The following is a 57,078-nucleotide window of genomic DNA, read 5'->3' on the forward strand; positions in this document are numbered from 1 at the left end:
ACATGTCCGTTTTAGTCCACTGGAAATCTGAAATATCACAAATGAAATGTGAAAATGGCAGGCTTTTCGAAACTTGAAGACATAACCTAATTATGAGGAAGCCGGACCCAAGATGACTTTGCACTAAGTCTTGTTTGTAATAAGTACATTTATATATGCTACTGGGGGAAAATTCTAGCCCTGGACCTCTTGGGGTGTCTGTGTTTTGATGCCATGTCCTGCTGAAAATAATGAGATTGTGTTTGAATGACTTTCCCTATCCCCTGTAAGGTACATGCATTGCAAATAATTGAAAACGTTTTAGTGTGTGAATGGATAACTTTGATGTCAGTTTGTGAACTTTCAAAGATATTATTGTTCGATCAATATATATATATATATATATATATATATATATATATATATATATATATATATATATATTATATAACAATGTTTTGTTTTGTAGGTACATGTATGTGTGATTTGTTTTTATGTCAGTATTAGTATTCTTTACAAAGGGTTATTTCTTAGATAATGGTCCGCCTTTATGCCAAATGTAAGTCAGCATGAAACCTTACCGACAAACTGATTTCACTTTTCAGACAACTCTCATCTTCACCTTCCTTCAGTACCAACCGCCAACATATGGCAAGTATGTGTACCCCTATTACAGCACCGTAATTGGCTGGATCATCGCAGCGCTTCCCATGATACCTGTCATCTTAGTGATGACCGTTGCTGTTTACAAAGCCAATGGAAATCTCTATCAGGTAATCAAACGTAATGTCAATAAAATGTGTATAATATGTGAAATGCATACATACTAAGTAGAATTTTCATCTCTACAACCGTTATAGAAAAGGAAAACAAATTCATGTTCAAAAAACCTCTGCTGAGTTTTGACTCAATTATTTGTTTCTATGAGGTCAATCTCATTAAAATCAGACCTTAGTTCTCGCTACCGCTAAACAAAGATCTGAAGACATCCCATTTGGGGTCACGTCAGAACGACCTTTCATCCGACCAATCAGAGCGTCACTTACCAGATTATGAAAGTGACAGTCGGAATGTGATTTCTAGTCATGCAACCACGAAAACTTTAACACAGGGTATTCCGAACGATAGTTACGGGTTTAACGACCGAATCCATGCAATCTAGACTATCTATTAGCCATTCCAGAATATTCTTTTGTTCAGGTTTCAAATTTGTAATGGAGAATCTGTCATAATATGTTTCGAAGCGTAGTCACCAATTTGAAATTAGTGCCGTAAAGCTGGAGAAAGCTGTCTTATGATTGGTCATTCCATTGGTCGGTCAAAGTTTGCGCAAGGTCGGTCTGACGTGACCCGTAATGGGATGTCCTCAGATCTTTGTTCAGCGGTAGCGAGAACTAAGATCTGATTTTAATGAGATTGCTATGAGGTAAGATTCTGTTGTGTAAAGCTGCTTGTTGTATTTAAGAGAGTCAAGAAGTCTCTTGCACCAGATGCATTCTGGTGCCCAGCTGAGAAATCCTACTGTGCACAGTACCTGAAGAAACTTAGAAAACCTTCAACCCTCAAAGATGCCTTCAAATCGTCATTGACATGCAAATAATAATGCCTACTTACTTATGCAACATAAGTGGTTGTCCTACCAGTTACATACGAGTTTTTGACGTTTCATATAAACCAGTCCTGTACGTTCTAGTGCAAAGGACGAGGTAAGATAAGGGTCCTCTTTAGCCCACTGGAAATGTGTATTAGTAAACGTGATAATAAAAATGGCAGATTTTTCATACTTGAAAAGATAATCTACCTAGAACCAGGTCCGTGACCCAAGGTGATATGTTTTTCAATATGTTTGTACCTTTTTTTATATCTGTATCTAAAAATCAGCTTGCTCATGTTCAAATATTAGAAATATGCCACTTAAAACTTCAAAAGTTGGCATTTTGGACCCATTAAGATTTACCTCTACATGTAGTTGTGTCATTATTCCCAAACATGCACTTGCTGACATGATCAGCCAATGTCAAATTCATATTAATATCAATAAATCAACATATCTGATAACTCTCAAGCTGAAAAATGTGATTTACTCTTAAGGGCCCAGCCTAGCATAGTAATAGTCCAAACTTGGTTCTCTGCATGCTTAGCGATTACGATGTATATCTATCCAGCAGCTTACGTTTGACTTCAGTCCTCAGAGACAGTTTAGATTTAGACTTATAATGTGTCTGAGACATGTCCATACTCCTTAAATGATCTCTAAATCATTCGTATGCATAGCTATATGTGTATTGTAACTGTTATATTCATATGCCCTTTATTTTATATAGAGATTACAACATTAGTGTGTATCGTAATGATAGAGCGTCTCTCTCGCTGGGGAAAAACAAAATTATGACACAAATTTGTAAAATCTGCAGGATAATAATATTTTTATAATAATATATTTTATCAATCACAATCTCTAAAACAATCCCATTTGTGGTGCACCCTACCGTGATACTGCTTGAATATAGCTAAGAGAGACGTAAAATCATACTCACTTTTTAGCAGCAGCGAATAATGTAGCTGATGTGACTAAAGTAGTGTTTTTCATGTTTCTGTGTTAACACACAGCCACGTTGATTAGGCGCAGCAATTAGCTCTTCGGAGTTGAGTCTCTTATGCGTGCCCGAAACCTATTACCGTAGGATCGAACCCCGTTCTGAGTAAAAAAAACAACATCACTATATTACCGTTGACGACTGTATATTGATAATCTAAAGCTGACAAAGCTTACGTTAACAATGCTGCAGTTGTGGTGAATTAAATAATGCGCTTCGTTAATGTGTAAAATACATACATGTATGAACAATGTTGAGTCTTGAATCTAGATCTTTTTAGATAACACATTCCTATTGTCACCTGTTTCTTAGATAATGTTACAGATTAATTCATTTATATTTTTCGTTGCTTTTGAATAACATGTGATAATAAAAACCCTCACTTCCATCAATTAGTATTATGTATCACTTGTTTAACGCCGCAATATTCTATCTATATGTCTGTCAATAACCAGAGTTTGGACTAGACAATCCGGAGTGAGTGAGTGAGTGAGTGAGTGAGCTAGTATGGTTTTACGCCGCTTTTAGCAATATTCCAGCAATATCACGGCGGGGGACACCAGAAATGGGCTTCACACGTTGTACCCATATCGGGAATCGAACCCGGGTCTTCGGCGTGACGAGCGAACGCTTTAACAACTAGGCTACCCGACCGACCCGATAATCCAGACATTAACTTGTAAAACTTTATATTTTTCATTTAAAAGGTATTAATACAATCGCCAAATAATCAGTTGGGGACAAAAACGTCCTCGTCGCAGTGCAACCAGTGTACTGACCTAATTTACATATCTGTAAACATGCCTCATTATTAAACAATTACATGTCCTATATGACAGTTTTGGCAAAACTGTTGTAAAGCAGAACAGCAACACAAATAACATTACGAACTTAAAGGTCACTGTTCATGTTGGTGCTCCAGTGGGTTTCCACTACTCCAATGATGGAATGTCGGGCATTTCTATGGAATGTGTACATGTCAGTATAATTAAGTTAAGGAAAAGACACCTCGCGGGTTTCGTTGAAAATGTAAACACTATCCGAGAGAGATGTTTACATTTTCAACTTTAACCGAGAAATGTATTCACTTGTTTATAAACTGTCACAAACAAATTCTAGGGACTAAGTATTTTATTCTAAAAAGACATCTATTGCTCCAATGGAAGGTGTTACACCTAAAAGGGTTACAAGTTACTTCTTACTACTTTTTAATAAAACCCGGAGAACCCAATTGATAGATAACTTCATTATTCAGTGTAAAGATTGACTGCATTTGGGTTTTTTTACATCTCTATGTCTTAAGTTCGTGATATCAATGCAGTTTTTAATCGAAATTAAGACTTTTCGTTTAAAATGTCTTCTTTAGAGCATTTCTTAAGTCCAAAAGGTACCTAAGTCCACCTTTGGGAAATATGAATGTCAAACGAAAACAAATGGCATGTCTTGTGGCAAAAGTGCAATTTATTAAAATTTGCAGTTTGTCAAATTCGAAAGTTAAGAAAATGAAAAGAATAATCTTGACAACTTGACGAAACAAAGCAAAGATTGTAGACCACATAAAGGCCTGAAAGGCATTTTGAACTGTATATTCCTGTCATTACAATCTGATAATCAGAACTTATAACAACCTGGCTCGTGTAACAAAGTCTTCATCCCGAATACATCAACATACATAAACTTCAGAAAGCTGACAACGAACAGAACCTGAAAGAGATTTTGAACGGTATATATCCCATACATTACAATCAGACTTCTTCATCAGAATCATCTGCAACGCAGATCATGGAACATTGTCTTCATTGATCTAAATCATCACGATGACAGGCACCACAGCTTTTTCAGCATGATAAGAGCGAGCATGATTATCTGTAAGGTTCTTGTCAGCAGGATCGTTGAGATTTTTCAACTTAGCAGCGTTCAGTGGAACAGGACCTCCTGAAGGTCAGATTGATCACTCCTGTGTTTCATTGTTCTAAATCATCACGATGACAGGCACCACAGCTTTTTCAGCATGATAAGAGCGAGCATGATTATCTGTAAGGTTCTTGTCAGCAGGATCGTTGAGATTTTTCAACTTAGCAGCGTTCAGTGGAACAGGACCTCCTGAAGGTCTTTGGTCAGATTGATCACTCCTGTGTTTCCTTTGGATGAATTCACTATGGCTCCATTAAATTGAATTAATATACCCCCGTTTACGAAGTAAATCGGGGGTATATAGCGTTCCGTCTGTCCGTCCTTCCGTCCGTCCTTCCGTCCGAGCTTTTGTACGGCCCATAACTTTTTAACCATGCACCCTAGCTTCACCAAACTTTCTACACACATTTACGACAATGAGTACTTGTGCCTTTTGCTAGTTTGAAGATTATGAACTTTTTAATTTTTGCCGTTTCCATGGAAACATAAAGAAACTTAAACTTTTAGGTAGGGTGTTTTGTACGATCCATGTTTACAATATTATGTATCCTAGCTTCAGCAAACTTGCTACATTAACCACTATGATTGTTTTTTATCTTTTATAAGATTCTGAAACTTTTCTCTTTTGCTGTTTTCATGGAAACATGATGGAATTTAGAAATGTTGATGACTAGTTTTGTATAGCTCATGGGGTTACAAAGGAAAGGGCAGTTCCTCTGACTTAAAGCAACAGGTATATTTCATTACTAACAAAACTTTTTACTATTTGTTGTTGACCAGCGGGGATAACGGGGGTATGTGAGCTTTGCTCACTTCTTTCTTGTTTTCTCTTAAAGATCACATCCTTGTGAGAGGTCTCTAGAAAAGTGTCCAAGGCAAAGTTCCCATGCTTCTTACCATAGCTTATCCACTTCAAGGCCGAAACTGGAACTTTCTGGTTAATGTAGTCAAGAAACAATTTTCTGTGAGAACCTAACAATCCAAACATCGGAACATTCTAAACATCAACCACTTCCTAACAGCCAATGCCAGTTCCCATGCTTCTTACCATAGCTTATCCACTTCAAGGCTGAAACTGGGACTTTCTGGTTAATGTAGTCAAGAAACAATTTTCTGTGAGAACCTAACAATCCAAACATCGGAACATTCTGAACATCAACCACTTCATAACAGCCAAGACACAATGCATTGTCATTCTTGACGATCAATGGTCTGTACTCCCTCCTTTCCTCTTTGGATTATGTTGGAAATCTTTTCGTAGCCCGGAGTGACCCTTTTCAGGAGCAAGTGGTCAACTGAGATAAATATGTTTAATAAACAATTACACAAAACCAATTGTTATTTTGACCAACATGTCCCTCGCTGTACAATATGAAGTTTTTTGCACCATAAGAGTGATATTCAAGGTAATTTAGAAGGCAACATAAGTACCTCATCAACACCTCTACTAGATCTGTTTACAGGTCGCGGATAGATTGGTGCGAGTATGTTGATACAATCATGAAATCCAAAACTGTAGACCCACCGTTGTCGTTGTCGTTGAACAATGCACACATCTTAGTATGTTTAGTGCAGGATCTACATACAGGAGAGGTATGAGACTCAATGTGGGATTTTATCTTCTGAATAGTTTCCCCAGATGAAACTTTCCTGTTCTTGTGTCTCCCTCCAGTGTCTTGATGTAGCACTGTTTCCAAAATCGATTGCGGTTTGGGTTTCACATAAATACCTATTTGAATACATGTATGTCAGTGGTTCCTTCCTTGTGGACATAGTAAGTATGGTATAATCGGAATGGTCCGATTGCAAAGCCTTAAAGCCTCGCCATTATATTTCTGTAGAAATTTTATCTTCCTGTCATTATAGGGGGCACGGGTGGCCCAGTCGTCTAAGGCGCCGCGATTCGCTGTGCAGAGTTGCGTCCCTTGGGCACGCCAGAAACCTTTGATTGTGGGTTCGAATCCCGGTTCGCCCCAATTATGTTTCTAGGTTTGTCAGCACCATACCCGTGCTCGTGGGTTTCACCGAAGTGGTAAACGTCTGAGACCTGCATCACTTCGGGCTTTCCTCCCACATTAAGCTGACACGCCGTGATATAACTGGAATACTGTTAAAAGCGGCGTTAAACCCAACTCACTCACTCACTCACTCCTGTCATTATAGCACAATGCCATCTACAACAAATCGCGATTATAGCTGTGGTGTGTTTTCCTTCGCTAAGGTTGAAATTTTCGAACGAAAAAAGCCGAATCGCTTAGATAGCCGACCATGCATTTCTAATATACATTTGACGATCAAAGTTCATTGAGGGTTCACCGGGCGCGATTATCTATGGAAATGTCGTCAGAAGTATTGTTTCGCTGTAAAATATCTGATTTTAATGTACATGTGCGCCCTCAGCCTTGATATTGCTAGAATTTTGTTATACTCACTCACTCAAAATATGATCGGGATGTTAAGCCAAGCTGTGACCACTGAAAACCGAAATAGCGAAACTATTGTTAGAAGATTATTGAAAACGGTTTGCCAAGAACATCGTCATGTGCGGTTCATTACATTGTTATTGGGAGGTGTATTTTCTGGCATTTTGTGCAGCAACCGTGACATTAAGCGCCAGCAACGCCTCGATAAACATACAACACTTTTAGAATGGGAACAGGGTGCATACCCTATTGGCCCATGTGTCAGTTGGCCTGTACCAAAGGTGAAGGTGATTCCCATATGGCCTGCTCAACACTTTTCCCAATAATGTACACGCCGACTATGATTTGTTCTCACCTACTAGAACATGCAAGAAACATTGATGGCATATCTATAACTCAACTTTTACAGGAAATGGATAACGTACATGTATTTTATTAATTTTAACGTCTTGACTAATTACTCATCTTTAGGAGTGAGTGAGTATGGTTTTACGCCGCTTTCAGCAATAGTCCAGCAATATCACGGCGGGGGACACCAGAAATGGGCTCCACACATTGTACCCATGTCGTGAATCGAACCCGGGTCTTCGGCGTGACGAGCGAACGCTTTAACCACTAGCTAGGCTACCCGACCGCCCCTCATCTGTAGGAAATCTAGATTATTCGATTAATGATATCTTCATCAATCAACTTTTACAGGAAATGGATACACTGGTTTCACTAATTTAATCAATCATTACACAAGCGTTTCTCCCGGATTGTCTTGGCATAGATTAATGCTTTGCTATGTATACTAAGTGAGTTCAGTTATTTCACGGCGTGTCAGCTTAATGTGGGAGGAAAGCCCGATGTGATGCAGGTCTCAGACGTTTACCACTTCGGTGAAACCCACGAGCACGGTTATGGTGCTGACAAACCTAGAAACATAATCGGGCGAGCCGAGATTCGAATCGGGATTAATAGGTTTCTGGCGTGCCCAAGGGACGCACAGCGAATCGCGGCGCCTTGGACGATTGGGCCAACTGCCCCCTATGTATACTGAGGGAGACTAAGCATCACTGGTTTTATGTCTGTGATTGATTTGATTAATTTAATGTTGGGGATTAATCGTCACTGGTTTCACCTCTTGGATGAAAAACAACAAAGACGTCAAATAAGTAAATGTAATTAAAAAACAATATTTCTTGTTAATGTTCATTGTATAGGTATATGTGTTGGTGAAACGTTTGTTTGTTGTGTGTGTTTGTTATTTTGTGTGTTTGTTGTTTAACGACGCACTCAGCAATATTCCCGCTAATCGAACGTCGGCCAGACAATCAACCAAGTCATCGATCTTGACCACCCGATCACGTTAGTCGCCTCTTACGACACTTTGGTTGCTGAGTGTTACTTTATATGAAGGTCACTACCACATCATACTTTTGGGAAAAGGGGTTTGTTTAAAATGATCCCTCTTATCTGTCTGTACCAAAAGCTTCCTGCTCTCAGTCCCTGCAGTTCTCCACCCATCCGTGCCAAGCCTGTCCCCCCAATATTATTAACTGCTATTACTGTTTACGTCTGTGCGGAGGGAAGGTCCCCACTGTCCAGCTATATTGTGCCTAGCATGTTGAGAATGAGATCCGTTTTGTGGCTTCGCGAACACCTAGTATCATCACTATTTGAAAGTGATTCATAAACATATGCTCATGATATAGTCGGAATTGTACAATCGACTCTGCAGACATTTCTATTGGATATGGAAAGAGTTTTGTCGCTTTATTTAAACATTTTGAACAATGGAGGAAACAATGTAGACAGTAACTATGTATTCACTTTTATGTTATCATAATCTATCATTTAATCCTATTTTGAGGGGGGGGGGGGGGGGGCACGGGTGGCCCAGTCGTCTAAGGCGCCGCTATCCGCTGTGCAGAGTTGCGTCCCCTGGACACGCCAGAAACCTATGATTGTGGGTTCGAATCCCAGTTCACCCCGATTATGTTTCTAGGTTTGTCAGCACCATACCCGTGCTCGTGGGTTTCACCGAAGTGGTAAACGTCTAAGACCTGCATCACTTCGGGCTTTTCTCCCACATTAAGCTGGCACGCCGCGATATAACTGGAATAATGTTAAAAGCGGCGTTAAACCCAACTCACTCACTCACTCACTATTTTGAGGATACCATAAATATAATTTAGAAGGAATATCACAAAATAATGAGCAAGTCTATGCTGATAATTCCCTCTACACCCGCTGAAAGCTTTGATTTTGGCTAGGGTACATTTCTGTATATTGAAATGTACTTGAGTTACATATCTGTAGTACCCCTGACCATAGCGACCGCTTCAGCTCTTCTTCCCCATGCGGTGATCCTACATTAAGTTTTCTTCACGACCGCTGTAAATCATGAAATTTGTCAACAAACAAACTGCTTTTGAAAGAGATATCTTATGATAATGAAAGGATTTTGTTCGCTTTTATTAAGCAAGTGTCACATCAGTCTGTTTAGATAACGTACATGTATTTTTTAAATTATTACGTCTTGACTAATTTCCTTCTTTTCACTGTTGAGTTACTTATCTTAAGGAAATCTAGATTATTTCAAATGCGGTAATCTTTGCATGTAACAGTGGTTAATTGGGCCATTGTCAAATGTGGCAATTTATAACTTAATATTATGGCATGTAATCCTTAATCTATTATCCCCTGGGTCATGTCGGTACACACATTCACATGTCCCGCATCCCCATGGCAACGTCACAGCCTCTTTGTTGTCCAAGACTATGCACATGCTTAGTAATCCAAGATGGCGTCGCACATTGTACAAATGTTTGCCTTTGACTGGAATCGAAACGATGTCTAAAGAACAATATTTTAGACTAGATCCTCCTTTCAAAAGCTTCATTTCCTTTATAATATTTTGACCCGTGAAAATCCGGACAGAGAATAGGTCTTGAGCAACCCATGTTGGCCGTAAGAGGCCACTATGCTTGTCGGAAGAGGCGACTAACGGGATCTGCGGTCAGGATCGCTGACATGGTTGATGCATGCTATCGTATTCCAATTGCGTAGATAGATACTCATGATATCAAATCACTGGATTGTCTGGTTCAGTCTAATCCAATTGCGTACGTAGATAGATACTCATGATATCAAATCACTGGATTGTCTGGTTCAGTCTAATTATTTTGGTGACTATGCTTGTCGTAAGAGGCGACTAACGGGATCGGGTGGTCAGGCTCGCTGACTTGGTTCATGCATGTCATCGATCCCAATTGCTTGGATCGATGCTCATGATGTCAATCACTGGATCGTCTGGTCCAGACTCGATTATTTACAGACCGCCGTCATATAGCTGGAATATTGCTGAGTTCGGCGTTAAACAACAAACCAACCAACCAATCTAATTATTTTGGAATATTGCTGCGTTAAACAACAAACCGACAAAAAAAATAAATATTAAAATTGAACCCTTTTTTATCATGAACACTAAAGCATGAACCCATCATACTGATGAAATTAAATGTGTGAACCTGGCTGGGATGGGGCTGCTTTGATCCCCTTCGACGCCATATTGCCTCGCTGTACCCTCGCGCGATCGCCCTTCCCTCCTGCACACGCCTCTGTATTCAAATCACGGCCACGCCCTTATGCTGCAAGTCTGAAATAACCAGTCTCGATTATCAGAATCCATCGGGCGTAAAAGTAAAAAGCGACAGAAAGTACATGAATGGATCACTGAGAATCCGTGGTGATGACACCAGGTGTTCGCTAAAAGGATAAGTATGTAGTTCCATACCATTCAAACAATTTGCATAAAAAGTATGATTGTGTTTTCTGCCCAACACCCCACAACGTCCAGTGCATTTTGATTTCTATTTTTGTCGCTGGACAAAGGTATCTTGGTGAAAGGGGCTATTGTGTTTTTCGCAATAGAATGAAGATATAATAGCTGGGTAATCGAGGACCCTTACAATTGACCCGTGAAGATCCGGGGTAGAATAGGTCTTCAGAAACCCATGCTTGTCGTAAAAGGTGACTAAGATTGTCGTAAGAGGCGACTAACGGGATCGGGTGGTCAGGCTCGCTGACTTGGTTCATGCATGTCATCGATCCCAATTGCGTGGATCGATGCTCCTGATATTAATCACTGGATTGTCTGGTCCAGACTCGAATATTTACAGACCGCCGTCATATAGCTTGAATATTGCTGAGTGTAGCGTTAAACAACAAACAAACCAACCCTCACAAATATTATGTCTGAGTCGATCCTTAAATGTACAACTCTACTTTCGCTTCACAGCTGTTCACGGTCGTCCCAGCTGGTGGAATCATATCACCAGGAAGGCATGCGATAGATATGATAAGTGAGTAATATATTGTTCTGTGATTATCAAGATCAATAAATGCAATTTAGCGCACAGCTGAATTTTGCGTAAAACCTAGAGATGTGGTAAACGTGGTTAAATTGGTTGTTATAACATTTCAAACTGCGGACAATATAGGTTTCAGTCAGACAATATGACGTTTAAACATCATATCAGAGTGAACATGACAAATTACCATAGCAAGTGAACGATCAATCCAGCTGCTGCTGTTGTATACAATTAATTTGAAAATTGTTTTCATTACTTCCCAGAATATATAGAAACCAAATAAACAAAACATAAATGGAACATTGAAAAATAATAAGTTTCTTCCATAATCAAAACAAACTTTGCTAAATGAGTTCATTGTACGATGCTGACAATATGATGATCATGTGTTTGGGACTTTCCAACCATCATGCAACTAGTTGTTTGTAAGGTTGATGTCACACAGCAATTCAGACGTTTCTATTTCTGCATTAAAACTGTCAAAATATATTTCACGAGCAAATGCAAAAACTATTTAAAATGTTCATGCATGTAAATGTCTGTGAGAGGCCATCTAATACCCCGCCGTTCACATTCACAACATTTACTAACGTAAGTAATTTTGCACATGTGTAACTATACATACGTGTGTATATGTAAATTTACTATGCGTTCTTAAGAAAAGGAAAAGTACGACATCGAAATAAGAATGCAATAACGTGTTTGTTCAGCACTAACATTCTGCTAAAGAAATATGACATATCTTCTTACAACCCTAAACTTACATTAACAGTACATGTTCTCGACGGGATTTTTACATGCATACATGCAGAACATGTAACATGCAAATTCGAAAAGGGAGTACTTTGCTTTAACTATAGTTTCCATTGCTTGTTGTGACTTTTGATTTTGTTTTTCTATTTTGAATAAAATTAATTCATCCATGTATAAAGAATACCAACGTAATTATTATGTTTTGTTTAATATGTGTGAGTGAATTGGGTTTGATGCCGCTTTGAAAAGTATTTCAGTCATATCACTGCGTGTCAGTTAATGTGATAGGAAAGCCCTTAGTGGTGCAGGTCTCAGACGTTTACCTCTTTAGTAAAAGCAACGAGTACTGGTATAGTGCTGACAAACCTAGAAACATAATCGAGGCGAACCGGGATTCGAACCCAAAATCATAGGTTTCTGGCGAGCCCAAGGGACGCAACTGCATAGTAGCTTAGACGACTGGGTCACATGTGCCACTTTTCTGTTATAACAACTAACACGGGGCAACAGCATGGGTGACCCCATACTTGGTCAGGTTTTCTTGACAAATACATGTACATGGAGTCAGTGCTTACTGTTGTATCCCATGGACATAACCAGATTTGTTGTGTGAGAAAAGACATCATGAATATTATTTCTCAAGATTTGGAGCAAGGATAAATCAACTTATTCTCCCCATCTCCATATCGTGGTATTGACTGGGTTTCTGTCTACCAGACGAGTGGATAGGCTAGGACCGATTTCTCGTAAGCTGCGACTGGACGACAGTAAACATATCATCTATTGGTCAATAGAATCGATTGAAAACCGATAAAGATTAATTATACAGTAAATTTGCTATCTCAAAAATTAACATTGTCAGAGATGTTTGTTATTATTTTTACCCAACCCGTGAGGACCCATTGTAGAATAGGCTGTAGAGGCGACAATGCTTGTCGTAAGAGGCGACTAACGGGATCGATTGGTCAGGCTCGCTGACTTGGTTCATGCATGTCATCGTATCCCAATTGCGTGGATCGATGCTCCTTATATTAATCACTGAATTGTCTGGTCCAGACTCGATTATTTACAGACCGCCGTCATATAGCTGAAATATTGCTGAGTGCGGCGTTAAACAACAAACAATACAAATGTTGTTTTTTTATCCATGTTTATTTACACCGAGAAATGAAGGACGCTACGCATGCGTACCTAAAAATGGATATGCCTATGCTTTGGGGCTTAAACAGCGTAAGCTTGCTGTGCGGTCTAACAGGGGACGGTTTAATTGTAGTCCTCGGGTTATACCTGGTGTCATGACCAGAAGAGCTATTAACAAATAATTGATTTCTTCCCCTACGTTTCCCCACCCTAGGGAACTCATGCAGTTAATGATTTAATGACTATTGATCGCTACTGGACATGGCTAGACAGGTGGTGACAGGTATCAACTAATGGTCTGGTCATCCCTGTTCCCCAGCGGTACATATAGTGCAGGTAATCAATGCAATGATTAGTCTTGTGGGAGACAAGCTTAAGACATCACAGTAAAATGTTAATTAATATAAATAATCAATTAGCAATATCTTGAGTTGTTTTGCTGAATAGAACCGTTATAGCAGATGAGATCGATATATTAATTTGCGCTGTAACATTGTACTGTTTGTTTATGTGTATCTTTGTTTGTTGTCAAACGCCGCACTCCTTTTTCCAGCGTGATCAACAAGCCAGTGATTGATGTTATGAACAACGTCACATGCCGTATGTGGACTGGGGGTTATTCGTACCCAGAATACCAGCATGGGTAATATTCCTCTGGGACTGGCAACAAGAGACTGGAAAAAATAGGTCAGATAACACAACTTGTTTAGTGGCTGTATATACATATAAAGCATGATTCAAACGTTTTTGGGAGCGTTTGGTATATCCCCATTAAACAGATACACTGCCCCTTAAAAGATATCCCTATTTACTGACTATATTGGTGCTATTATTGTAATTGTCTGTTACCCGAAAGACGCTTTGAGAATTATGTATACCAACTTAAAATCATATGGCTTCTAGTTTTATGATTCCGCACCAATAACACCATTTTACCCATTCAAGACGGGTGGATTGCGGCATACACTGAGACAAGACAGGGTCTGTAAGCTTTGGAACTGTTGGGGACGAGTTCCATTATCTCTTTCGATGTGAAGTTCGTCTTCAACAAAGTTTATTGTATATACCAAACATCACCACTGGTATAAAATACCCGCACTAAATTATAGCGTAATACGCCTTCCATAAAACACACTCATGTATAAGAATGTTCTGGAAACAGATCACCTGATGAAAGAGTAAGTAAAGCTAAGTTGACATCAATAAATTCTCTTCCTTATGTGTATCACTTCTAAATGCCTTTCACATACTTATATCTACATATCGATGTATAGATATAGCTCCTGTTCTGCCGTTGGTGGTTTATTGGAATATAAATTAATCTTAATAGCACAGAAAATCCTGGCATGAATGCTAGGCAGAACAATATTTTGCAGGTCGGAAATAATATATTCAGAGTCATGGTCCATGACCCTTCACGATTCTTTGTCCAAGTATGACAGGCGCTAGCTTTACGAGGGGTCCCACTGTTTGTGTGTATGTCAGTTCGAAATACAGAAACATTATCACTAATCCATAATTTGCATAGAAAAAATCAATATGTTAACGTGTTTCTACCTGCTGTTTGGTATATAGCTACGCACAAGCATATTCTCAATGGAGAACATCTATGTTTTCATTGAGTGTTGTTCTTAAGGTGTGCAACCATATAAAACATGGTTACACACACACACACACACACACACACACACACACACACACACACACACACACATACATACATACATACATACATACACACACACTCACACATACATACACACACACACAAACACACACACTCACACATACATACATAAAAACACACAGACATACACACACACACTCACACATACATACATAAAAACACACAGACACACACACACACACACACACACACACACACGAACACACACATACATACATACATACATACATACATACATACATACATACATACATACATACATACATACATACATACACACTCACACATACATACACACACACACAAACACACACACTCACACATACATACATAAAAACACACAGACATACACACACACACTCACACATACATACATAAAAACACACAGACACACACACACACACACGAACACACACATACATACATACATACATACATACATACATACATACATACATACATACATACATACATACATACATACATACATACACACTCACACATACATACACACACACACAAACACACACACTCACACATACATACATACATAAAAACACACAGACATACACACACATACATACATACATACATACATACATACATACATACACACACACACACACACACACACACATACATACATACATACATATATACACACTCACACATACATACACACACACACAAACACACACACTCACACATACATACATAAAAACACACAGACATACACACACACACTCACACATACATACATAAAAACACACAGACACACACACACACACACGAACACACACATACATACATACATACATACATACATACATACATACATACATACATACATACATACATACACACTCACACATACATACACACACACACAAACACACACACTCACACATACATACATACATAAAAACACACAGACATACACACACATACATACATACATACATACATACATACATACATACATACATACACACACACACACATACACACACACACAGACATACATACATACACACTCACACAGACATACATACATACACACACACATACACAAACACACACACAGACATACATACATACATACATACATACATACATACATACATACATACACACTCACATAGACATACATACATACATACATACATACATACATACATACATACATACATACATACACACACACATACACAAACACACACACAGACATACATACATACATATATACACACTCACACAGACATAGATACATACACACACAGAGACATACACACACACATACATACACACTCACACAGACATACATACACACACACAGACGCACACATACATACATATATACATACACACACACACGCACATACATACATACATACATACATACATACATACATACATACATACATACATACATATGTGATACTGAGGAATGACCCATAAACCCATTCAGTACTGAGAGGGTTTTACCGTGTGAATGATGTTGCAATCACGTTCAGTAGTGATCGGGGTGTTTCGGGATGCGTTCGGGTTTTTTTCGACATTTTTTATTGCTGCTTGCTGATGCGAACAGTGTTCTACACATTAATCACAGTCGTTTTTCAAATGCAGCAATGCAGAAACATGTGGGTTTGCAAGACATATCAGCTCTGTCAATCTATTGTTGGAACGACGTCATATGAAATAAAAGCGACAAAATCCATTCCATATTCATAAGAAATATGGATTTGTATCTCAAAAGTTAAAATCATCATAAAATCATCGGTGACCGATTAATTCCGACCATATTACAATTATGTGACAACGATATCGATGGGACTAGCCAATAACCATGAAAAAATAATGATGATCCTCGGTTAGAAATACGGAAAACGCTTTCACCAACATCCGTAACACCTGTTGGTATTGCCTTGACCTGCCACACTACCGCTTCAGTATTACGCTCGGAGCAGCTCAATAAAGTCTGTCCTTACCGCTCAATCCAACTATGTGACTAATTGCAACTAGCATATATTGTCATGGAATACAGTTTATCTTATATCCCCCCATAGTTGACTCAGTACTTTAAAGCCCTTCGAATCCATTGCGAACAAACTCACGCTATCCGCTCACAGTGCATGGTTGAGTGAGTCACGACTCACCCGGGCCATATAAAGCCACCAGCCGAGCACACAGCCACGCGTCAACTGGGCTGCTGTTCACACAGAAATATATAGGACATTCTGAATAGAAGGTAAGTTAAATATAAATGCATGATATTTTGTATTTTGTGATTCGATAAGTATCTGTTATGGCATGAGACTGACTGCACACAAATTTAAACCGATTTCAAACTGGATTTCACATTAAAAGTAAGTGTTTGGTTGTTGCCTGACGCCACACAGCAGTACTCCCGCATACGATAAAAAATAATCGAGTCTTGACCAAACAATCAAGACTAGACAGATTCGTGTTCAACATGTGTTGTATATTTGGAAATACCATGGAACTTTCATTGACAACATCATAATCAGCAGCAGCAGCAGCACCGTCGCCAGCGTTTAATTTCCATAAGACCACTCACTTACAGTTACAGATATATACACGATAAATATGTTGATTGGAGTTTTCATGTTAAACATTTTCTGAATTAAACACATTTTGTTTGTTGTTTAACGCCGCACTAAAACACATTTACGCTGGACGAGTTCGTTGAACTTGTGTATCACAGATATAGTTTTAAATAATCGTAACGCTAACTTCGAAAGTAAAAATCAACACTGTGTCACATTCGTCTTTGCTTTGCACGTTATGTTGAATATGAATCATCTGTGCCACAATCTGTAGTCATGGCAAGGTAGTTTATACATCAGATGTGATATCTTCAAACGATATACATGTATGTTCTAGATAAACCCATTTACGCATCGATTTGTTGTCCCCCGTATCCCATAGTGATGTCCACTAACACTAGCACAGCTTAACCACTGTTGATTCCAACGAACCTGCTCTGACCTTCACTAATATATCTTGTGTTGATGGGTATTGCATGCAAATCGACACTGCGTCAAAACGGCACAACCGAAAACAGCTACATGTCAAACGGCACCAAATTGTCCAAAACTATTGCGTATTAATCAATGTCACGAAATCACAGTTCTCCCTGAGAGACCATTACGTAGACACGGAATAGTTAGGATATACACTCTTCAAAAAAAGAAACGCACAGGTAGTATGTAGTTCATTGAACCTGACTACACAAAAAAATCCGGAATATAAATTGGATATGTGTTATTGGAAAATGTTGGTCGCCTGATATTCGACAAACGGTGCGTCAAAACGCAACCATTGTCGATTTGCAATGTCTTAAACGGCATTGTTTCACACTTGTTCAAAAATGTCATGGAGGAAAACAGTAAAGTAAAATGCACGTGCAAGTTATAGCATTCGTAACTCGTGGTAGTGGCTATAAAAAGGGAAGGATAAGCCAATAATATGTCATTCAATTGTCAACATTTTTCAAGTTCGAAAATGCCGAGACTCAGCGCTGCCAATCGGAACATCGCAATAAAGATAACATATCCAAAGGGAATCGCACGCCACTTCAACGTCCACCATAGCATCATTTGTCGCCTTACCGATACGCACAGTTCAATTCCACTGTAGACCGTCCGAGAACCGGCCGACCACGAGTTACCACCCCTGCACAGGATAGCTACATTCGACTGTTCCACCTACGTCATGGCAATGCCAGAGCTACGAAGACTGCAGGACGCATACCTGGTTTGAGGAGGATATCGGACCAGACTGTCAGGAACCATCTTCGCGAGGCTGGAATCCGACCCAGAAGACCAGTTGTCTTCCCTGTTTTGCAACGCTTCATACCTTCATAATGCCAACATCAACGACTTGCCTTGGTCGTCGAGATCTCCAGGGCCCACTTGCACAAAGCGATCTTAGCGCTACGACTATTGTAAGCCTATGTTAAAGTATGTAAGTTACGATCATCTTAGCGCTAAGATCGGTTTGTGCAAGTGGGCCCAGATCTCAACCCAATCGAGCACCTCCGGGATAAACTCGACCGACATGAACGTCAACGCCAGACCACGCCGCAGACACTCCCACAACTGGCCAATGCGTTACAAGCAGAATGGCGCAGAATTCATTCCGTACACTTATCCAGTCAGTGCCGAGGAGATGCAGAGCCGTGATTGTTGCCCCGAGCGGTCACACGAGATACGCGAGAGTTCAGCGCAACCTTGTGGCCTTATGTGACATGACAATGAACAGTTTTCAATGCCTTTGTACATCGACAACATGTGACTATCGCGCTCAGAATGTCACATTTGTGTCTATGATATTAAATTAAATATATCGACTTTATTAGGTACAATAAATTTGCTAAACATTTAGCTGTGCGTTTCTTTTTTTGAAGAGTGTACATCTTTATTATGTATTAAGTGATGAAAGACAATATTTATCTTTAACTATATGATAGCTACGCGATAAATCGCAAAGAACAACAAAGAACGAAGGGTGGTTTATTTCACGATAAAACATTGTTCTATCATGACGTTATTTCCTGAGATTCGAACAAGTGCTCGCAACTTGATGACGTCGTGAATTGGACGATGTTTTGGGGGTTCTTTGGGGGTTTTTTTATAGAGGAAGTGTCTTGTGAGTTGTTTCCTATATATGTAGCTGGACAGCCTTGATAAACGCAATTGCCGAACGATCGCACACAAAAGTGGGAGAGATATGACAATCGGTATTGGGAGAAAAGATGCCGATAATCGACGGGAACAATTGTGAGAATAACCCCAACCCACCCACCCACTTCACAAATTGTACCCATGTCGGGAATCGAACCCTTGTCTTCGCCGTAACAAGCAAACTCTTTAACCACTAGGCTACCTCACCGCATCCTTTGTGTTGCCGTACAGTTGGAAAACTGCGGCGTCAAACAACACTCATGTTAAGTTATGAAGACACGTGTTGTTTCTGGCATAAGTGAAACTCGTTCATTACCCCCAGGGCAGATATGCTGAGACCAAGGTATAAATTAATGAAATACCTACACACCGGAGACACTGTCTCCACTTGGCCGTGAAATTCTTCGCTCACCAGTCAGTAACGAAGCATGCGGAGGTACGAATTATATACCACCAGTTATCCACCATTAAATATTTCGAATGTGAAAATGATACATCGTTTTCTACAAATACCAGTCCAGACTGTGACCGCATTAAGTATGTTTTGATTGCTCTCTTTGTGTCTGTATATCATTTAATGTCATTCACACACACACACACACACACACACACCCCCCACCCCCCCCCCCCCCCCCCCCCCCTACACTCATCGCAGAAGGCTTAGCGCAAAAAGCAGATAGAAATTCCTATCGCTATGACGGTACCTACTCAAGTGGCGAAACTACCATAGAATAACCTTGGAAGTAGAACGTATTGTAAATTCATTGCCTTATTGACCAGGTTAATGTGAAAGGTAGTTCTTTGTATGTTTAAACATGAGAATTAATGGTTGACTGAATCACAAACAATCCACGACTTTGGGCAACCACGACGGACTGTTGGTGACTTGAAACGACCCTACCAGCATGCCTGGCCATTAACGCATGGTAGTGGCGTTATTCACGCTCTGACGCGCTTCGAACACTTGGTTCAGGTGGATGAATAAATAAACGGGTTTATATTGCGACGTTGTCATGGAGACGGGATAATATCAGCAACAGATTGGGATTGTGTTGGTTGGGCATCTTTTCATGTCATCAGTTCGAATGTATGTGTCCACCTGTACCATACTCAGTATCATGCTTCAGTTACATCACATTGAGGGACCTAGAGAGAGGTGGGTGTGATAGTGTGCACGTGGGGTGGGTGATGCAGGGTGCGAACCCTAACACACCCACCCTATCTCTCTCCCAGCCCCACCCCCAACCCAACACACACCCTTTTTAAAGCCAATTAATCACGTTAACGTATTATAAAACATATACTAGAACCTAAATCCTTCGGTGGAATCTACACGTGTAGCACTAGTTTTGAGTTTAAGTGCCCCAAATCCCCAAACCGCCTCTCCCAAAAGATGTACCTCTGCTTAACATGCTTAATGTGGGAGGATTTGTCAAAGACACACAGGTTCACAGAGCCGCGAAACATAACTATAAATTACTTGATGGACGTAATGTATGACATGACATACATCACCTGCAATACAATCCTGGAATGCGTTCTTGTTAGTGTCGCTCGGCTGAGGATGTAAGTGAAATACTGACCATCATGGCGTAAACAACTCACCCACTTATTCATGCACGTTTACATTGTTGGTATCTTTTTTCTTAAAGAAATAGTTTGTTTTAGAAAATAATGGAAATTGTGCCTTCCCGAGGCAGCATCCGAAAAACATATTCTGTGCTAAGTCTTTATTTGATTATTTATTTGACAAAAGTGTTAAACGTTTGCCTTCCTGAGCCAACCTCCAAAAAAACATATTCCATACAAAGTATTTATTTGATTTTTATATGACAAAAATGTGTAAAAGAAGAAAAACATATTCTATACGAAGTTTTTGTTTGATTATGTATTTGACAAAAGTGTGTTAAAGAAGAAAAATCATATTCCATACAAAGTATTTATTTGATTTTTATATGACAAAGTGTGTAAAAAAAGAAAAACATATTCTATACGAAGTCTATATTTGATTATATACTTCACAGAAGTGTGTTAAAGAAGGAAAACATATTCTATACGAAGTCTATATTTGATTATATACTTCACAAAAGTGTGTTAAAGAAGGAAAACATATTCTATACGAAGTCTATATTTGATTATATACTTCACAAAAGTGTGTAAAAGAAGGAAAACATATTCTATACGAAGTCTATATTTGATTATATACTTCACAAAAGTGTGTAAAAGAAGGAAAACATATTCTATACGAAGTCTATATTTGATTATATACTTCACAAAAGTGTGTAAAAGAAGGAAAACAAATATATTGATATAAAAAGTTACAAAATGTACAACTAGGGAACTTCGCTAAGCAATGTGCGTCTATCTATATCCCCTCCGTAAGGGGAACAGACATTCCTATATTGTGTATTACTAATATAAAGGTCACAGCAAGGTGATATTGTTTATCTAATTAATTACGAGTAGATGGAAATAGCAAATAACTGATTGCATATGTCACTGCGCCCAACGATATCAGTCAGGGTGACAAGTATGAAGCCAACATGGGTTTACCAACAATAGTGCGGGTTAAGGTGTAATAGGTAACTTACGTGAACTTTTCATAGAGAGCATAGTGTAAGGGCATCTGACGGTGTGCAATCAATCTCATTAAAATCAGATCTTAGTTCTCGCTACCGCCAAACAAACATCTGAGGCCGTCCCATTAGGGGGCTAGTCAGAACGACATTTCATCCGACCAATCAGAGCGTCGCTTACCAGATCATGAAAGTGACATTCGGAATGTGAATTCTGACAATGCAAACTCGAAGACTTTAACACGGGGTATTCCGAACGATAGTTACGGGTTTAACGACTGAATCCATCACAATCTAGACCATCTATTAGCCATTCCAGACTATTCTTTTGTTCAGGTTTCAAATTTGTAATCGAGAATTTGTCAAAATATGTTTCGAAGCCTAGTGACCTATTTGAACTTAGTGCCGCAAAGCACGAGAAAGCGGCCTTCTGATTGGCTAATGTCGACTTCTTGTCAGTCCTTCTATCGGTCGGTCAAAGTTCGCGTAAGGTCGGTCTGACGTGACCCGTAATGGGATGTCCTCAGATCTTTGTTTAGCGGCAGCGAGAACTAAGATCTGATTTTAATGACATTGGTGTGCAATTGACTTATGATTAATGTTATCAATTGGAGCACTGTATCAGCCTTAAAACTCTGTACCTGATTGCCCCGACAGTCATGATTATTACTAGGACTGAAACGACCTACCAGGACTGAAACGACCTACGAGGACTGACTCTACCAATGACAACAAGAACAGGAAAGACCCTTTAGAACGATAACGGAAATAACCCACTAGGACGAACACGACCATCTAGCCCAAAGGGACTCACGCGACACATACTGAATGAAACGACTCACTAGGACAAGGACTGACACAACCCGCATGGACTGACACGACCCACAAGGACTGACAGGGCCCACTGAGACTAAAACGAACCCTTTGGACGAGGACTGAAACAATACGGTCAGCACATGATATTATTATGATTTTTTGTTAAGGATACGTTTTTTTCGGGTAGAAATGTGTTTGTTACAACGTGCACCAAAGCTGACTTCTTTTTATGATTTATGATAATGATCGAATGTTGTTTAGTATCAGTTTGTAAGCAATCTGATTTGCAAATAATTAAAACAGTTTTTGAGTGATTGTGTCGTGGAGTTTATGATGTAATGGTTGAACCCATTGAGCTATTACATGTGTACATTAATGTGTCGATGTCATTAAATCAGATAATTTACTCCGGTGCGATACCTCTCTGTGTGAAGATCTGAGGACAACTTCATAGGAGGTCGCGTAAGGTGAACTCGAACATATTTGATTCAAACAGATTGATTAATTTAAGAAACATTAATAATTACTTATGGATCACGAACAACGAGGCGTAAGGTATTAATTGTCTTGGGTATCGTGGTGATATCTGACAACGCCACAGTGGTGATGTCGGATAATGTCACAGTGGTGACATGCAGTCCTCTTGATCAGCTTTTTTTTGTTTGTTTGTTTGTTGTTTAAACGCCGCACTCAGCAATATGACGGCTGTCTGTAAATAATCGAGTCTGGACCACACAATCCAGTGATTGACACCATGAGCACCATCCACGCAATTGGGATACGATGACATGCATCAACCAAGTCAGCGAGCCCAACCACCTGACCCTGTTAGTAGCCTCTTACGACAAGCACAGTCGCCTTTTACGGCAAGCATGGGTTTCTGATGACCTGTTCTAACCCGGACCCTCACGGTTGTCCACCGCCGTGATACTCATGGCCTATGGCGGCGTAAAAAACAAAACAAACACACCTCCTGGCACAGCTGAGCCATGCATGCCTCATCAGCGAATTGTGGCGCCTTTCAGTAATTTGGCTACTTGTGGGCCATTCGAATGTGAATGAATTGTAGCATGAGTTAAGCTTAGCCGGCTTTCATCTATTTACTACAGGGCCCCGTTCCACAAAGCTATCTTAGGGCTAAGTTGATTGTAACTCACTAAGTATGCGATCTTAAATTTTTGTTACGATCAGCCGCCCGTTCCACAAAGCAATCTTAACTAAGAAGGTTGTAAGTTAAGATCAAAATGCTAAGTTGCCCCGGACCAACTTAGGATTGCTAAAATCGATCTTAAATATTGTACCATAAAAACAAAGATGGCGACTTTTATTATGGTGTGCAAGGAAATGCGTCGTCTGCTAAACATGACCAAGGGAGGCCACTCCAAGGGAAAATTTCGTATCTTTATGGCTGAAGATTCCGATCTTTGTTAAGATCGGCTACTTAAGAACTTTTAAAGTTACAATCACCCTAAGATCGCTTTGTTGAACGGTTGTAAACTTTAGCTAAGACAATTTTAGAATCGACGTAAGTCTCTAAGATTGATTGTAGTTATGATCGCTTTGTGGAACGGGGCCCAGGTGTCTAGAGCACAGGAACTCGTTATTGGTCAGTAAATAAAAATATATACCCCCTATATGTAAGTAGAGAATTATATATTTTTATCTACAGACCAATAACGAGTTCCTGGGGTTTAGAGGTATGTGAAGAACAGAGTATATGGAACATGCGTAGGGCGTGTGCACAAAACAATGGCGAACCCATACAAAAACTGACTACACAAGTTGACTGACCCGTACACTAGCAAAATAATCAATATTGGATGTTCCGTTCCATTCGGTGATCACGTGACAAGGGACACCTAAAGTACAAACGGCTACAAGCGTCGTCGAGTCTGTTTCAAAGAAACGCTTTCTGCTAGAGAATGGAAGGCATTTGGTGAGGATATCGTGTCACGTTAGCAGCATTTAGAATCACGTGAGATCTCACGAACTTGAATATGGAGTGTTCGTTTCACTCAGCTTTGGATCAATACGTCACAACTTGGTTGACTCTGAACAGTTCAGGGCCCACTTACACAAAGCGATCTTAGCGCTAAGATCATCGTAACTCCCATACTTTAACATAGGCTTACAATAATTGTAGTGCTAAGATCGCTTTGTGCAAGTGGACCCTGGTTGGTTTTCCACCTGCTTATATGTAGATACGTTATTTGTTTCTTTTCAATTTTAGATATAAACAAATTTGAACTTCCACTGTGACAATGATGTTTGTGTTATGTGCATACATTCTAGTTTCCTTTTTGACCCACGTACGCATAACATTAGTGTCATAAATGTTTTATTGTACACACAGGTGGGGATATGTGTAGGTGTCAGCTAACAATATCAATAACATCAGACTCACTGCGTCAAGATCTGAGAATACTGTCGTAGAAGGTCGCGTTAGGTGAACCATCAACGGACGTTGCCAAATCAAAATGAATAGCGTGGGGTCTTGAGCCAGTTATATGTCATCTTTCTTAAACGATCCGGTTTCACTTCTTTACCACTTCGATTCGGGCTTTCAGAAACGACGGGGCGTACAAAATATCCACAGCAATATAATGGCTAGGCTTTAGTCATTTACATCCGCGATGGGTCGTTTAAGTTCGTTTTCGATATATAGAAATCAGATATGCTAGTCTTAGCTGAATGCTTCGCTCACTCGTACTGAAAATTCAGAAGCTTCGACTCTGATATACTTATTAGGAAGTGGTAAGAGATATGGAGATATAGTGTCAGAGATTTTATTTGATTTTAATTGGGTAAGCTAACGTTTTTGGTGTGAACAGCTTGAGAGTTCAGAGAACCATGGCAACAGACGTGACCCTGTATATCTATTTTGTCCAAACGCGTTTTTTTCCATATACGTATGTCATTTACAAGAAAGGGGCTGTACTTCGCTGTCTGACCCAGTTGATGTCTAGGTTTAAACTTTGAAACATGTGCAATGCTGTATCATGACAGTTAATGTCAACATCAACTGCTAGAATGGTGTACATCATAAAGCTGTGCGTGTCAAGTGGTGTGATATGAATCAACTTGGACTGTCAGTTTGACGACCACGTTAAAACAACGTTAATACTACGTTCGTAATGTATGTCAGCGACCGACCTTCTGATACTCTGTGGAAACCAGGGGTATATCGAAAACAATACAAGTCGTCATTGTGCAAGAACAATTATGCTTCAGACAGTTGAAAAAGAATTATCTGTCACACAGAATTGCATTGTTGCAAGATTTTTTTGAAAGTTTTATATGAAAAAGAATATTTAGTCTCCATACCCGGGCATGATGCAGAGCTTACCCACGATATCAGGTTTCTTTGAACCACGTATTGCTGCGCCTTTAGACGACCAGTCCACCCGTGTGGGGAATCGAACCCGGTCCTTCAGTGGGACGAGCTAACACTTTAACCACCAGACTACCACAACGCCCCACAATGTTGGCGGCGGAGCGTAGCTTTATGGGTGACAGTCTCCGGTAAGGTTGACCGAATATGTTTTCTGTGTTTCCCATCTCCCGCCCGCCCTGAATTTTCATGCCGATGTGAAATAATAATAGTTTTCAACTCCCAATTTTCCCAAACGCTGTGGACACTTGTGCCCCGATGTACAAAATACTCCTAGCATTGCACTGTCAGCTTTATCTTTCTTCAGATATATTTATTACAAAATCGTTTTCAACGATTCTTGACAATAAAACAGGCATGCTGGGACTTGGAAAGAAAGGGGTCATGAGTCATTTGCTCATATATTTCTGAAAATAGCCCCAAAGTCAAAACAAGTCAATTTGGCCAAGAAGTGTAACTTCAGCTTCAAGTATGTCGATGACCTCATATCGACATATCGTTCAATAACGGTCAAATAGCCAATTCTCTGCACTGATTTACCCACCTGAACTAGAAATAAAGGCGACCAGTGGTACCACCTGGTGTTTCATATATAGATCTGTGCATAAAGAGACTGTGTGACAGAAACTCTCCACAAGATTGTACGACAAAAGGGATGACTTGTTCGCGAACACCTGGTATCATCACTTTTTTACAGTGATTAATGAACACATGCTCATGATATAGTCGGAATCGTACAATCGACTCTGCGTTTAGCAGACATTTCTATTCAACATGGAAAGGGTTTTGTCGCTATATTTATTAATATTATTCAACTTTCCAAAAGTCAACTTTCCCGTCATGTCGAGCAATATTCCAGAAGGTCCAACGTTTGATGTTTACGTTTCACAACTTTTGAGGTACAAGCAAGCATGCTCTTTCTACGAGGATTTCAAAGAGCTTCATGCGACTTTTGCTCAGAAGTTGTTTGTTCAAGTTTACATTTTTCAAGGCCTCAGTAAAGCTTTTAAAAAGTGTTATTGTAGACATGTGGAGGACATTTCCAAATGTGACGCATCAGTGGCAAATAAGTTGACGTGTACCTTATATCCTCGTATTGTTAAGGTGATCGATTGACTTGCCTTTGCGTGTGTTTGTGTCAGGTGCCACTGGTGGGGCAGGATACGCTCACCTTTTAGCGAACACCTGGTATCATCGCTATTTCATGATTCATAGGCAAATGGTCACGATATAGTCGGAATCGTGCTATGGACTTTTAACAGGGATTTCTTATGAATGTGGAAAGGGTTTTGTCGCTGTTATTAAAATAATACTGAATATATAAAGCCCTTTGAATTCGTCGTCATCATCGTCGTTACTATTATAATACTTGTTGCTGTTGTTTGCTATACGGCTCGGAAATATGGGGCATAAAACATTTTGAATCCTTTGAAAAAGTTCACACTTTGTATTTTGAAGCCATGTCTTCATAACAAGATAGGGGCGGTCGGGTAGCCTAGTGGTTAAAGCGTTCGCTCGTCACGCCGAAGACCCGGGTTCGATTCCCGACATGGGTACAATGTGTGAAGCCCATTTCTGGTGTTCCCCGCCGTGATATTGCTGGAATATTGCTAAAAGCAGCGTAAAACCATACTTACTCACTCACTCACTCACTCACTCATAACAAGATAATACTTTAATAATACTTTTAAGTATTCGTCAAATAAATTATTATAAACGGGCAAACGATGTTTGGCGTAATTCTCGCTTTCCTCCCACGCAGCTCAGTTTGCTTGTTTCCCATTGTGACTACCAGCGGGAGTGACAGTTGAACTCTTGACTTCTATCCAAAAACATATATCATCCAACACGAACAACGAGCACACATTGTACCAGGTGTGGCCCCGGTCCTGTTTTTGCCTCGAATAATCCATTTAGTACTATCCATTACTTACGTGAAGTATTTGTGTCTGTTGTTTAACGCCACACACAGTAATACTCCAGCTATATTACAGAGGCCTGTAAATAATCGAGTCTGGTCTGAAAATCCAGTGATTGATATTGTGAGCAACGCCCGTCGGGGAACGATGACGCGCAAACAACCAATCACCGGGCCATATAGCCCGATTCAAGTCACCTCTTACGACTAGAAATCTCCACGGGGAGAGTTGGCACGTAATGACAAATGTACTTACATATACAATGCTGTATATACATAGGTGACCCACCCACCCCCATCCCCTTTACGTTTGGACAGTTTCATTTCACCGCCTGACAGAGCTACGGGTATACACAACAGGCATTGGCATTTCTACCCCTACCCCCACAATGGCACTTAATGGCATAGATCACCAATAATCTCTCCTACACGGACACCATGAGCTAAATCCACGTGTAATTCCTACAGCATACATTTATCACCCCGACAACTTTACTGTACACCCGTAAACCATTGATCCAATTGTAGGGAGGAGGGGGGGGGGGGGGGATAAATATGTCACGTGGTCTTCCTGGCACTAGGAATCTATCAAGGAGCGAAACGCAGTATCTTGTAGTAACAGGCTCGGAGAGTTTCTTCCACAGTTGAACGTCATCCTTGTACGTAAGTTTTTTCGGACTATTCATAAAAAGATATATTACGTACATAAGTATATACATGATATTGTCTTCTCTCTTCTGTAGCATGGTGGCATGCTCTACCAGCTATGCATATATGAGATATGTACACCGTTTGAGGTTTGGACTTATTATTTTCTAATTATTTGCTACTTTTCAGTTTGAAATAAAATTTAAATAAATAGTTTGAAAAGAAAGCTCACAGAAATTTGAACAACCATATCAACTTAGATTTTTGTATGTTTGAAATATAAATCACACGAATAGTCATCTGCAGATAAGCGTTGGGACTTTTCATGAATAGTTACTGGTCATTCACTGGTAAGTTTGGGGATTTTCCATACATTCATATACCTCGTATATCGTGAGCCGCATATTGTGTTTATTCATGCATATCCAATTATTGTAAACGTTCTCCGGTCGTTTCTGGTTCAGTACACAATGGCGTTCACTATTACCAATGATCCAGCTGTACCACAGGAGGTTGTTGAGATTCTGGCTACAATGATAATACACATTTACGTTACATTGTGTGATCATAAAGCAAAAGCATCCTTAATAATAAGGTCTAATAATAAATAAATATTGCTGATAGTATGTATGTTTATATTTACCTTTTAATACTAAGGTTCCTGATCTCTTCCTTGAACAATTCGTTATCTGCTTTTTGTATAATTAGGCTGCTGATCATTTCCTCGAACAATACGTTATCTGTTTTGAATATAAGGTTCCTAATCACTTCCCTGAACAATAGTTATCTGTTTCTTTTATTATAAGGCCATTGATCACTGCCCTGAATAATTGAATAACACGTTATCTGCTTTTTAATAATTTTTAATAATAAGGTTCCTCATCACCTCCTTAAAAAATACTTTATCAGTTTGGACTACATGGTTGCTGACAGGTACCTGATCACGTCGTTGAACAATACAAATTATATTCTATCAAGGTTATTGGTTATTTTCTAAACATAATAGCAAAACAAAACAGTTTGTCAATAGCGTCGGGCGGACTGAAATAGGTATATTTTCTCCTTTCTCCAAATAGTGTCTTCCAGGCAAGTTCGTGATTAAGCTCTGCTTTGAATGGAAATGTAATCTGGCATTGCTAAGAAGACGTTACGCTATTATAATAATATGTATTTGTATGAGGGGTTGAGCTTGGGATTAAGGTATGTTTGAACGGCTTACAATTACATCACTGGGTGTTAGTTCAATGTGGGAGAAACGAAACGGAGGAGCTGCTGATCGTCAGCAACCCGTGGAGGATCCGGGTAGGAATAAGGGTAGCTAGTATATGGTACACAGTATACAGGTAGCCAGTATATAAAGGTACCCAGTATATACGTATCCAGTATATAGCTACCCGGTATATAGATACCCAGAATATAGATACACAGTATACAGGTATCCGGTATATATAGGTACCCGGTATATAGGTACCCAGCATATAGGTACCCAGTATATAGGTACCCGGTATATAGGTACCAAGTATATAGGTACCCAGTATATAGGTACCCAGTATATAGGTACCCAGTATATAGGTACCCAGTATATAGGTACCCGGTATATAGATACACAGTATACAGGTAGCCAGTACATATAGGTACCCAGTATATACGTATCCAGTACATAGGTACCCGGTATATAGATAAACAGAATATAGATACACAGTATACAGGTATCCAGTATATATAGGTACCCGGTTTTTAGGTACCCAGTATATAGGTACCCAGTATATAGCTACCCGGAATATAGATACCCAGTATAGGTACCCGGTATATAGATACCCAGAACATAGATACCCAGTAGCCTATGCTTCTGGTCCAGAATTGATTTTTGACCTGGATTTTTTGGCTGGAATAATTCCAAGTGCAGCCTTAAACAACAAACAAACCTTTACACAGCGAGATGCCGCTTTTCAGTCATTGCTAGCAATAACGTCTTCTGAATATTCTTGTGTAACTGTTCCTGTTAAATACTTTTTAAAGAATCTTTTACACAATCAATAACACACTACCTCGATACTGAAATATTCGACCGTCTCAGTCGTGTATGGGTAGATCTTCTGCCAGGTTTGTTTGTTTGTTTGTTTGTTGTTTAACGCCGCACTCAGCAATATTCCAGCCATATGAGTGCGGTCTGTTAAATAATCGAGTCTGGACCAGACAATCCAGTGATTGACATCATGCGCATCGATCCACGCAATTGAGATCGATGACATGCATCAACCAAGTCAGCGAGCCTGACCACCCGGTCCCGTTAGTCGCCTCTTACGACAAGCATAGTCGCCTTTTACGACAAGCGTGGGTTGCCGAAGTCCTATTCTACCCCGGATCTTCACGGGTTTTCTGCAAGGTTATATCAAACTACGTTAAAACATAGTATTTCTTGTTACCTGCCTGGCGCTCGACATTAGGGGACTAAAACAAGCTCGGAATCCCTACACTCTGTCTGACTGGGGTGTCCATGTTAAACTGCGGCATGGTGTCTCAGTGGCATAAGTCCGTACTAGTACCAGCACCAGCACTAGTACAAGTAATACGTATACAAGAACAATAATTTTGAAGCGACATTAAACCCCATTTGCAACTTGTTGCGATTTAGCAGTCTATTCTAAATATCTTTTGAGTATATAGGTATTTTCTGCAGAGAGAGTAAGTCATTATTTGGCTGATTGTGTCTCACCATTCCATAAGGCGTGTATTGTTGCCTGCTGTCAATTCATGGTTTCTCTGGTCCAGATTAATTATAGGTGCCATAGTATTAATGGCTTGATAACAAAACTGAATCATTGACTACCACTTTTCAGAAGATGCAGTCCAACCCGAAGTATGACGAGAAGTCCTACGAATCAGTAGCCATGATGGATTCCAAAGACTGTATCGACGACGAAGGCGAAAAAAATGAAAATAAGAGAGGACATTGGGCATCACAGCTGGAATACCTTTTGTCTGTAGTAGGCTTCTGTGTTGCCCTTGGTAACGTATGGCGATTCCCCTACATCTGCAACAGAAACGGAGGAGGTTAATAATATTTTTTGTTTTCAAATTTGGGATTGAGAAAAATAATGACTTAACTTTGCTTTCACAACATATTTAGATTTACCTCTTTGATATCAAGTTCTCTGTTGTTGTTGATATGGAACATCACACTTTTCTAACACTTTGCCTATTATTCATGCATGTCGTTTTCAGCAGTTATTTACATTCAATGTAAAAACATATACATGTAACATTAGTTTTGTTTCATGAAGGCCATTCAAATTCAGACCTCTATTAAAGGAGGTCCGTTATACGAAATTCAACCACTAGATCGCATAACGTGTACGAAGGCTTGTAATACACCGAAACCACTGAAAGGTTAATCACCACCAGGCCAGCTTAGGATCATATGATATAAGCCAAAATACTATGATTTTCAAATGAGTGGAGCCTTTGGATGACTGTTTACTGTATAGTTATTGTTTATATATTTCAGGTGCCTTCTTGATTCCTTTCCTCGTGTGTCTTGTGTTGTGTGGTCTGCCTCTTTTCTTCCTTGAGATGTCCCTTGGGCAGTTTTCAGCGATGAGTCCGACACACGTATGGAGCCTTTGTCCATTGTTAAAGGGTAAGGTTTTTCTCAACATGAAAATCAATCTCATTAAAATCAGGGCCCACTTGCACAAAGCGATCTTAGCGCTAAGATTATCTCCCATTATATTCCCACACTTTAACATAGGTTTTCGATAATCTTAACACTAAGATCGCTTTGTGCAAGTGGGCCCAGATCTTAGTTCTTGTTTAGCTGCAGCGAGAAGTAAGATCTGATCTTTATTAGATTGCATGAAAATAAACAGTGACTGTGTTGGATTTACCGCCCCTTCGAACATAATTTAATTTATATCACGGCGTGTCAACCTGATGTTTGTGGAAAGTCCGAAGTGATGTAGGTCTCAGTCGTTCACCACTTTGGTGAAACCCACGAGCACGGGTATGGTGCTGACTTAGAACCTTAATCAGTGCGAACTGGGATTCGAACCCACGTTTATAGGTTTTCTAGCACACCTAAGGGACGCAACTATGCGCTAAGAACCATGGCTCCTTCGACCACTGGGTAACCCGTGCATACATGTTTGCGCATTTAAGGAACCTTCTGACCGTCTCCGTGGTATAGTGGATAGAGCGTCTGTCCGGAGAGCGGAAGGTCAGTGGTGCGAACCCCGGCCGATTCATACCAAAATACATTAAACGATATAATTCACTGTTTCCCTGCCTGGCTCTCGGCATCAATGGAAAACACATAGACTGGTCGGCTCGGTATACCGTGTCTGAGTGGGGAATTCATGTTAAACTACGGTATGGTGTCGCAGCAGGCTAGCACTATAAAACCGGTAGAAGTCCGTAATAGTATAAGTAGCCACACACACACACACACACACACACACACACACACACACACACACACACCCCACACACCCCCCCCCCCCCCCCCCCCCACACACACACATACAAGCAAACACACACACACACACACACACACACACACACACACACACATACAAGCAAACACACACACACACACACACACACACACACACACACACACACATATATGCATGCACATCGCTATATTAGTGCTATCATCTCGAAAGCGACGATAAACACCATTTTCACCTCACGAGAACACTGACTCGCTTCTCAATGCCTACTTGCATTTGTCATCCCAACAGAAATCATCTCTCTGTTTGCAGGTATCGGACTGAGTATGATGATCATGTGCTTCAGCTGTGTGGTCTACCTGACCGTCATCTGCGCCTGGGCGCTCTACTACACCATCTACTCCTGCAGAACCACCCTCCCGTGGACAGACTGTAACAACATCTGGAACACCGACGCATGCGTCACGAGCGTCAAGGCCTTAAACCAAAGACTAACTGATGGTATGACCCGTCCGCTATGATGTCATAATTCAACACGTGGTGATATTTTGTGCAGATATTTTTTTCATACTACATGACTTTACAACAATGGGCTACGCGTTTTGCCAAAAGTTGGTTGGTTGGTTGTTTAACGCCGCACTCAGCAATATTCAAGCTATAGGACGGAGGTCTGTAAATAATCGAGTCTGGACCAGACAATCCAGTGATTAATATCATGAACATCTATCCACTCAATTGGGATCGATGACATGCAACCAGGTCAGCGAGTCTGACCACCCGATCCCGTTAGTCGCTCGGCTTTTACGGCACGCATGGGTTGCCGATGACCTCTTCTACCCCGGGTCGTCACGGGTCTTTTGCCAAAAGATTGTAAAGCAACACCGTACGTACATATGTAGACTTACACTTGACCTCTGAAAATATATAACTTTGCTTGAAACAACTTGAAATGGAACCCCTGAGATAGAATATTGAGACCTAAATCTGTGGAAAATCTAGACTTGCTTTATTTAGGGCTATACCATTTCAGTGAGGAATGGTTCGAGGGGAAATAATAAGTTTCGGAGACTGTGAGACAGACTAGAAGATACAGGACACATACTTTTAAACCCATGTTTCATATGTGTCTTCGATCTGTGTTCATGTTGGGACAGTAAGGGGCGTAACTCTTGCAGCAATCTTACTAATCCGGACCTCTGTCTGACTGGACGAAAATATTTGATCCCACGCAAGTCTTTGACAGGTTCCACTGTTCCATTATCTGTTTAGAATATTAACCCTAAAAAACATGTTTTGTTAAACAGGCTTTAAACATCTGATGCCAGTGTATGTCCTTCATCGTGAACAGAACAGTATTATTTACACTGTTTAATGCACATCCAATGTTCTTCCAGTTTTGAAATATGATAATACTTCATCAAAGCATGCATGTTTCATTTTGTAGCGTTCAATTCTACGAATGTGAATGGGACTGGACTAGTAAACATGACCAGCGGCTTCAATAGCGCCTACACATCCGTGGCAGCAGCACACAGCAATGGCACACACTTTGATGACAATCGGTGGAACAATGACTCTCTATCGCACACAGCAGCAGAGGAATTCTGGCAGTAAGTAGTAGTATCTTACAGTTAGTATTAAGAGCATCAAAACTTTTAAAGGTATGCGATTCAAGTGCTGTAGATATTTGGTTAAAACACTTAAAAATACGAGGATTTGACATTTGTTTAAAAGTGATACGCTAACTGGAATAAACGAGGTCCTGTATCGTTAAGATATAACTTTCGGAATGAGATATCTCTGTCCAGATTGTAAACAGGATAACAAGAGTTCTAAAAGTGGATCGTCTAAAATTCATGAGTCTAAATTAACAACATACATTTCGTATTAAACGTCAAGGTTCTCCCATTCACATCCGGCAATCGTCCCTCCTATACTTTCACTCTTCTTCAGTCTATTCTTGTTTTGAAGTGAGAGGCCACTGTTTCCACATTGCACAGAGAAAGTTGAAATAAACCTTTATAAGATAATAACCATTATTCTGGAGTCAATATTAAAAGATCGCACTTTCCGTATGAAAGTATAGGCGAGACTGACACTTTTTGTATATGGCATCTGTGTTTTGGGTAAAACGTCAAGTTATTGTCAATGATGGTCCCGAGGTACTTTAATTCTGTCACGGCTTGGACGGCTTTTCCATTGATGATCACTGGTGTAATGTTTGAGTTCTTTCATCGGAAATCTATGATAAGACCTGTTGTCTTCTTAACATTCAACTGTAGAGAATTGTCCTCACACAACTTGATAAATATAAGTACTCTTGTTTATAGGTTTCCCCGTCAAACTATAGACTGCTTATCGCGAACCTGTAGAGAATTGTCCTCACACAACTTGATAAATATAAGTACTCTTGTTTATAGGTTTCCCCGTCAAACTATAGACTGCTTATCGCGAACCTGTAGAGAATTGTCCTCACACAACTTGATAAATATAAGTACTCTTGTTTATAGGTTTCCCCGTCAAACTATAGACTGCTTATCGCGAACCTGTAGAGAATTGTCCTCACACAACTTGATAAATATAAGTACTCTTGTTTATAGGTTTCCCCGTCAAACTATAGACTGCTTATCGCGAACCTGTAGAGAATTGTCCTCACACAACTTGATAAATATAAGTACTCTTGTTTATAGGTTTCCCCGTCAAACTATAGACTGCTTATCGCGAACCTGTAGAGAATTGTCCTCACACAACTTGATAAATATAAGTACTCTTGTTTATAGGTTTCCCCGTCAAACTATAGACTGCTTATCGCGAACCTGTAGAGAATTGTCCTCACACAACTTGATAAATATAAGTACTCTTGTTTATAGGTTTCCCCGTCAAACTATAGACTGCTTATCGCGAACCTGTAGAGAATTGTCCTCACACAACTTGATAAATATAAGTACTCTTGTTTATAGGTTTCCCCGTCAAACTATAGACTGCTTATCGCGAACCTGTAGAGAATTGTCCTCACACAACTTGATAAATATAAGTACTCTTGTTTATAGGTTTCCTCGTTGTCAAACAATAGACTGCTTATAGCTGCATCATCGTCGAACTTTACTCTAGGTTTCCCCGTCAAACTATAGACTGCTTATAGCGAACCTGTAGCGAATTATCCCCACACCACTTGATAAATATAAGTACTCTTGTTTATAGGTTTCCCCGTCAAACTATAGACTACTTATAGCGAACCTGTAGAGAATTGTGATCACACCACTTGATAAATATAAGTACTCTTGTTTATAGGTTTCCCCGTCAAACTATAGACTACTTATAGCGAACCTGTAGAGAATTGTGATCACACCACTTGATAAATATAAGTACTCTTGTATAGGTTTCCCCGTCAAACTATAGACTGCTTATAGCTGCATCATCGGTTAACTTTACTCTAGGTTTCCCCGTCAAACTATAGACTGCTGATAGCTGCATCATCGGTTAACTTTACTCTAGGTTTCCCCGTCAAACTATAGACTGCTTATCGCGAACCTGTAGAGAATTGTCCTCACACAACTTGATAAATATAAGTACTCTTGTTTATAGGTTTCCTCGTTGTCAAACAATAGACTGCTTATAGCTGCATCATCGTCGAACTTTACTCTAGGTTTCCCCGTCAAACTATAGACTGCTTATAGCGAACCTGTAGCGAATTATCCCCACACCACTTGATAAATATAAGTACTCTTGTTTATAGGTTTCCCCGTCAAACTATAGACTACTTATAGCGAACCTGTAGAGAATTGTGATCACACCACTTGATAAATATAAGTACTCTTGTTTATAGGTTTCCCCGTCAAACTATAGACTACTTATAGCGAACCTGTAGAGAATTGTGATCACACCACTTGATAAATATAAGTACTCTTGTATAGGTTTCCCCGTCAAACTATAGACTGCTTATAGCTGCATCATCGGTTAACTTTACTCTAGGTTTCCCCGTCAAACTATAGACTGCTGATAGCTGCATCATCGGTTAACTTTACTCTAGGTTTCCCCGTCAAACTATAGACTGCTTATAGCTGCATCATCGACGAACTTTACTCTAGGTTTCCCCGTCAAACTATAGACTGCTTATCGCGAACCTGTAGAGAATTATCCCCACACCACATGATAAATGTAAGTACTCTTGTTTATAGGTTTCCTCGTTGTCAAACAATAGACTGCTTATAGCTGCATCATCGACGAACTTTACTCTAGGTTTCCCCGTCAAACTATAGACTGCTTATCGCGAACCTGTAGAGAATTATCCCCACACAACTTGATAAATATAAGTACTCTTGTTTATAGGTTTCCTCGTTGTCAAACAATAGACTGCTTATAGCTGCATCATCCGCGAACTTTACTCTAGGTTTCCCCGTCAAACTATAGACTGCTTATCGCGAACCTGTAGAGAATTATCCCCACACAACTTGATAAATATAAGTACTCTTGTTTATAGGTTTCCTCGTCAAACAATAGACTGCTTATAGCTGCATCATCGACGAACTTTACTCTAGGTTTCCCCGTCAAACTATAGACTGCTTATCGCGAACCTGTAGAGAATTGTCCTCAAACCACTTGATAAATATAAGTACTCTTGTTTATAGGTTTCCTCGTCAAACAATAGACTGCTTATAGCTGCATCATCGACGAACTTTACTCTAGGTTTCCCCGTCAAACTATAGACTGCTTATCGCGAACCTGTAGAGAATTATCCCCACACAACTTGATAAATATAAGTACTCTTGTTTATAGGTTTCCTCGTCAAACAACAGACTGCTTATAGCTGCATCATCGACGAACTTTACTCTAGGTTTCCCCGTCAAACTATAGACTGCTTATCGCGAACCTGTAGAGAATTATCCCCACACAACTTGATAAATATAAGTACTCTTGTTTATAGGTTTCCTCGTCAAACAATAGACTGCTTATAGCTGCATCATCGACGAACTTTACTCTAGGTTTCCCCGTCAAACTATAGACTGCTTATCGCGAACCTGTAGAGAATTATCCCCACACAACTTGATAAATATAAGTACTCTTGTTTATAGGTTTCCTCGTTGTCAAACAATAGGCTGCTTATAGCTGCATCATCCGCGAACTTTACTCTAGGTTTCCCCGTCAAACTATAGACTGCTTATAGCGAACCTGTAGAGAATTGTCCTCAAACCACTTGATAAATATAAGTACTCTTGTTTATAGGTTTCCTCGTTGTCAAACTTTAGACTGCTTATAGCTGCATCATCGTCGAACTTTACTCTGAAACAGTTTTGGTGTGAGCTTACACAGTCGTTAGTATACAAAATGATAATAATGCAAAACAAATCTCTTTGAACATGGAGACATTTCAAATATCTGCTAGTCTTTATAAACACAGCTATTCTTATAATTCTTGATGAACAAATAGTACTTGATTTGTAGAAATTGTGTTAATGTATAGAAAATGCTTGACCATTTTAGTGATTTAGATCGTAAGCTTCTAATTTTTCTTAATTGGACAACGTATGAAAGGAGTTTATGTTTGTAGATACAAAGCTCTTGGTATATCGTCTGGCATAAACTACCTTGGACCAATCAAATGGGAGCTGGCGTTGTGTCTTCTTGCGTCTTGGGTTATCATCTTTGTATGTGTCGTAAGAGGTGTGAGATCTGTAGGGAAGGTAAGCTATACATCTGTGTATGATCTGTTGTGAAAATGTTTCCTAACGGACGCTTAAAGTAACTACCATAACGGTATAAAACTTCATTTCAATTTTGGCGGAGAGAAAATTCAACTTGAGATATCAATGTTTGCGAAAAATTGGATATTATAGTTGAACTAATGAATCGAATCATACCGTACCACATATGACTGACAAAGACGACAGGACTGGACTCAACAGTGCTTCACTTATAGACAACAATAATATTAAAACGTATTAACTTGTTGTTCAGGCTGTGTACGTGACAGCTACCGTACCCTACGTCATCCTGATTGTCCTGCTGATTCGTGGCCTGACTCTACCTGGAGGAACAGAAGGCGCTCTGTTTTACATCACTCCAAACTTCAGTAAACTCCTGGAGATACAGGTAAACTATCTTATATCGACTGACTCATCGTCAATACTTTGCATACACTAAATTCATCCAGCACCGTGAACACATCCACAATGCGATGTAGTTGTGTCGCGTAAAGCTTAAGAAATGATACCGTGGATAACCCATTGCCTGAGATTAAATAAAAGCGACAAAACCATTTCCATAATCAGAAGAAACATCTGCTAAAAGCAGAGTCCATTGTACAACTCCGACTATATCAGGAGCATGTGTTATTGAATCATTGTCAAATAGTGATGTTTCCAGGTGAACAGCCAGCCGTTAGGCTATGAAGGTGCCAATGCTTTGTTTGTTATCGATAATAACTTAAACATAAAACATGTTTTCAGTGTTCCATTCATTACATTTTCACCACTGTTTTGCTTTTTGCCTCCAATGGAATCTTTTTCTGCAAATAACTGAGACTGGTTGTTTTCTGGTGCTGACGTCTTTTGTTTACTCACTGGGAATATATTTAGTAGGAATGTCTTGAATTTACCTCTAGTCTGTAACATGACAACTTGAAAGTGCCAACGACTTGATCAAGGATTCTGGGGAGTCTTTCCAAATACATATATGTCAATATTCACTTTAATCTCTTTACATCTCTTTTATCATTCGAAATGTTTCTGCAATTTCACATAGTTCGTCCTGATACATTGATTGTATTTGTCAGTTTTATCTTTTTATGCCTCTTTTACCATTCGTAATGACAATGATTTCTTTACCATATACATAATTGTCCCTGTATATATTTCAGGTGTGGTTAGAAGCCTGTCTCCAGGTATTCTACTCCCTGGGCCCGGCTTGGGGCTGTATCATCACCATGGCCAGCTACACCAAGTTCAATACCAACTGTCTCAGGTAATAATCCGTCTTATTAGTGAACATGTATCAATCCGACTTGCGGACACAAGGTCATGTCTCAACTGAGAAATTATACACACGAGCATTAATTCAGCACTGCCTGATTCAGAATCCAGTTCCGAAAAATAATAACAAACCCTGATCTGAACACCTTTTGGATTACCTTGGCCAGGGAGCCAGAGACCCCCCCAGTTCAAAATCTGAGTGAAGTGACCCAGGTACTGCACCAGGAATGGCAGAGGACCCCATTGTTGAAAACCTGATCAGCATCACGAGGAGATGCCTTGCGAATGCCATCCTTGAGAGGAGTGGATACTCCAGACTCAGTCAGTGGTGATTTCTAGATTGACAATTATCGTTTTCCCTGCATAATGTGACAGTCCGATTCGTAGTGTAGGCTGGGTTCTCATACATTTCAGCTTTATTAAATAGAACGCTTTTAGTTTTCTCGCATAACGCAAATCAATTGATACCGATTGAGGGTGTCAGGCTCATTATTTGTGTAATGTGCCAGGCGTTCCGTCAAAGTACATTTTTTTGTCGTGATTCCAACTATAAATCACATGTTTTAATGAAGCATATATCCGAAAAATCGGGGGGTGATTAATTAATGCTCATGTTTATAATTGCATTGGCATTTCTATAGTTAAATATGATACAAAATGAAATCAATAACAAAACCATCGTCAGTACGTCACGATTGGTATACATTGTCCATCACACAAAAGTGTATATCAATCCTGGAACGATCTAAAATACATGCCTTCCACTTGTATTTTTGTCAAGAACGTAATGGTGGCTGAACAATGACCCCACAATATACTCGCATATAAAATACTTCAAAATATGCAAAATATATGTTTTGCGATATTTGTCTTTTTGGCACATTGTCCAACAAGGTATGTTAGCTGCTCGTTGACTCTGTATCTTTTGTCCGTTTAGTGTGGAGATTCATAGATTAGATATAGATATCGATTAGTGTAATTTCTTTAGTGGGCTTGTATGTACTCATACGATAATATGGTGTTTAGTTGACGACCTAACAGCTAATATGCTGCTATTCTTGCTGGACCTTTCGAGTTTTTGCAGGATGGTAAATTGTCCTCTGCAGTGATGTGTTCATGTTTGTAGTCCGATGAGATTTATTAGTACCTTTAATGCATGTTTCCATTATCCATGCTGATTCATAGATATTTTTTGATAAGAAAAGGTGACGTGTCCTGGTAAGGAGAGTGGATGTGGTCTGCCATACCTGCTTAAGTCAAGGAGGTACTGTGAGAGCATTCTAAAGTGCAAAGCTATGGCTGTCTCAATCACGAGATTATCATCACTTTTTATCATATATTCTCTAATGGCATTCGTAAAGCTCACTTTGTGTGCACTCAAACTAAACATGTGTGTCCCTCAATCGTTTTCTGACATGCGTGTTATATTACATAGGAGTTATTTTATCTAGGCGTTATGTTAAATAGGTATTATTTTACTTAGGTGTTATTTTGCATACGAGTTATTTTTGCAAAGGTGTTATATTGCAAAACTGTTATTTTGCTTTGCTGTTCCATTATATAGGCGTTATTAACATAGGTGTTATAATGCATAGGCGTTATTTACATAGGTGTTACTTTATATAGGGTTATAATGCATAGGTGTTACTCTATATAAATGGACTGTTCCGGTGGATCATCAAGATCTGGATCCATTCCCCTGGTTCTGGCGATCTCAGGTTACCTGTCCTTGATTTAAATTAGCCAATAGGATTTGCTACGCTACTCAGTCTCACAGACCAATCAGAATGCGAGTTACAAATTAGCCTTAGTCTTGGGTTGGCGATATCAACAACATGACGGTCTGTGCCATTGATCATGATGGAGTTTGCGAGAAATTCATCATGGAAAACTGACGGATACGCAAAAGAAATCCCTCAAAATTCTTTTCGGTGGAAAGGAAGTATTTTTGTCAATTAAATCTTCCATTACCCATTTTCGTTTTCCTTATCTCGACGTTTGATTGGTCTGTAATTTGAGATCGCGAGAACCACAGGAATGAATCCAGGGGTTAGAGTAGATTTTGCCCTGGAGATATAGAGGATACCACAGTCACGTACTGGGTGTTAAGATGAGGTATAACAGTTATCCCCGGCGGAATGGTATTAAAGAGGTGCTAAGATCCGACCACTTGGCAATCCAGTGATTTTGCTGGAGAGAAATGACATCAGGACATGATTTTATTAACTATAAAAGATAAGTTTTATATCATTTTCAAATTTTATTTAAAAAACATTTTGCATTGCAATTAGTCAATGTGCTAGAAAATGAACCGATCTGAAACCCTGCAATTCTAGCAAGTATGATTCATGCCACTGACGTCGAACAGTTTAGCATCATACTGAGGATTAGTACCGTTCCCCGGGAGGTTACGTCAGGTGTAACATTGGCATACTACGTTGATACAAACAAAGACGAATGATTATGTTAAGTAGATAGTTTCAAGTCGTATTATCATACGATCGTGTTCCTTTTTGTAATATCATAAGGTCGTAAGAGACATTTAGTAAAGTGTGAGTGAGTGAGTGAGTTCATTAACATTGTTCATGACAAGTAACAACTACTGATGTTTTGAAAAAATGGAAAATAAAATGTAAGGTGCAAGGTATCACAGATTAAACGTCAAATACTAACCAGTGCAAATACTTGAAACCTGAAAACATTTCGCTTATCATCAACTATTGAAATATATTTTTATTTAGAGAGTTAAGTTTGAAAATATATGAGTGTATTCGCCGTTGTTTCATGTCAGTCTGCACGTAATTGACCTATATTGTTACGTTTTACATAAATTCACTGTCTGTTGTGACAAGTAGTCAAATGTCAGTTAATATATTATATTATAATAATAACAATAATAGTTGCATGAACATTCTACCATGACAGTCGTAATGCAAAACAAAGTAAATATTGTCATGGACATGTACCACATAACCTGATGTTCACATTGCGTTAATGATGGATAAACGACCAGTCATGGTAAAATGCAACACGAATGTGTTATACTGCCATTATATAAACTTAACTACTGTTGATGACTTTGATGGATCAGAAGTGTAGATGCTGAGTAAAATGCCGTTTTAGTCGATGAGTAATCAGAATAGTTATCAGTAATTGTTTTTCTGTCTCTTTACGTCAGTGCATATACTAATACACATTTTGTGTTTAAAGAATATCAAGAACTCCCACTGTCAACTGGTGAAACTCATAATGAGATACAGCGTCCTTTCATCGTGTGAAATGGCAGGATTACTCAGCGATACAAGTCTGACACGTTGCATGTTCACATATCATTTCCCATTTTTCTAAATTTAGGAATGCGGTTTTTTGCACGTTTGTGTGTGAAGGGACAAGCCTGTTTGCTGGCCTCGTCGTCTTCTCGATCCTGGGATTCATGGCCAAAGAAGCAAATGTGCCAATAGAGGATGTTGTGTCGTCAGGTAACTACATATATAAAAGCGACATAACCATTTCCAAAATTATCAGAAATCTCTGCTAAAGGCAGAGTCGTATGTACGATTCCGACTACACGATACGTATGTCCTACTCGCGAACACCTGGTCAAATAGTGATGATGGCAGGTGTTAGCAAACTTTGTCAATCCGGGGGGGCATGGGTGGCCCAGTCGTCTAAGGCGCCGCGATTCGCTGTGCAGAGTTGCGTCCCTTTGGCACGCCAGAAACCTATGATTGTGGGTTCGAATCCCGGTTCGCCCCGATTATGTTTCTAGGTTTGTCAGCACCATACCCGTGCTGGTGGGTTTCACCGAAGTGGTAAACGTCTGAGACCTGCATCACTTCGGGCTTTCCTCCCACATTAAGCCGACAAGCCACGATATAACTGGAATACTGTTAAAAGCGGCGTTAAACCCAACTCACTCACTTTGTCAATCCGCAATCCGGACTTCTTTCATTCCGCACTTCTCGCACTGTTGGAGCAATAAATATGTGCTTATAATACTACTCTAACTCATGATTTGTTTATCTGGATTTTGCAGGGAACATTTATTTACTTCTACGGGGCTTCGCTGTATAAAGTTTCATGGCATTCCTAGGAATAAAATGAGAAATTTGGAAATATATTTGATAAAAATAGGGATTACGTGCGTCATACAGCAGACAAAATGAGAGGTTAAACTTTATCAAGAAAGCTGACATTGATTACAATATGCCTGATATGAAACACAAATAAACCAGGATGAGAAGTTGAAAGATAAAGAGCATGATACACAAACACTTGTGACATAAACTGCCATAAGCAAAAGAAAGTATTCACTTGAAAAATGGATTACACCAAAACAGACATTATCAAAATGTATGAATACAGTCGCCGACATTGCAAATATTAGCTTCAAAATATAATCCTGATACCCGTATCAAATGCATCACCATCGAACAACCATTTTTGTTTCTTTCATTTTTTGTCACAATCCAGTATTAGTGTATTCTTTATTTTCCCGGCAGTTTATTATTATCTACTACTGAATTGTAGTAACGAAAGAATAATGTTTTATTATCACTTAACTTTTGAACAAAGGGATCTTAATAGTTTTCGGCCTTGAATAGCAGGTGCTACCGGTAGGGCAGGACATGTTCACCTTTTTTTGCGAACACCTGGTATTATCACTGATTTTCAATTATCCATTCATATAACTTTGACAGCTTTTTTTTACCTTTACGCCAAATCTTAATCTGTTTTGGCGGATCATCTAGACTGGCTATTCTTCTGCATTGGCAATTTATTTTCATTATATGAATGAATAAATCTTATGAGAATGAGATGAGATGATTCCACCATTTAAGCATCATGATGCGTGTGTCACATTTTGAGATAGACAGGACTAACGTCTTCTATTTAATTACAACTGGGTGACGTTGTGTAAGTAATCATGTATCATTAGTATTTCATTCATGGAAGCTGGATACTATCTACATAATGGCACACAAGGCACATATTAATTCACTACCGTGTTGTTGTTTTTTAAGAAATGTGTTGTTTTATAATTCACAGACTAAATATGATGAAATTCACTTTTGATTCTGTTATAGGACCTGGATTGGGCTTTGTTATTTACCCAGAAGCCCTTTCCCAACTTCCGCTTCCGCAACTCTGGAGTGTCTTGTTCTTCATCATGCTTATCCTCCTGTCACTGGACTCGCTGGTAGGAGCATCATCGTGAACTATGTATATGGATATTATCCTCCAGTGGAAATAGAAATTAACGAAAAGATGTGTGTATCATAAAAAAACAGCATACTTTTGTACAATCAATAATTCTAAACATTCTGCACTTTAAGGTGAACCGTTGATAAGAAAGTATATTGTTTCGTACATTTGAGATGCGCGCAGTGTCATTCTGTCACGTCATTTCATATTACGTCAACGATTATGTCTGTGTTATTGCCCGCGTTCCTCACTCTTCCTTTTTGTGCAAATTTTGTGAGAGGCGAGTGCTAGAGGTAGAGAAAGGTATGCTTACCCTGTTGGCGAAAAGCTGATCCATTGGCTTCATTTTCACCACTGTTGTGCCTTTTACGCCCAGTGTACTGTTTTGGAAGACAATTGAGACTATTCTCTGGCGTTGAGGTTTAAAATTTACATCAACAATCGTTCTGTCTTACCTCAGCATTTGCCAAAGGGCGCATGGAATCGTCACGACAACGTGTATTAGTGTTCATTTAATGACTGACTTATCTTAAATCATCATGTTCAGGGCCCGTCTGAAAGGGGCATTAGTATGGGGGAAACAAGACGCGCCCTATCTTTGAGTCGTACGTTATGCACATAAAGCTCGTCTAATTTTGGTTGACAACCTTTATGAAATGTCCGACATTATTGTGTGTTTTTTTAAATGTATTTCTACATCTTCTTTAATAATCTAATTATATTTCCCCGCATTTTTATAATAACCTTTCCTAAAATGAAGTTCCACAGGGGGCATTATAAGCTGTATGATGACATGGTGCGGGAGTTTATGTCCATGTAAACCAATGTATGGCAAGTACCGTATTCGACGTAATAAGCGCCCGGGGCGCTCTCAAAATTAGAAATAGTGGGCTCTTATTAGAATATTATTTTGGTGAGAAAAACAAACAGCTGAAAGATAAATTTCGTGGTTAATGCGGACAGCCTGAAATGTTTATATATATTCGACAGATATATTTTTCCAGAATTTAATTGCCCATAATTAAGGGTTCATATAGCCCACGAGTGCGTATTATGCGCGAATACATAAGTCTTGTGAACATTGATCAATCGGAAGATAGGATTGTTCACTAGCCAATGTATTAGCAAATATCGCCGTGGGCACTTATTAGAGCGGGGCGCTTATTACATATGTCTCATGTTCCCTTTCTCTGAAATTCTTTTGAAACCATTTTTTCAGTTCTCGATGGTTGAGACAGTCGTAACTGCCATCTTAGATGAATATCCCAAACTGATCAGATGGAGAGTACTATTGAATGGCGTCTACTGCATTGTGTCATTCCTCCTTGGACTTGTGATGACCACTGAGGTATGTTTAGGCATTATTCAACACATCATCAGACATTTGTACAACTTATCATCAGACATTTGTACAACTTACCATCAGACATTTGTACAACATATCATCAGACATTTGTACAACTTATCATCAGACATTTGTACAACTTACCATCAGTCATTTGTACAACATATCATCAGACATTTGTACAACATATCATCAGACATCTGTACAACTTATCATCAGACATTTGTACAACATATCATCAGACATTTGTACAACTCATCATCAGACATTTGTACAACTTATCATCAGACATTTGTTCAATATATCATCAGACATTTGTACAACTTATCATCAGACATTTGTACAACTTATCATCAGACATTTGTACAACATATCATCAGACATTGGTACAACTTATCATCAGACATTTGTACAACTTATCATCAGACATTTGTACAACTTATCATCAGACATTTGTACAACATATCATCAGACATCTGTACAACTTATCATCAGACATTTGTTCAATATATCATCAGAAACTTGTTTAACATATAATCAGACATATGTTCAACATATCATCAGACATCTGTTCAAAATATCATCAGACTTTCTTCAACATATCATCAGATATTCGTTTAACATATTGTCAGACATTTGTTCAACATATTAGCACACATTTTTGTAACATATCCTCAGACAACATATCTATATCAGAGATACAAACATGTCAACGTTGTTGCTGTAGAAATATCATATTTGAGGAATAACACACAGACAGACAGACAGACAGACAGATTTATTTGTATGAAGGCCAATTGACCCATTGTACAAGATACATTTACATCATATATATTTTTATCTAAGAGTTACCTAATTGATACTTTCGTACACGTACATTAGAAATGTTGCAAAATTTATCATTGTATTATTGTTGGATGATTGTCAGAAATTTTCAAAACAAAAATAATGATGATAAACTGTCTTTGGGATAAACATTTCCCTTCGACTTGTATAAAGAGGACAATTCTATATAACATTACGTTCATCCTCAATTACATGACAGTGTTTGCATAAGACGGCCTCATCCTCAATATTAGCAACATCCCTACTAACAAGTTGAATACCAAGAGTATTTTGTTCGCATCTAAATTTTGGTATTAGCCTTATATATATACAAAGTGCTTAATATTTGACTCAGATTTTTCGCAAACGATATGAGATTTTGCAGTGGAATGAAATGGTCTTGCTGCCTCGAGATATATGCCAATCTTGAAACGAACAATATTTATTTCTTTTGCTGAACACATGTACAAATAATTCTGTGTTGCCAAAGCTTTGTGCAACCCATACATCCCCCAAACCATAATGACTAGCAAAAGTCTGATATGCGATGCCCAGTTTGTTTCCTACGCTCACCATTATATTACCATTTCTCATTTTTTGACAAGGGGCCTCCCATTTTAAACGCAATAGTTGTACTCGATATTATCCATACCCCATTTATAATAGTATAGATATAATTCATCAAGACGTTTTTGTAATTTTAATACACTGTCTGCAACAAGTATTAAATCGTCGGCAAGCAACAACAACATTTCCTCCGAGATAAAGACACCATCATGGAATTTACTTTCCAAACATATAACTAATTCGTTGATAAACGAAGAAAGCAGACGGGACTAAGAGTACAACCTTGTCTTACCCCACATGAACTATCAAAATACTCAGTCATTTTCTTACCATAAACGTATGATACAGTTGATTTAATATCATTATACATACTCTATATAGTACAAACCACTGGCCGCGAATGCCATTTTGCAATAAAATATACATTAACTTACACCTATTAATCATATCAAATGTCTTTCGAAAGTCAGTTGATATTAACCAATTATGCCTTTTTAATCTAAGAAACATTCTAGTCTTTTATTGCAAACATAAGAAAACATTTTACCAATTATATTGAGAAGTGATATACACTGGACAGCACTGCATCTTGTTCGATAAAATCACACGATAAAATATCATCTTGTTTTTGACAGTCTGGGCATAAGCTATCACGAGGATATTCAAGAAACTCACTCACTTCAGTTGAGAAATCCTTATCCCCTATTGGCACTGGATTAAGCAATTCCTTAAAATAATCTCCCCACGTTACAGGTGCGATACTAGAGTCCTGCGAGAGTCAGGTGATACCGTTTAACAAGTCTCCAAAATGTTGTACAGTTACTATCATTCGCAGCATTAACTAATGCTTTTGTAATGCTCAGCTTAAAATAAGTCTCTTTTTTTCTTTTCATAAAGATTTATATTTGTTTCAAGTGTTCTTGTATAAGTTGTAGTTTGCCGGAGAAGACACCTTTCTGAATGTGTTCAAGAGCTTATGCTTTTCTTTGACACTCTTCATCATGCCATTCTGATTGTTTCTTAAAGCCTATATATTTGGACGTCTTTACTTTCATATTCTTTCCACAGTATTGTATTAAATGCTGTAACCTCTCTGCGGCTTTATCAATATCAATTTCCACACAGTTAATGAAGTCATTTTAACATTTCGTGCACTAATTCACCTTAAAAATTATTCAGATAGTCTTCACACTTATCTGTGTTCCATATATATCTACAGCTGTCCTGACCCGTGAAGATTCCGGGGTAGAATTTGTCTTCAGCAACCCATACTTGCCGTAGAAGGTGACTATGCTTGTCGTAAAAGGCGACTAACGGGATCGGGTGGTCAGGCTCGCTGACTTAGTTGATACATGTCATCGATCCCAATTGCCTGGATCGATGCTCATGATGTCAATCACTGGATTGTCTGGTCCAGACTCGATTATTTTACAGACCGCCGTCATATAGCAGGAATATTGCAGAGTGCGGCGTTAAACAACAAACAAACAAACAAACTACAGCTGACCTCGCCCAGGCTGTAATCCTGTTCTAGGGTGTCTGCTACATTAAACAATGATGAGAAAGAGGCAAATAAGGGAAAATGGTCTGACTCAGTGAGACTTATAACTTTAAAGTCCTTTACATACTTGTAAATAGATGCTGACACACAAATACGTTCTGAGCTTACTCGTGTTGCTCCAACAAAGGTATAATTCCCTTCATAAAAAAATCCGCCATTTAGTAAATATAAACCAAACGTTTTACAAATGTCTAAGAAATCTTTCACCTAAGTGTTAACGACTTGGTCCTTGTTCTATCGCTCTGGTCCTATTTGAGGAATAAGAAGCCAATAGTTTTACATTTGGGAGTCTTGCAGTGTCAGTGTTTATATAGTCTGAGAGATCTAGCTAAATATGCCAAAGATATTTACCTTGTGAATTCATGGCATGTAGGTCAAGCAAAACTGCTAATGGACGTTTCTATGAAGAAGTTACCACATAACACGTTTAAGAATATAAAATGCATTTGGTATCTTGCTTTCCATTTTATTTCATTTTGTGTTACTCATTAATGTCTGCTCTATAGATTTCATTACAATCTACATGTATGATGTACAATATTTGGAGAAGCATTAATATAGGCCTTTTTGGCCTTTTTGCTAATCCTTTTTCCATTTTGTAACGTCATGTAATGTAAAATCTGAACATTAATGGAAATAAAATACTGTTTAAATCATAACACGTTTTCCCAATGTTTTTTTCAGGGTGGAGTGTACGTGTTCCAGTTGCTGGACTGGTACATTGTCGCCATTTTCCTCATCTTCTCGGGTTTACTGGAGTGTGTCATAGTGGCCTGGATCTACGGTATGAAGTGATGGGACCTCGAGACATCCTTGTTCTCTACCCTTGTTCTATAACCGAGTCGATTTTGTTATGACGATTGTTATTATTATCACTATTATAATTATTGTGTTTGTTCGTAGTGTGTAATTCTATCGTGTTCAAATTATTTGCAATTGTACATCGGCACAATCTGTTTATAGACATTTACACATGAGCTTATAGACATTTACACATGTGTTTATAAACATTTACACATGAGCCTATAGACATTTACTCATGTGTTTATAAACATTTACACATGTGTTTATAGACATTTACACATGTGTTTATAGACATTTACACATGAGTTTATAGACATTTACACATGTGTTTATAAACATTTACACATGAGTTTATGAACATTTACACATGAGTTTTTAGACATTTACACATGTTTATTCGTTCCAGGTATTGACCGTTTCAGTGACGACATCGAGCTGATGATTGGCAGACCAGCTCCTCTGTTCTTCAAGATTACGTGGTGTTATATCACCCCAGCCATGCTTCTGGTTAGATAATTACATTACTGACAAGATTAAATCGTGTTTATTTTCATTCACATTAATCAATGCGGCCTTCAACCAACCTCACTCACACACAATAATCAACAGTGCTGTTGCAAATTTTGCTTTTCTTACCATATGAAAATATAAAAAATATATATATTCCCAAACGAGAGGCTATTTGCCACGCACATGCTTTATGCTAGCTATGTTTTATGCAAGTATATGTAATTGTTGTATTTTGATGAGAGTTAAAGTGGTATTGTTTTAACAAAAATATTTTCATATATGATATCAATGAATTTTAAACAATTACGTCGAAGCACAAACGATACATATCAAGAGATGTGCTGACCATTGCTGCTGAATTCATATTTTATACGGTATAAATACCTATAAAGTACTGCCTTTTTTCAGACAACTCTCATCTTCACCTTCACCCAATACGAACCGCCAACATATGGCAAATATGTGTACCCCTATCACACGAACGTTATTGGCTGGATCATCGCAGCGATTCCATTGATACCTGTCGTTGTTATGATTGTGGTCGCTATTTACAAACAGAAGGGAAGCCTTTGGGAGGTAAGTACAAGAACATCCGCAAAGATCCAGGTTAGAATTGGTCTTCATCAACCCTACTTGTCGTAAAAGGCGACTAACGGGATCAGGTGGTCAGACTCGCTGCTTTGGTTGATGCATGTCATGGTATCCCAACTGCGTTGATCGATGCTTATGATGTAAATCACTGGATTGTCTGGTCGATTATTTACAAACCGGCGTCATATAGCTGGAATATTCTGTGTGGGGCGTTAAACAACAAACAAAATAAACATAAATGACACACTAACTTTATGGAAAAGATATTTTCATACATAACGAACAAAGATACGACCCGTGTGTTATCTCTGTAAGTACAAAAAATGTAAATAAAGAGCAAACCCGATAGATACTTTATATATCAAACATAAACCACTTCCATCGAGCACCATCTGAACTTCAATTTCTTCTGCATAGAATTCAAAACCATAATGGTTAAATGTGGCATTATATTTACTTGAGTCAGTTAAACAATAGTTTGCAGTGACTAATCTGACTTAATGTACGAACAAACTTCAGATAACCATCGACATTAGCGGGTTTTTCATAAGTGTTCATTTGTTTCAAGTTAGTAAGATAGCAGAAACCAAACTGTTTTGTCAGCATGATGTACTTGATGTATTTCAGAGAGTCAAGATGTCTCTGGTACCAGATGCAACATGGGGTCCGGCTGACCAATCGTACCGTGCTCACTACCTGGAGAAACACAGGAAACCGTCAACTCTCAAAAGTGCTTTCAAATCGTCAGTGTCATGCACATAGAAGCACTGTATCGCCATATTCTATGCTTAGCAGAAATGAGGTATACACATTGCAATTGATATGAAAATCCTCTATATCTTAAGGGCTAACATGTTGGTAAACGTTCACCCACTGGGTCCATTCTCGTGATCTCAAAATAAACAGAACTTGATTTCTTTAGCCAGTTTGAATTGCTATGCTACACAGTCTAACGGACCAATCAGAATGTAAGTTCCATACCAGCCTCAATGTTGAGTTCGCGATGTAAACAACTTGTCGGCCAGTCCTATAGATTACGATAGAGTTCGCCAGAAATCTAACATTGAAAAACGAAAGCCCTCAGAAAAAGATTTTTGATACAAAGGATGTCTTCATGTCCACCTCCCTTACCCATTTCCTTTTTCCTTATCTCGACGTTTGATTGGTCAGTAAAATGTTAATGAAAATCAAAGGCGGGTAATTTGAGATCCCGAGAACGACGAAAAAGGATCCAGGGGTTAGTAACGCTTTACCGAAATGCGTGCCCTGGAGACATAGAGGTTGGTTGACTTGAAGACAAGGGCAAACGGAAGTAATTTGAACAGTTTCTGCGCCGCCAGTTGGTGTTGTGTCATGAGGTTCACGAAATTATTTCCAATATGGATTCCTGAGCTTCTGAGCTTCTGAGTTTCTATTAGTCGAGTCGAGCCAAGTGCCTAAGGAATACACTGGGAGTAAGGGAAACTAAAGAAGGCTCATATTTTCAACTTTTTATATACATTATTTCTTACTGTAGTATTTCATAGTCACAAAGTAATATTGCATATCCATGTTTTCTGGTTCCTTCTATTGCATGTTTTGTATATTCATATGTCCTTTATAGTAATTTGAGGGGCAAAAGAAAGTGTATCGAGTTTGATGTTTTATGTAATTGAAAACTGAAAGAAGTGTTGTTAATTTGAGTTTAACCGTCACTCTTCTCTGCAACAGTGTGTGAATAATAATTTCTGGCTGGGTAATTTGGGTTCAACGGAGACTGGGGTAAGAAATGAATTTGCAACAGCATGACCCCTACAATGTTTGAAAAGTTGTAAATTAGTGCCGAAAAATATTAATTGTGATTTTATGGAAAATATGTCTTAGATACCCATCAGCTGTTGTGTATTTTGCGATTGTTTTTCATATATTTTATAAGATTTAAGAATTCTTTAAATGTAACACCAGTACATTTCACTTTTCACTAATGATACGTCCCGTGAAAACCCGGGGTAGAAAAGGTCTTAAGCAAACCATGCTTGTCGTAAAAGGCGACTATGCTTGTCGTAAGAGGAGACTAACGGGATCCGGTGGTCAGGCTCGCTGACTTGATTGATGCATGTTATCGTTTTCCAATTGCGTGGATCGCTGCTCATGATGTCAATCACTGGATTGTCTGGTCCAGACTCGATTAGTTACAGACCGCCGTCATACAGCTGGAATATTGCTGAGTGCGGCGTTAAACAACAAACAAACAAAACAAACATAAATGACACACTTACTCATATATATCATAAAATGAACCGAGGGGTATAGTACCATTTGCTCCTCAGTTTAAATATGGGAGGGAGATGAGGGAGCGGAAGCAGGAAGATATGGGGCCCAGCAGGCATCACGGGACCCCAAACCCCCTCGAGACAAACAGGAACATGAAATTAGTTATGAACGATCACAGTATATGTATAATATATACCATATGCCATATTTCATGAAATAAATCAATGATGTCAAAACGTTAAGTTTATTGTTTTGATTCTATTAGTTATTATTTAGATGTGCTTATCTAAAGCCAAACCAATGGTGACAGGTGGCAGGAGTACAAGCGCCCTGCATTATTTGCACTGTTAGATTGCTATCATACAGAACCGATTTCTAAAACAGCAAAGTAGTTCCGGAGTAAAACCTCCGAGGGTAAAACCTCTGCACACGGTCGTAAATTCAAAATGCCAATTACACCTGCCGAATCCGACTCCATTGGGCGCAAGTCAAAAGGATGATGAATATTACATGGAAATGAGAGATGACACCAGATGTTCGCGTAAAGGGCAAGCATGTCCTGCTCTATCGATAGCACACAGATATGTACCCTTGGCCGATCCTTTCATTCTGCGTTCACTATCACTGGGACATTGCTTTAAAGGGATTCTCATAGACGGTACGCCAGTTGAGAATCTAAGAATCGTATGAAACATGACAAGGACAGGCAGGTAAAAAGGATTCCTAATTAACTATAAAAGAAATGTGGTTCTGTACAATTTCGTTCAAATGTTGAGAAGAGTAACCTCATACAGTACATATTCCCTTATTAGCATGTAACAACCTACAATATAACTATTCCACTCAAAAGAAGTTAAGAACAACATATTCTTTCATATTACTATAGTTAATCTGTCAAGCCATATGGGAAACAGGTGTTCTTTACCTTATTTTGATTAACATATGTATATCGATCCTGTTAAAGTATCGACAATTATATCTTCGAAGGAACATTTATTAGAAATATAAATATGTAAGGTTGCCATGCTTTGGGTCTGCTGCCTTTTTGGCCAACAAGGACGTTGTTTATTATATACTTAAGTGTGAAGACCGCCTCCGTGGTCTAGTGGTAAAGCGTCCGCCCGGAGAGCGGAAGGTCCGGGGTTCGATCCCCAGCTGCGTCATACCAAAAGACGTTAAAAGATGGTACTTATTGTTACCCTGTCTGGTATTACTAGCTAGTCGGGGGCTGTGGAGTAGTCTAGTGGTCAAAAAGTGTTCACGCGTCACGACGAAGACACGGATTGGAGGCCCTATATTGGTTCAATGTGTCAAAACCATTTCTGATGGCCCGCGCCGTGATACTGCTAGACAGGCGGTCTAAAAGCATACTCATTCACTCACAAGGAAACAGCCTTAGCATTCATCAGAGGCGTACGTAAAATCTCAAATTTGACACACACACACACACACACACACACACACACACCACGTTCTATATTAACATCCCCGCGTCTAAATGTGGCAGAGCGGGCATATCATAACAGAGTATTAAGCATATACTACATCATAACAGAGCGGGCATATACTACATCATAACAGAGCGGGCATACACTACATCATAACAGAGCGGGTATATACTACATCATAACAGAGCGGGCATATACTACATCATAACAGAGTGGGCATATACTACATCATGACAGAGAGAGCATACACTACATCATAACAGAGCGGGCATATACTACATCATAACAGAGCGGGAATATACTACATCATAACAGAGCGGGCATATACTACATCATAACAGAGCGGGAATATACTCCATCCTAACAGAGTAAGTATATAATAGATCATAACAGAGCGGGCATATACTACATCATAACAGAGCGGGCATATACTACACCATAACAGAGTAAGCATATAATAGATCATAACATAGCGGGCATAAACTACATCATAACAGAGCGGGCATATACTTCACCATAACAGAGCGGGAATATACTACATCATAACAGAGCGGGCATATACTACATCATAACAGAGCGGGCATACACTGCATCATAACAGAGCGGGCATATACTACATCATAACTGAGCGGGCATACACTACATCATAACAGAGCGGGAATATACTACATCATAACAGAGCGGGCATATACTACATCATAACAGAGCGGGCATATACTACACCATAGCAGAGCGGGCATATACTACATCATAATAGAGCGGGCATATACTACATCATAACAGAGCGGGCATATACTACATCATAACAGAGCGGGCATATACTACATCATAACAGAGCGGGTATATACTATATCATAATAGAGCGGGCATATACTACATCATAACAGAGCGGGAATATACTTCATCATAACAGAGCGGGTATATACTACATCATAACAGAGCGGGCATATACTACATCATAACAGAGCGGGCATACACTACATCATAACAGAGCGGGCATATACTACATCATAACAGAGTAAGCATATAATAGATCATAACAGAGCGGGCATATACTACATCATAACAGAGCGGGCATATACTACATCATGACAGAGAGAGCATACACTACATCATAACAGAGAGAGCATACACTACATCATAACAGAGCGGGCATATACTACATCATAACAGAGCGGGCATACACTACATCATAACAGAGCGGGCATATACTACATCAAACCAGAGCTGGCATATACTACATCCTGACAGAGAGAGCATACACTACATCATAACAGAGCGGGAATATACTACATCATAACAGAGCGGGCATACACTACATCATAACAGAGCGGGCATATACTACATCATAACAGAGCGGGAATATACTACATCATAACAGAGCGGGGATATACTACATCATAACAGAGCGGGAATATACTACATCATAACAGAGCGGGCATATACTACATCATAACAGAGCGGGAATATACTACATCCTAACAGAGCGGGCATATACTACATCATAACAGAGCTGGTATATACTACATCATAACAGAGCGGGCATATACTACATCATGACAGAGAGAGCATACACTACATCATAACAGAGCTGGCATATACTACATCCTGACAGAGAGAGCATACACTACATCATAACAGAGC

The 57,078-nt window shown here is 39.1% G+C and overlaps 2 protein-coding genes across 3 annotated transcripts in view; both read left to right on the forward strand.

The window, feature by feature from the left end:
• The window catches only part of LOC125376946 (sodium- and chloride-dependent glycine transporter 2-like), a 3,366-nt gene extending 451 nt beyond the window's left edge, over nt 1-2,915 (forward strand). Inside the window, exons 2-3 of the mRNA XM_048389549.1 lie at nt 585-752; nt 1,445-2,915. Of these exons, the coding sequence (XP_048245506.1) occupies nt 585-752; nt 1,445-1,579 (303 nt within the window). The 3' untranslated portion in view covers nt 1,580-2,915. The remainder of the gene's footprint in view (nt 1-584; nt 753-1,444) is intronic.
• A 14,027-nt stretch (nt 2,916-16,942) lies between these two features.
• Nucleotides 16,943-53,842, forward strand: LOC124115734 (sodium- and chloride-dependent glycine transporter 2-like). 2 transcript variants are annotated; one of them, XM_046476835.2, is made up of 15 exons: nt 16,943-17,099; nt 31,747-31,960; nt 32,415-32,546; nt 33,670-33,858; nt 34,802-34,967; nt 38,906-39,038; nt 39,313-39,447; nt 40,214-40,317; nt 43,680-43,804; nt 45,413-45,525; nt 46,750-46,878; nt 50,513-50,612; nt 51,039-51,139; nt 51,551-51,718; nt 52,361-53,842. In XM_046476835.2, the coding sequence occupies exons 2-15, from the start codon at nt 31,750-31,752 to the stop codon at nt 52,493-52,495; spliced, it is 1,941 nt and encodes a 646-aa protein (XP_046332791.2). In that variant the 5' UTR covers nt 16,943-17,099; nt 31,747-31,749; the 3' UTR covers nt 52,496-53,842. The 2 variants fall into 2 exon arrangements, with proteins under 2 accessions (XP_046332791.2, XP_046332792.2); XM_046476836.2 differs by lacking the exon at nt 16,943-17,099 and adding an exon at nt 28,860-28,917.
• The last annotated feature ends 3,236 nt before the right edge of the window (nt 53,843-57,078 follow it).

This window comes from Haliotis rufescens, unplaced genomic scaffold (assembly GCF_023055435.1).
Source record: "Haliotis rufescens isolate VD_foot unplaced genomic scaffold, xgHalRufe1.0.p SCAF_8, whole genome shotgun sequence".
NCBI lineage: Eukaryota > Metazoa > Mollusca > Gastropoda > Lepetellida > Haliotidae > Haliotis > Haliotis rufescens.

What these genes read in the sequence shown, in the direction of transcription:
- LOC124115734 (XM_046476835.2), top strand. Translation starts at nt 31,750, where the DNA reads ATGCAGTCCAACCCGAAGTATGACGAGAAGTCCTACGAATCAGTAGCC. An exon ending in GTAAACTCCTGGAGATACAG is followed by an intron (nt 39,448 to 40,213) that starts GTAAACTATCTT and finishes TATATATTTCAG; the next exon opens with GTGTGGTTAGAAGCCTGTCT. An exon ending in TTCAATACCAACTGTCTCAG is followed by an intron (nt 40,318 to 43,679) that starts GTAATAATCCGT and finishes TTCTAAATTTAG; the next exon opens with GAATGCGGTTTTTTGCACGT.